The sequence below is a fragment of the Papio anubis genome, chromosome 12 (genome assembly GCF_008728515.1).
Source record: "Papio anubis isolate 15944 chromosome 12, Panubis1.0, whole genome shotgun sequence".
Classification (NCBI taxonomy): Eukaryota; Metazoa; Chordata; class Mammalia; order Primates; family Cercopithecidae; genus Papio; species Papio anubis.
Genome location: NC_044987.1, coordinates 86060956 through 86133044, shown reverse-complemented (window position 1 = coordinate 86133044; position 72089 = coordinate 86060956). Strand labels below are relative to the sequence as shown.

Sequence of the window (72089 nt, the reverse complement as noted above, 5' to 3'; positions counted from 1 at the left end):
CACCCTAGTCTTTATGAGTAAACATTCAAACAGGTCAACACCAGTCGGAAGATAACACACTTCTTCTAAATTACTAATGTTTATCTTCCACTACGTTTCCATTTCTATGTGTCGTATCTTCTATCTTACCAAAGTCTTGCTTCCTTTCTGTTATAGATCACAGATGTTGGGCTAATAGTTTTATAAACTTGTCCTTACTTCTTGCTTTAAAATTGGTTCCACATTTACAGGACATTTTTGGAAACATCTATGAACTCAAATATTCAGAATTGTTGCTGATCTCAGAACCAAACAAAGCTCTCCCATTAAAGGACTAGGAGACTTTTTTTTTTTTTTTCATTTGGTTCTGGTACCTGGTTGGATCCACTCCCCAAGAAACTTGAGATCATTTATCCTAAATTATCCAGTAATTGAGAAAACTGGACATGGGGAAGAAAGCCTTCCCACAGAAAGAGGCATTAACAACAAATGGTGGGTCTCTGGTTTTGTAACTGAACCACTTAGGCTCAGCTACTAGAGTTCGAGGTAAACACATGGCATTTTTCCTCTCTCTCTTCCACTTAGGACCTGAGTAGGGGAGTAGGTTAACCAGCAAAATGTAGGATAAAGAGCGTGTATTTTGAAGCCAGGTAGAACAACTTCAAATCTTGTTTCTCCCATTTTCTGCTGTGAGTTTTAATGTCCTTATCCACATATGGAGGACAATGTTATATACCACACCAGGATATTGTAAGATTAAACAGGATGATGTCCTATATACAGTTCCTTGGACAATAATAAATGTGTACTAAAGTGTTGTTATTACTATTATTATGATGTATGGACTCCAAGATGTAACTTTATAAAGAAAATCATGGTTTGATGACACATATGTAGTAAGGAGAAACAAAGGGTGTTTTACCAACTGTACGGTCATTGCTTCTTTGTTCTACGTTCTTTGTTCTATCCTTGCCAGGTGTTATGCCATCTCTTTCTCTCAACTACTTGCTCAGTAAGTACCATGCATGCAGTCACACCACTAGTAAAGGAGTGACATCAGGAATTAATCTAGACTTCTTGAGTTATGGTTCTATGCCCTTTCCACTTTGACATAGATTTTTTTTCCTGCTAACTAAAGGGAACAATTGTAGCTATCCACAATTTCAAATGTAATGCTTCATAGTATATACTGAATAAACATTTGCAACACAGAAGATGATAGAGGCATTATCTAAGGAAGGGAAAAAAAGATGAGTAAATTTAGGGAGACTGATAACAAGTTCAGTGTTGGAAATCAGTATGAGATTCTCTGAGCTATATGCATGCAGATAGCTCTAGTTTGCAATATGAAATTAAAAGTCAGGTCAGAGAAAGGGACTTTATATTCAAATTAGGTTGTCACTGAAGCTGCATTGGTTGTTGAGACAATAAAGAGAGGTACCTGCAATATGTAGATTCTGAATTAGTTTGCACGTGGACGCACATATATATTACTGTAGGTAAATAGAAATTACAGAGGAACATAGGTGATACATAACTCTCAGGCTTGTTTTGCATAGTAAATGAGTTTCCTAAAAAAATTAAATTTGCTATGTGCTAAGAAACAATCTGTATAATAGTTCTCAGTTTCAACTCTGAAGCCATTCTGCTGGGTGAGCATTCTGTCACTTACCAGCTTGATCAAATTACTTGGGTTTGATGTGTTTCAGTTTCCTCATCCATTAAATGGGACTACTAATAGGGCCTACCTGACATATGGCTGGGAGGATTTAATTAAATATTTTATCTTTACAAACTGTTTAAACAAATTCTGGCACATCGTAAGATCTCAGTAAATATTAACTGTGATTGTATGGGAATGTGAACAAAATACTTTGGGTGGATCACAGAGAGAAAATTAATTTCATCTGGAAAGTTGAAGAAAGGCTTTTCTTTTTCTGGACTCCTCTTTTTTGACCATTGAATCTGCCTGCCATACTCACATTTGTACCTGAAACTCTACCCAGATGGCATCCTTTTCTGTAAGGCCTCCTTTTCTTTATCAGAATGAATCACTGTGTTCCCTATGCTGCCTCTGGATTCTGTATCTCACCACCATCTGTTGAACGGCTCTTACCTGCTTGCCAGCTTGTTTCCTCTATTAGACTGAAATGGACTTTCTTGAGTTATCAACTTTGTATCTTTAAAACCTACCCCAGTACTTGGTGTGGAGTAGCTGATTATTTCTGCACATTGAACTGTTAAAATTACATTTATACTAAACTTTAACAATCCAAAGCTCTGGCAAATTTATAATTCTTAATTATAATAAAAGTACTGATGACGACTTACTATGATCAGGCATTGTGCTAAGGATTTTGCATGCAATATTGTTTTTCAACCTTGTAGAGGATATTTTCTTTCTTTCCCTTTCATTCTCAATTTTGGTATAAACGCCACTTAGGTAGAATATTGAAGATTAGCTTTTGAACATGTTAGGAGCATATAGTATAATAAATGTAGAGAAAACTACAGAGTAAAAGTAGAAAAACTACCTGAGGATTTATCCTGTTGACTATTAAAGCATATTTCATTATAAACAATTAGGCCAGAATTATGCCAAAATAGATGTGTAGATCAATAGAAGAGAAGAGAATGTCCAAAAAAGAAAGTTGTTTTTCAAACAATTAAATTCAGACAACTGGATAATTATTTGAAGTAAATAAATAAAAGCTAGAATCTTACAGCACTTCTTATAGTAAAATGAATCTCAGATAATTTGAAGACTGAAATCTTCTTATTGAAAATAAAATATATGTGAATATATTACTATTTAGGGGCTCGAAAAAGGCCTTTTTCTAAGCTTATGACAAAGGCAGAAATTGTATTTTAAAATTGAAATTGAGAGAATAAAATGCATAAGTTCCATGTAACAGAAACATGGAAGAAAAAGATGTCAAAACTATATTAACAATATAAAGTTGGAAAAAATATTTGCAGCAGCTTCAAAAAGACAAGGATTAATAAACTTAACTTACAATAAACTCTTTAAAATAAATAAGAAAAAGACCAGCAGTTAGGGAGGCGAGGTGGGGGGATTGCTTGAGCCCAGAAGTTGAGACCTGCCTGGGCAACATAATGAGACCCTGTCTCCACAAGAAGCAAAAAGAAAAAGAAAAAGAGTCGTGCAAACAAACAAAAACAAAATCAATTAATGACATAACTAGGCAGCTGTCAAAAGAAGAAATATCAATCACTAATAAAAATATTTAACTAACAGGTAATGAAATATGTGAAATTAACTCATATTGAGATACCAATTTAAAACTATCAGATTGAGCATCATTTTTTTAACAGAAAAAAGTAAAATCTATTGTTATTAATAGTAGGTGTATAGGAAAATAGCTTGTAACATAAATTGCAAATGAGGATGTAACTTTATGCACTGTTTTGGAGAGTCATTTGGCAACAGTTTATGTAACGAAAACTTACAAAAATATCTATTCCCTTAAATACAGCAACTCTACACCTAGAAGTTTATAATAAGAAAGGAATCAGACTTGTGTGAAAATGTAAATGTACAAAGATTACAGCCCAGCAGTCCTTATTTACAATACTGCTATCCATCGGGGACTTTGGAATAAATTCTAAAATACCAATATATTGGTTAGTTATCAGCCATTAAAAATGAAGGCCTGTATTCACTGATACGAGGATGACCATAATACACTGTAAAGTATAAAAGCTGTTCTTAAAATATCACACTTATCATGATCTCAGCAAGAAATATGTGTGGATATTAGGGAGAAGTAGGGAGTTCATATCGAGGTGTAAAAAATGTATATAAAGGTTATGTCTAGGGTGGCATTTTAGGTGATTTTGATTTCGCTCAAACAGATAGATGATAGGTACATAGATAGATAGATGATAGACAGATGATAGATGATATAGATAGGTATAGATAGATAGATACATACATACACACATACATACATAGACACGTAGAAAGTTAAGATAAAGAGAGAGAGAGGAGACAGAAAGACTAAGCAGCTTATGTCACCTCTGTTTCCTGTTTCAAAGAAGAATTAGACAGGTTTGCTCTCTCCTCTACAAGTAAAGAGGGCGAAACCTGACATACATGTATACATGTATATATGCAAATATGTATAAATGACTATGTTGTCTAGAATAAATTGTGCATTCATAATTGCAACATTATTGTTATTGTGAGAAAAGAAATAAATTACCCACTAATCAAATAGATTTTAAAAATACACTCTTGTAGTTTCCAGTGGCATTAGCTAAGTACTTGGAAATGGTCATTTTTAAGGCCTCCCCCTGTGTAATTAGAAACATAGCTGCCAAGTCTTGCACATGAATAAGTCTAAACTCTAGATTTTGTTTTCCTATTTTTTTCTTCTCTTAATTTTCCAGAGTCTAGAGAAAATAAAACACCATGAAGTATTAGCCCATGGAAAAGTGCTCAGGGGAAAAGGCCATTTTCAAAACCTTCTTTTTAAATATAATTTGTTTTGTTCTACAACCTAGTCGTTCAAAACACCCATGATTTGCAGTCTAGAATTCCAGATTTATTTCCCATGGAATGCCAGATACATTTTCCAGATGTGTTGTTTTTGAGGCCGTATTATTTATCACAGGTGTAAGGTTTTCTATCTCTAATTAGCCGAAGGGGAGAGAGTAAACCTGTCTAATTCATTTTAGAAACAAGATACAGAAGCTATATAAGCTGCTTAGTCTCAAAATAGATGTGCTGGCAGGTGCCTATCATTGACCTGTTACATTGACACATGCCACTTGGTCAGAATTTGGTTAAGATGGTTTTTCCTGATAAAAATATATATTTCTAAGTGAAGTACAAAATAGCATTTTGGAGATGATACTTTTTAAAATTGTTTTAATTCATGTAGAGTGTGAAAACCCAACAAACAAATGAGAGCAGAGATCTAGCTGATACTGAGACACTGCCTTTCCAGTTCTTTAAAATATTGGTCAAATATTAATCGTCTTTTAAATATTTCTATCATGTCTTTTCTATGTTTCTTTGTTGACAGACAATTTTCTACACCCTCTTAGGAATTTTCCTTTAGCTAACGATGTTGACTTTTGCTACTGCTGCTAATAATGACAATGATGGAAATAGAAATTGTTTTATTACATATTCACGAGAAACACAACAATCCTATTATTATTATTGCCATTTTATAGATAAGGAAACTTGGATGTGAAAAATGACTAGTAACTTAGTGGAGCTGGAAATCAAGACATTCTGAAGTGGAGAAAATATATTTCTTTTAAGTGGAGACAGAATGTACATTTAAAACACCCTTTTGCACCAGCTACTATCTTCTTCGGGGTTATCAATCCCCTTTTCTTCAAGGTGTTCTATAAATTCTTAAAGACCTGCACAGATCAGCAGTAGTCAGGAGTATAGAAAAATAATAAAAATGGTGATAGCTGCACTTAAGACAGTAAAACGCCAGCCTAGCAGTAAATAAAAATGATGCCTGGCTACTTCAAAACTTCTGACTCCAAGCTAGTACTTTACTCCATTGCCTTTCTCTCATGGCTTTCCTGAAGCCTATTTGGTATGCCATTCTCAAATATGTCTGATTTTTGCTTCTGCCCCACATTGTATTAGGAGAACCAACTAGAAATAAATAAGCAAACAAATAACTAACAATTGTTGGATGCATAAATGAAGGAATCAGTAGATTAACCTTATTTTGTAAAGATTTTAATAAATATATGTAAAGATACAGAAAACTATATATTGCTATTCAAATTTTTAAAAGTGTTTGCTAACTAAAATAACCACATAGATCATACCAATGTTTTCATTTAATGCTTTTGAGAAGCACTAGACAATGCAATACACCATACACATTTGTAAAATTAAGCACCAGTTATATACATAAACATGAGCTGGTTAACTTTTCTTCTGTAAAGTATGTCTCAAGCTTAGGCAAGAATTTTTCATTTGCGCTTCTTGGGATTGAAGGCTTCGGAGTTCACAGAAGCCCCAGATATTTATGCAGAAATTTGTGTTATAAGTAAATGGGTGAATTTTTGTCTTTGCCATGTTATTTCAAATACCCTTTACCGGTGCTAGTTTTACTGTTATGTTTGTCCTACCGTAAGTTATGGCCCCACTTACTTCAATGACCAGCAAAATAAATTATCTTTTGATCATTTTTCTCCTTTATCTTAATATAGAAATTATGTTATATTCTTCTTTTTTCTTCCCTTTTCCTCCCCTTATTTCTTCACTCATTTTCTTTAACAGATAATTGTGAGTTTATATCTATGAAAGGTAACTACAAGAAGTGAGACAGATATTCATGCATATATCATAGAATAATACAATTGCTAGAATATAATGGCCTAATATGTACTTGATACTAAAATTGTATATGAAATAATTAAATTTTTCTTTTGCATGCCAAGACACTATTTGTATCTTGGGGACTATGATGGGCAGAACTTAAAGTGGCACCATGTTCACAACCTGTATGAGGAGATTTGCTTCTTGCAAATAAAATATGACAAAGCATGTTGGGATGTCACTCTTGTGATTATCACTCTGTGTGTGTGTGTGTTTTGCTAACACACATAGGAAACACTTTTCAATTTGTCCCACTTCTTGAAGAAGTAAACTTCCGTGTTGTGAACTGCCTATAGGAAGGGCAATGTGGTGAGAAACTTCAATTCTAGCAGTTGAGAGCAGCCTCCACTCAACAGCCAGAAAAAAAAAAAATAGGAACCTCAGTCCTACAACCACGAGAAGATGAATTCTGCTAACAACCTGAGGGAGCTTGAAAGTGGATCTAAGCCGTGCCTGGACTTCTGACTCATGGAATTGTGAGATAATAAACGGGTGTTCTAAATAATTGAGTGTGTGGTAATTTTTTAAAAGGCATTGAAAACTAATTCAGACCCTAAACATCAATTATCATTTTACTTATTCATGTGTGCAAACGGTGGGCCATACAACTCCAGTTGAGAACCTGCTGGATAAAACAAAGTATATCAGAGTTAGTTTCTGTCATTTGACTTGAATCTATAAGAAGTTTGTTTGAGTGAAGAAAAGTCAGCTTGAATGTTTAAAATAGGAAGAGGGATGCCTTTTATTTCACGACTTGATTTATGGATATAATAATTGCACATCTGCATTTCATTTCATGACATGGTCTCAAAAATGTTGCAGTCGCCTACCAAGAGTTTTAAAATTGCATTATGCAGAAAAATCAACTATGTATGAACTTTGAATGGGAAAAAAGGAACACCACTGCCAGTTTTAAAAGATCCTTATTTAGATTAAATAATTTCTACATAAAATTATACAGATAATAAACATTTTTGAATATTTTGTAACCATGAAATGAAAATATTTTGATGAATCAAGTCATAGAGATGGAGGATTCATAATTCTTGTCTTTTGAATTTATAGTAAAGAAATTTTTTAGGAATGCTGTTTGCACAGCTTTAATAATCCCAGGCTTCTCACAGGGCATTCACATTGTGATGCCATAAAAACCCCAAAAGTTTATTTAGGAAGTCGGGAAGAGTGTCAGTAACCATGTGTTGAGTGAAAGCAAAAATAAACAGCCAAGACATAAAGGTGCTAAATGGCTACATTTAGAAGCATTCTTGCTTTCATCCAGCTAATGCCAGAAGTTCATACTTTTTTTTCACAAAAATATGCTTTTGCCCATGATTTGGATCTTAGAACCTCCTATGTATTCGGCTTGCTTGATTGACCATCTACAACCTCTTGCCTGGATCCTCAGTATCTTTTTTTCTTTCTATTGGCTCTTCTCCTTTGGCACACATCCCACCACTCCATAATCTTTTATTTTCTGAAAATCCTTTTCCAACTCTGACGCCATCTTCTTCTTCATCTGTTATCTTATCTACATACTTCCAGTTTCAGTCCAATTTTCTCTTATTTCCTGCTTAAACGGTTCCTTAAAATCTCTTCCTGGTCTTCACTTTCTAATCCATATATCACCCTGCTAAAAGAGTAACCTCTCCAGTACACAAGTCTTATTATATTATTTTCCTACTTCAGGAGTTCAGTGGCTCCCCTTCACCTTTATTCTAAAGAAATTCCTCTACATGCCATGGAGAGTCCTTTGCTCCATCACCTACCATTTCTGCAGCTCTTTCCATGCCTGCCCTTCTCCTACACTCTCTCTTAGAGTTTGCATTCCAGGCATCTATGTACTTATCTCATCTTACTCTTATCTCATTGTGCCTATAAAACCATATGTTACTTGAGAATAGGACCTGAGCCTGGTAATAAATGCTTATCAAAAAATGAACAACTCAAATTCTGAATCTATTATTGGCCTGCCAACAAAAGGTCAATATGGTTGGTTGTTGTAGCCAGTGAGTCTGAGTAAGATCATGATGCACAGATGTGGGATTTACTTGCAAAATAACCACTCCAAGACTTTTTCAAGACAGCAGCATACTTGCTCACTCCACAATATCAATGTGATAAATGTTCTGTCTTTGGGTCGTATTTCTAGCCCCTTTCCAGCAGACTGAGGCTAAACACCTAATCTTAGAGCTCTTCTCCCCCTCAAGCCTGGGCTCCTTTCTTGGCCTCATGGACCACTAAAGGTTTCATATTTTAATGTTTTTCTTAGGGTCTGAGTAACCTCTCTTCTGATTAGACAGGACATGAGTGAATAATATTTGCATTAAGGGAAAGAGGCTGTCTTGGGTCTTTGCTAAGCAACCCAGGAGGGAGACAAAGCATGCCTGGAAGTGAAATACCAGGACCTGAGAAACTCAGTGCATATGTGGACTACACAGTGAGTCAAAACAGACCCTCATGTGGCAGCTGCTTTTTATTATATGCTGCAATCTCTGAAGTTTATTTCTTGTTTTTATCCCCTCAGGATCAAAATCTTCTCCATTGGCCTTACACATACAGAATTTCAGTCTGGAAGGGTTAGACTTTGACTACAAGTACTATAATCAGTTCTATGAGGACTAGAACCAGTGTGCTTACAAAGTTCATAGAAGACGTGATGTTTGACATCGGGGTGTTGTGAAATGATCCAGCTGAAAGATACCCCAGATACATGATAAACATACAGCCTATATTTATTAGGGTAGTTTTCAAAGTGCTAGCTCTGTTGTGACTATAAACATATTAATATCTGTTAAAAAATAAGATTATTAGGCCGGGCACGGTGGCTCATGCCTTGTTTTCTCTTGAAAACAAATGTAAGTTCAAGACCCTAGAAAACTACAGAGTTTGCATAACCAAGACTGATTTTTATGTTTACATTTATTTTCATTTTGTATATGTCCTAAAGCATATCATTATTCAACAGTTCGCATTTGGTTATGCTTCTTCTCTTACTCAGGTTTAAGTTGAATTTATAGTTTTCTATCAGGTCATGTGTCAATGATTAGAATAAAATTTTTATTTATTATTAGGTTTATCTAGTCTATATATCAGTGTCTTGTAGCATATTCCTTGAATCAACATCATAAGTTTATTGTCTTTTAAGTAGGAGCTCATGTAAAACACATTGCAAACTGGCTGGCATCCATTATTTACGAATATATTTTACTTTTAAAAGTAGACTTTTAGGTTTAGTTTAGGAAAAGAAGGGAGAATATCCTCAGGTATCCCTTCAGCTAATGGCAAAGATTGCAGCCCCTGTTTTAGAGGAGTATCCTTGGATCTCTGATTCTAGAAGTCACCCTGTGATGCCACCTCTGTTTGGGCAAATTGTGCACAGGTCTGGTGGCACAATTCACACATATATGAGGCTTAAAACAGTTTCTGTTTAGAAGCCACTGATGACCAGATGTGGCAATCTCACACTTTCCTTCTAATCTCAGACATTTTGGAAAGATGCTGTAAAGAGTTTTCATTGGCTACATTCGAGTTCTTTCTTTCCTCTTGAGCTATGCTCTCCATCTTGCTGTCTCCACATTGCCTCCTATTTGACTTTTATGACTCTGGACTTTTGAATTGACGCTTATTTGGCCTATGTACTTGTTTTGCATCGGACTCCATCTTTCAAATACTCTTAATGCCACGTCTGGTGCTATAACTTATCCTTCCTCACTCATATAATCTGATTTAGCTGCTGGTACCTGGATTTCCTTCTTGCCTGGAAATGAAATCCACACCTGGCTATTCCTTTTTTTCCCCAAGTTCCTGTAGAGGACCACACTCCTTAGAATCTGTGGGTCTTATGTTTCTCCTGCCTACAGAAGGATGTCTCCTATTGCCCTATTTTCATTCTTGTTAACTCAAAGTTTCTCCAAGTGTGATCCATAACTGTTGCAGTCTCACTCAGGAGTAGGCCACAGGAATCTGAATATTAAGCTACTAGGTTACTTTTTTGACTTTAAATTATGAGAATGACCTTTTTTTTTTTTTTTTTTTTTGAGACGGAGTCTCCCTCTGTCGCCCAGGCTGGAGTGCAGTGGCACGGTCTTGGCTCACTGCAAGCTCCGCCTCCCGGGTTCACGCCATTCTCCTGCCTCAGCCTGGGCGACAGAGCGAGACTCGTGGTGGTTAGCCCGCCACCACCCTCGGCTAATTGAAAATGACTATTTTAAAACTTATTCTTCTCTACCCTCATCTTGCAGCTCCCTCCTGTTTTATACCATTGACTCTCTTTTTAACACTCCAACATTCCCTTGTTACCTTGTCTTCTCACCACCTCATCTATTATCCTACCTTCCTTGGTGTCCATAGCTCCACTTCCTTTCTGCTACTTAAAATGAACTCTTCCTGCTCCTACTGAAAGCCAATCATGCTACAAGTGCCCTGGATACCATTTCTTCTTACTTGCTCAAGGATTTTGTCCTATAATGATTCCCTCTCCCACAGCATTCATTTTTTCCTTCTCAAAATAAAACCAGTAAGCAAACAAAAACCTTTCTAAACCTCACGTTGTATTCACCCCCACTCTTCTTCTGTCCCATTAACCTCCTCGGCTTTACAGCATAACTTCTTCAGAGAGTTGTCCATGCTCACTCTTTCTACTTCTTTGCCTCCTATTTTCTCATTAATTCATTCTAACAGATTTTTCTCCCACTGCTCTACTCAAATTCCACTTGGTGTTGTCACAAAAGACCTTCATGGTGACAAATGCATTAGTTCTCCCTTGAAGCATTGTTCTATTTTGGTTTCTGGAATACCACTATCTTTTGGCTTCCCCCTACTCTCAACGGACTCTCCTTCTCCCTCTCCTTTGCTGATCCCTCTACTGGTTTTTACTATTAATGTTACAGTGCTCAAACTATGGATGCTTATTCTACCAATCATATTTACTCCCTGGATGACCTTGTCCAGTCTCATGATTTTAAAAACCATCTATGTCCGATAACTTCCAAATTCCTGTGTCCAGATCCCGGGATTCCACTGAGTTCCTGAATGCTGTATTAACTGCCTTCTTAGCATATCCACTGGAATGGAAAACAGGCATCACAATCTTCAGATACCAAAAACTAAATTATGACATACTGTGTGAAATGTCCACCCAAATGCGTGGCACATGGTAGGTGCTCACTAAAACTAAGGTTCTCCTCGGGAAAATATGAATGTTCATGTTAGAAAAACTGGAAAGATAAAGCAATACAATCAAAAAAGAATTATTAATTTTTATCTCCCGTTGTCTCCTCCCTTAATCATTCCCTTCTCAGTAAATGGTCCTACCTATAGCACGGATTAGAAATATAGGAGTTGTCCTTATTCCCACCCTTTCTCTCAGATACCTCTTCCTATTTATTAGTAATTCCTGTGACTTCACAGTCTAACTATATTTTGAATCTTAGCATTCTTCCCTACCATCACCATAACCTCCTTAGTTCAAGATGCCATCTTCTTTCTTCCTAGACTTCAGCAATCACCTCCTAGTTTCACAATTTCTGGCCTTGTCTTACCTAGAGCCTTTTTTCATAGAGTGAAGTGATCTTCTAAAAATGTAAATCAGATTACTTTACTCTTCTCTTCAGATCTTCTAGTGGCTTCCCATCATGCTCAGGACAAATCCAAGGTGTTCACTATGGCTAATTCCTTCCAGACCCTGCTCCCTCAACCAAACTCTTTTCCACTTTTTGCCATATTTAGTTCTTCTGTCAAATAGGGTAGCTGTTTTTCAAATCTGCTAAACTTACTTCTACCTCCATAGCCTTTGTAGCTGCTATTTCCTATGGCATTAAACTCTTTTCTCAAATATCTCTGAAGTGTTTATTCCTCTCAATCTTATGAAATAACTTTTGGAATATAACCTCCTGAGAAAGATCTTTCCTGTGCACCTTAGCTAATGTATTGCACTCCTTCAGTATTTATACCCTTACTCTGTTTTATTTTCTCTACACCACTATATTATCTATTGATGTTAATATTTTTATCACACACTAGCCACTAGTTTGTAAGTTCCATGATGACAAAAGGTTTGTCTACTTTGTTCACTGCTACATCCCCAGCTTCATGAATAGTATCTGATATATAATAGTTATTCATTAATACTTGACATATAGATGAATATATAACATCTTCAAATATGCCAGATTTTCAGAACTGCAATGTTATTGCAATTTTTATTATTTTAAAGATGACAAATATCTGAGGCTTATACTTATTCAGTGACTTACCCAAGGTTAAAACATAAAGGGTTAGTTTAATCCAAATGACATAAACTCTATCATTCTCTATTTTACTTGATATTTAGTGCCTTATCAGCTAGTATACTTGTTTTCAAGAAAAGCATGGAACCATTTATTTTGAGATATTTCCCTAAAACAAATGTGTCTTCAAATTCATGGCATGGCTTATATAAAAGTGTTATTTTCAGCTGATAAGATAGTTGGTTGTTTTAAAAATATTATCCACTGTTCCTAGTAAAGACTAAAAGAAAACTCAGAGTCTTCCCTAACAATACCATGCAATGTGGATATATGCACCTTAAAAAGAGTCTGTCCACAATACACATTTGCATTGAAAGTATGCAGGAGAAAGGATTTACAACTACATACAGTGCTTTATTGAGCAGATAGACAAAGCCACAATCCCTGCCAAGTCTAAACTTCATTTTTGTATGAATAATCAACCTTAAATTATAGATTTATGCCAGTTGTATATTAATAGTCATATTAGTTTGTTTTGAAACTCCTAGGATATTGGCACACCTGAAGAGGTTTTTAAATATGCAGATGGTTCAAATAAGGCACAGGTTTTATAGGGTTTTTACAAGTAATTTCAGAATAAAATTTATAAGAGTATGACAACATCTGTCTTTTCCAGTTGAAACTTCCAGGGTAATACAGATGAAGAAAGTGGGAGTGTCATTCTGAGGGAGTTGTTATTACAGAAAGAAAATAAATTGCTGGCTCTTAACATGTTTAATAGAGAAATATAGCCCACTAAACACTTTGATAAAATTGGTAGATATCTGGTAAAACATAAAATAGCAAAACTGGAACAAAAAATAGAAAACGACTATTTTAACAATTAATTAAATAAATGGAAATATTGATCTCCAACAACCCCTTTCCATCACCCTTCCCAAAAAGCTCAGGAGTAAGTGCCTTTAAAGATGAGTTCTACTTAACTCTCAAGAGACAGATAATCATTCTTATAGAAATTGCTGGAAAAATAGAAACAAAAAATGCTTACATCATTTTGTAACCATACTGGAAACTTGATTCCAAAAGTTGATAAAGACCATTTTAAAAAGAATATATAGTCTGATTACACTAATGAATGTATATTGAATAACCAGATAAAAATCTTGGCTAACCTAATTCAATAGTATATTAAAAATGAGTATAATATTATTATCAAGGAGAATTAATCCCAGAAAAATAAGGACATTTTAACATTAGAGAAACTTGCAAATACCATTAATCATCTTAATAGTACAAAGAAAAAATCATGTAACAATATATTATATTACAATTTAATTATTTATGCTTTTTTAAAATTCTTAAAACATTTAGAAAAAGAAGCCACATAAAAATTATCTTTCGGGAGGCCGAGATGGGCGGATCACGAGGTCAGGAGATCGAGACCATCCTGGCTAACACGGTGAAACCCCGTCTCTACTAAGAAATACAAAAAATAGCCGGGTGAGGTGGTGGTGGCCTGTAGTCCCAGCTACTCCGGGAGGCTGAGGCAGGAGAATGGCGTGAACCAGGCCGGGCTGCAGTGTGAGCTGAGATCCGGCCACTGCACTCCAGCCTGGGCTACAGAGCGAGACTCCGTCTCAAAAAAAAAAAAAAAAAGAAAAAAAAAAATTATCTTTCATTTGTGATTTTAAAAAATTTAACAAGTAGGAATTTTATATGATTTAGTTAAAAACCAAAAATATAATAACCACACTTCTTAACAGAAAATCATCAAACACATTGTCTTTAATAAAGTCAGAAACAAAATAAATTTAGCAACTATTTAAACCCCTAGTCAACAGAGTATAGGATATCCTAGGTAACACAATCCAAGAGGAAGAATGACAATGAAATGGTATATATCTTGGGAGAGAAAAGTAAGCTATGATTATTCATTTGCTTATAAACTCAACAAATTAGTTGGAAAAATTATCAGAATTAAAATGAAAATTTAACAAGGCTGCTGAAGAGAAAACAAATTTTAAGAAAATCAGCCGAATTTCTTTATTAAAGATATACAGAAAATAAAAATATGCTTTTAATGAGAACATTAAAATGTATAAGCTCTCTAGGATTTACCTTATTAAAAATGCAACATGACTCTATAGAAGCAATTTAAAGATTTATTAAAGTTATAAAAAGAAATATCAGAACAAAGGGAAAACAATACCATCTTTGTCAATTAAATTATGTAACATTATAAAGATGTTAATTTTTTCCAGAAGAATTAAAAAATTCAAAGCAATTCTTCTCAAAATATAGCAGACCTTTGAAGACAGATTTGAAAACCGATTCTAAAATGTATATGAGAGACAAAGTTTCGTGAATAGCAAAGGCTAATTAAGAGATAATAAAATAGAAGTTCAAGACTAACCAGCTACTAACACAACCTATAAAAATATATTAATAAAAAGTGTAGTGCTGATCTGTTTAGAGGCAAGTAGATTAATAAAACAGAAAGCAGTGAAACAAATATCACACACACAGACACAATATGCGAATATACATTTTTAAGTGATACAGGAGGCATAAAAATCAGTGGGAAAAGAGTAAATGTTTAATTCACATTGCTGAGAAAAAGACTTACTATATGGAGAAAAATAAAGTTAGATTTCTACTTTATACAAATATAAACCATAAGTAATCTGAAACTTAAATATAAAAAATAAATTAAAAAGTCAAAACCAATAGGAAAATGTCTCTTCAAACTTCAAGTGAGAAAGTATTTTTTAAATAACACAAAAGCACAAACCTTAAGGGAGAAAATAGATTGATGTGACTTATCAAAGTTTAGACTTCTCTTAATCAAAGTTTAGACTTCTCTTCAAGAGAGGATGTTACAGGCAAACTTAGCAGGTGAGTGATTTGATAAGAGAAAAATGTTTGAATACAGTACAAAATCAACTAGGAAAAGGATATAAATAAATCAAAAAAGGAAATAAAAATCATGATATTTATGATGAGATATTCAAATTTATAGTAATCTGAAAAGTATAAATTAAAATAACTTTATACTCAGCAGGTTAACAACAATATAAAATTGGATTATGCCAAGGGTTCCTAAAATTGTGAGGAACGCTTATGCACTGCTAAGTAAATGTTTAACCAGTTACAGCCTTTCTGGAGAGTAATTTGGAAAGATTGGATGAGATAAGTTATGGTATCTCTCACAAACAAATAACCCTACTCTTATATGTATATGCCAGGGAAACTTTCCCACAATTCCATGAAAGGGTAGGTATGAGAAAGTTCAGTACATCATTGTTTAAGGAAATAGCAAATTGAGGGAAGTTGGACGTCCATCACAGAAGATACAGATGAACAAAATGCAGTGGGTGAATTTGCAGTGATAAAATATTATACAGAAGTTTCCAGTAGAAATTAGATTGCTAACAGCAAGATGGATAGATTTAAGGAATAAAGGACCAAGTATGGTGGCTCGTGCCTGTAATCTCAGTTTTGGGAGGCCACATCAGGATTCCTTGAGACCAGCAATTTTAAACCAGCCTGGGTAACACAGATCTCATCTTTAAAAAAAAAAAAATTAGCCAGGCATGGTGGTGCATCCCCACAGTCCTAGCTATTTACGAGGCTGACGTGGAAGGATCCCTGTAGCCTCCCTGGAGCTTGAGGCTGCAGTTAGCTATGACCCCACTCACTGCATCTCCCAGGGGCCTCAAGCAACAGCATGAGACTGTGAAGACAGAAAGAAAGTAAAATAAAGGAAAGAAAAAGAGACAGACAGAGATAAATAAAAAAGAAAGAAAGAAAGAAGAAAAGAAAGAGAAAGAAACAAGGAAAGAAAGAGAAAGACAGACAGAAAGAGAAAGAAAGAAAGAAAGAAAGAAAGAAAGAAAGAAAGAAAGAAAGAAAGAAAGAAAGAAAGAAAGAAAGAAAGAAAGAAAGAAAGAAGGAAGGAAGGAAGGAAGAAGGAAGGAAGGAAGGAAGGAAGGAAGGAAGGAAGGAAGGAAGGAAGGAAGGAAGGAAGGAAAGAAAAGAAAGAAAGAAAGAAAGAAAGAAAGAAAGAAAGAAAGGAGGGAGGGAGGGAGGGACATGCTAAATTTTTTAAAAAGTAAAAATTGGAGCAAGAAAGTTTCTTTCAGGGATATATAATGTATTAGTCTGTTCTCACGCGCTACAAAGAACTGCCTGAGTCTGGGTAGTTTATAAAGAACAGTGGTTTAATTGACTCACAGTTCTGCATGGCTGGGGAGGCCTCAGAAAACTTACAATCATGGCAGAAGGCACTTTTTCACAGGACAACAGAAGAGAGAATGAGCTGCAGCCAGGGAAATGCTAGACAATTATAAAACCATCATATCTTGTGAGAATTCACTCACTATTACAAAAACAGCATGAAGGAACTGTCCCCATGATTCGATTACATCCACCTGGTTCCATCCTTGACATGTGGGGATTATTACAATTCAAGGTGAGATTTGGGTGGGAACATAGAGCCAAACCACATCAGTCCACCCCTGGACCCTCCCAGAGCTCATGTTCTCACATTTCAAAACACAATCATGCCCTTCCAACAGCTCCCCAAAGTCTTAAGCAATTCCAGCATTAACCCAAACATCCAAATCCAAAGTCTCATTGGAGACAAGGCAAGTCCCTACCATCTATGAGCCTGTAAAATCACAAGCAAATTAGTTTCTTCCTAGACACAATAGGGGTACAGACATTGAGTAAATACACCTGTTTCAAATGGGAGAAATTGGTCAAAACAAAGAGGCTACAGAATCCATGAAAGTCCAAAATCCTATAGGGCAATCATGAAATCTTTTTGTTTTTCATTTTCTTTCTTTTTTTTTTTTTCTTTTGCTTTTGAGACAGAGTCTCACTCTGTCACCTAGGCTGGAGACCTCCAAACTGTTCCAACCTCAGTTTGTTACCCAGTTACAAAGTCCCTTGCAAATTTTTGGGTATTTTTATAGCAGTGCCCCACTCCCTCGATACCAATTTACTGTGTTAGTCTGTTCTCATGCTGCTGTAAAGAACTGCCCAAGACTGGGTAATTTCTAAAGGAAAGATAAATGAAAGAAGTTTAATTGACTCACAGTCCTGCATGGCTGGGAAGTCTTCAGGAAACTTACAATTAGGGTGGAAGGCACCTCTTCACAGGGCAACAGGAGAGGGAATGAGTGCCAGCAGGAGAAATGCTAGATCCTTATAAAACCATCGGATCTTGTGAGAATTCACTCACTATCACAAGAACAACATGAGGAAAACTGCCCCCATGATTTAATTACCTCCACCTGTTCCTGCCCTTGACATGTGGGGATTATTATAAGTCAAGGTGAGATTTGGGTAGGGATACAAAGCCAAACCATATTATATACATATCAAGGAACATATTGAATAATTTATAGTGAATTCAGCCTAAAAGAATCAGTGGCAGCGAAATGCCAATGGGGTGGGAGGGATGAAGGAGAGAATAAAAATAAATAGAATAAAATAAGGAAGGGAACATGCTGGAATAATTGAGTATGATGTACAATGAAGTGAGGAGCACGGGTCACTCAGTTCTCTGTACCTGCTGTCCAAGAAATAAAATTGTCTAAGAAACCCACTAGGACATTTGCCCAGAATTATTTAATTGTGAAACTGTGTTCTGCTTTTATTCTTTGCCATCACAATTTCTCAGGAGTCCAGTCTCTTAGAAACTTAATGTTTCTCTTATCCTAAAAAACATACTTTTTTTTTCCTAAAACATGTGGAACATCTATTAGCATTAATAGTAATCGAGGATACACTTGATATAAATCAATAAATACCTGGTAAAATGCTGGCAATGCCTACCTTAACGTACTATGTATGGTTACTTCCCAATTGTTGCACATTTAAAGATGCTTACTTATTCACATGGCTCAAAAATTCTGGCTGGTTGCTAAGAGAGTATATTTAAACTGTTCTCACAACAAAACAATTATATGATGTAATGCATATGTTAACTAGTTCAATTTAGCCATTCCACAATGAATATGTATTTCAAAACAACATGTTGCACATGAAAAATATATACAATTTTTGCCATTAAAAACAAAAACAAAAGCAAACTCTGGCCCATAAAAACTACATACTATCTGGCAGACACCAATAAGGATACATATCTCTAGCATACTAGTGGCATATATACAGATCTATCTATCTATCTAATCAAGAGAGAGGTATCCCACACCTTGAGATGTATAGAACAAATGCAGAGCAGGTCTTAATTGTTTGAATTTAGACATGAATATGTCAAGTAATTTAAGAGATGATTGAAACATAGAATAGAAAAGTAATGTTTGTGCTTTTCTCTAAGCCCTTACAAGCCCTGCAGTGCCCTGAGAACTCAGTGCTGAATTGTGTATTACAAGATGAAACCTGTGCTAAATTTATAGAAGGTCCCTGGTAAAGTAGTAGGAAACTAGGAAATTTTCAAGGCAGTCTTCTATAGTGGAAATAAATCTGAACTAAAATTGTGAAGACTTGCCTTAGATTTCCCATGCTGCTACTCTCTAACAACTTGAGAAATCATGATATTCCTGAACCCAGTTTCCCCTCTTTAAAATGGTAAATAAATAGTTCTTAGTTGCAAGATTATTGGGGAGCTCTAATGACATAATACTTGTGAAACAGATGAGCACATTTTAGCTGTGACAATATAAGGGATTCTGTTAGGGAAACTAGGAGTAAGCATGATTGTTTATCGTTCCCTAACCATATCACCTCACCTTGCTTATTTGAAGGAGAAAAATAAAACAAGAGAATTATTTTGAAAGTACAAAAAAAAAAGCAAAAGAAGTTCTGAAGAATGTTGCATCCAGTTAGAGGTTGAAAAGAATGTTATATCAGCCCAAGACAAATTTAGCATCAATCTCCATGGGTTTTTTCTTTCTTCACTCTCTTCTAATCCTAAGCTTTGGTTAGTCAAAAGTGCTGAGGTTGAAGCTCACCTCCAAACCCTGTCAGTTTGAGGTCTTTAGTGACGTCAGAGTTGCATATCTCTTATCTCAAGAGATAAAAAGTATAGTATGGAAAAACTCTGCAAATAGACTATTTTTTTCCATACTGGGAACTTTTTTTTTTTTTTTTTTTTTTTTTTTTTTTTTTGAGACGGAGTCTCGCTCTGTCTCCCAGGCTGGACTGCAGTGGCCGGATCTCAGCTCACTGCAAGCTCCGCCTCCTGGGTTTACGCCATTCTCCTGCCTCAGCCTCCCGAGTAGCTGGGACTACAGGCGCCTGCCACCTCGCCTGGCTAGTTTTTTGTATTTTTTTTTTTTAGTAGAGACGGGGTTTCACCGTGTTAGCCAAGATGTTCTCGATCTCCTGACCTCGTGATCCGCCCGTCTCGGCCTCTCAAAGTGCTGGGATTACAGGCTTGAGCCACCGCGCCCGGTCTACTGGGGCACTTTTAAGAGTTCTCGGAAGTGCATATGTACTAGTGTTATTCTTTGCAACTGGGGCATATAATGATTCTAGGTAAAACTCACTTTTGTGTTTCCAGGCTTTTTGGCTCATGGATTAAATCAATTCACCAACACAGTAGCAGAGCTGAATTTCTCTAATCCTATTCTCACAAGCACAATTCTGAGAATCATGGTAATTTGAGTGCTCTTTAGGTTTTGCCCCTTCCCAGCTAGTTTACGAAGTCCCCGTAGAGTAACTCCAGTGCGTGTGAATTCATTCCTTTTAGCTAACATAGGAATTGTTACCATTGCCTTCAGCAAATGCAGCGAATGTGGGGAATGTAACCATTTCTATTGCCATGGTATGGTACTAGACATTTTTACTTTACTCAGACATATTGAGTCATGATGTTCTGGTTGTCGTGGAGGCTCTGATATTCTTACCCCTGATGTTTTATTGGTTTCTCATCTTTTCCTGATGTGAGTTTATCAAGTTTATGAAACTCCCATTGTATGCATTCACAATATCCTCGTCCTCCTTTCTTATGTTTGTGCTTTATATTCCCCTGTCCTCTACAGACTATAAAACATGCTTTCAAGGTCTCAATCAGAATTTTAGCTGAATCACTTTTATTTTTCACCACTGTTTCCACTCAAACTTTGGCACTAGCTTCTGGACAAAAGCATTGAATAGGTGGATAATATGAGTTGCTCTACCACTGTTGCACTGACGTTAATTTCTCTATAACTGACTGGCTTTGTAACAGTTTATGTGACTTATTTTTCTAGATGGATTTCCTTAGAATTATCCTTCATAGATTGATTTTTTTCTTTTTTTTTAGAATTAACCTTGATTTTTTATAAAAATACAAACCAGGTAGGCAATCACCATCAGCCCCAGATATGTGTAAATACACTTTTCTTGTTTGAAACTAAGGTCTAAGATGCACACAATGTAGGAGCTTAATCTAGTATGTCTTACAGGCTATCAAAGAAAGATACCACTAGAGGCTAGGCACAGTGGCTCATGTCTATAATCCCAGCACTTTGGAAGACTGAGGCAGGCAGATCACTTGAGGCCTGGAGTTTGAAACCAGCCTGGCCAACATGGCAAAACCCCATCTCTACCAAAAATACAACAACAACGACAACAGAAAATAGCCGGATGTGGTGGTGCATGCCTGTGGTTTCAGCTACTTTTGAGGCCGAGGCAAGAGAATCCCTGCAACCTGGGAGGTGGAGGTGAAGGCTACAGTGAGCCAAGATTGTGCCACTGCACTCCAGCCTGGGCAACAGAGCAAGACTCTGTCTCAAAACAAACAAACAAACAGCATTAGGCAACAGCACGAGATAGTTGCTTATAATATGCTAAATTGTGTGCAATAGACTATAAAAGCCGTTTTAGAATGGGGAAGAAAATGGGTGGAACTTGACCTGGATATTAAAGAATCAATTGGTCAAGGGAAGGGATTACATTCTCTAAGGGAGAAAAGGCCTGAATAAAGACGTAGCAGCAGGGATGATTGTGCTTGTATTATAAGAATCCTCGACTGCTTGCACTGAATGATGCATTTGGGGATGTAATTAAAACCAGAATTGTCTCAGCTAACAGTTACTCAGTTTATGCAGGGGCTTGGAGTTGATGCAATAGGAGGAAGCCATTGTAGGTTTTAGATAAATAGATAGCTATGGATAATCATATCTACAGGATGGCTTAAAGTAGGTAATGATGGTAAACAGAGAAAACAGTTAGAATATATTAATAAAAGTTATGTGTGAGATGATACAAATTAGGACTCTAGCAGTGGTGGGGACAGCATGTGGGTTGGGAAGGAAAATGAAAGATATTTTAAAGAAAACAGCTGACATGACTTGTGAATGGATACAGAAAAGTTATTTTTCAATGGCACACTTCAGAGTGCCAAGATTTATGCCTTGGAGGTTACTTCAGAGTATGGAAGAGAGAGAGAGTATGTGTGAGAGAAAGACAGAGAGGAAGAAAGAGACGGAGAGAGAGCACTGGGCTTACAGAAGTCCCTCACACTCACTTTAATTAGAGCAGCGCCACTTATCTGTTTTATCTAATAAATTCATTGGATTTTTATGTAACTCAGGTTTTTAAGTTGTCCTGTATATTAGTTTGGTTCTTCTGGTTGCAAATAAGAAAAACAAAAAACAAAAATAAAAGAAAAACCCTCAGGTTAATTTCAGCTCCCTCACCCTTCCTTACTCAACCTCTTTGAAAGGAGAAATTAATTGCAGAAATCATCACAGAACTGGAAGAAGAGTTGAAGAACTATTCCAAAGACAAAACAAATCCCAGGACTATTTCAGGAAGTTCAGCAAATTGAAATTCATAAATTTTCTCCTCCTTAGGTTGCTTCCATTAAGGTGATTTCATCTAAGGAATCTCGTCTTGGTTTTACTCTCTTACAACTTTACTGTCCTAGGACAGAGAATCAAGCCCAATGGGATCGAGGTTACTACTTCAGTATACTCTTAGCATGCTTCAGTTTAAGCATACAATCTCTAGGCACTCCTGGTTCAAGGCTTACATGTGGTACTGGTGGGTTTCAGGTAAGCGATGAAGCATACAAACCAATAATAACTTCCCAATTTTGACTCCCAAAACTGGAAAAGAAAAGCAGCCAGGTGCAAAAATGAGAAGACAGGAGATGACATCAATAGTGAGAGTAGGGTCAAGGAACTGATTTTAAATGTGTGGTTGGATTTTGGATATGTGGCTATATGGCAAAATATCCAACAGACAAATATGAAGAATATTAACTTCCAGGAAGGCCAGGATTGGACATAAATATTTGAGTCAGCGGCACAGGGCAATAACTAAAACTCTGAGAGTAAATTTCCTTTTGTGAAGGAGAGGGTAATGTAGAGAAGAATGAAAAAAGAATGGTTTCCCAATAGAGAAGAATGAAAGGGAAGCCTGAGATAAACTGCCTCATCATCTATGCACAGGGAAAGTATCTATGGTTCCCCCTACAATACCCAGTCATGAACACAGGCTCTTTTGACTGCAAGGCTATAAATCAGAGATGTGACTTATGAATCAAATCGTGGGTTGCTGAATTATCTTAGTCACCCAGCTGTTTTGTATCATGCAGACCCAGCATGTAGCTTCTCCTTCATGCTCTCCCTCTGCATCCGAACTAGTGCTTCCACATGAACATCTGCACTGTGATACTGATTCATGTACTCCTTTAAAGTCTGCCCAGCTACTTCTTTGTAAAGGCTCACCCCAGATGGGAGGTGATGTAGGTATTACCATCTGACTTTTGGAAATAAAAAGAAATTCCATAATTTTGTGAAATAATGCTTATAGTTTTCCTCATTTACTACACAGATATCATTTCATTTTTTGCCTCTGGACCCTTCATGAGCATCTTGGGGAGTGGAGAATGAGAGAACCCTTTCAGTGAGAACTACCACTGTCTTCAGTAGCTCACAGCAGTTTTACAGAATGCTAGCTCAGCAAAAGGCACATGCTTCGGAGACCACGGCGCACGATGTAATATTTGCAACCACAGTGAAATTGGCTCAAATAATTTACTTTGAAAAATTCCAGACTGGGGCCAAGATATAGAAAACTAGCTACATAATTTATAGGTCCCCTTTAAATCCTCTCTCAGTAAAATTAAATTCCACTCTTTTTCCTACCTCTTGCAACAGCAGTTTCCTGGCACTGCTGACAAGCATTGCTCTTGAGAGTTCTACTCCTTAGAGCAACGGAAGGCTGTTTGCAAACTCTGGATTAACCTGCCAACTAACTGAATGTAAAGCCATCACTCAGGAAGATTCAAAACAATCTCCACTCTGTTTTCCAGGTGGATTATTCCAAGGGCCAGAGCATGACTGGCCTAAGAGAAATCTGTTGTCGTTTGTGAGAAGGAGAGTGCAACATGGGCTTGGGGTTGATACAATTCTGGAATCTAGTGAAAGCTTTTTACACTGCCTCGCCCTCTTTACATTGCTATCCCCTGTGACTGTTCCCTTAGCTTGCTGCATTGCTGACACCTTCTCATTCTTCTCATCTCAGCTTAACTGTCACCTCCCTAAGGTGGCCTTCTCTGAACAGTCCAGTGAAAAAGTAGCCCACTTCCTATTCTCCCTCTAATTATTATAATCACAGTCCTGGGGTCATTTATTTCAAACCTTTTTTATCCAACTATACCTATTTTGTTTACTTATTTTTTAGTTTTCCCTTTCCTCTAAAAGGCAAGTTACTTGAAGGAAGAACCATAACTACGTTTGTTTTATGTTTGAGAAGCAGAATATTGCCATGATTCTCAAACATTTTTGGTCTCCGCATCCCTTTATACTCTTAAAAGTTATTAAGGAGCCCAAAAAGCTTGTATTTATGTAATTTTTATCTATTGACATCTACTATCTCAATAATAAAAAATGAGAAATTTAAAAAACATGTTCATCAAATAATTTTAAAATATTAATAATAAATTATTACATGTTAAAATAACTTTTTAAATAAAAATAACTGTTTTTCAAAACATACAAAAATAGTGTGATAAGTGCCATTGTCTTACTTTTTATAAATCTTACTTTTTATAAATCTTACTTTTTATAAATCTCTTTAAATCGCTTATTATATATGCTTCTGAATTCAATTTGTTGTGATAATTTTTGTTGAACATTAAGAAAAGCCAAAATACTGCATATATTCCTTTTAATACTGTACTGAAAAATTTGACGAGTAGTAATTTCTTAAATGTTAATTGCAAAATGGACTCTGAAACCATAATTATGAACTTCTCACACTTACATTATAACCCATGGTTTAGCACTTTGAAAGAATCATTTACTTGTGAGCAATTTTGTAATATGGATTGATCATTTAAAAAACATTGGTTAACTGAATTATGCATATCTTTCAAATGCTGACACTTTTCCATTTTTAATATAATCATTGATACCATGAGAAGAGTCTATTTTTTGTTTTGTTTTGAGACAGATTCTTGCTCTGTTGCCCAGGCTGGAGTGCAGTGGCATAACCTTGGTTCACTGCAACCTCCACCTCCCAAGTTCAAGCAATTCTATTGCCTCAGCCTGCCAAGTAGCTGGGACTATAGATGTGTGCCACCACACCTGGCTAATTTTTGTATTTTTAGTATTTTTAGTAGAGACAGGGTTTCATCATGTTGGCCAGGCTGGTCTCAAACACCTGACCTCAAGTGATCCACCAACCTCAGCCTCCCACAACTGCTGGGATTATAGGCATGATCCACCATGCCTGGCTGAGAAGAGTCTTTATTAGGAAGCTATTAAGTGCACAGTGCTAAATATAAGTTTTCAAAAATTCTAGATTTTGCTTAAAAGCTCAAATTTTATGAATGGCAATAAATATTGATATCTGTTTGACTTTGTAGTGACAGGCTCACTTCATTCATTTTTGAGAAATTATCTACAAAATATGCAAGTGTGAGTGACCTTAATTTGTCTCTCATTCTTTGTAATAAAAATGATGCTGTATTAAAAAAAAAAAAAATGCTGGGCATGGTGGCTCACGCCTGTAATCCTAGTACTGTGGGAGGCTGAGGTAGGTGGATCACTTAAGATCAGGCCAACATGATGAAACTCCATCTCTACCAAAACATACAAAAATTAGCTGGGCGCGGTGGTGTGCACCTGTAATCTCAGCTGCTTGGGAAGCTGAGGCACGAGAAGTGTTTGAATCCAGGAGGCGGAGGTTGCAGTGAGCTGACATCACGCCATTGCACTCCACCTTAGGTGACAGAGTGAGATCTTTTCTCAAAAAAAAAAAACAAAAAACAAAAAACAAAAAAAAACTAGTGGCTAGTTCATCTCTCAATTCAAATAAACACACCAGTGCTTTTCCTTTAGATAACTATCATAATTTACCAGCAAAATAAAAGGCTTATGTGTACTTTTCATTTCATCATACACAGAATACTGAAAAGACATATATGCAAGTATTGAAATGTTAATGTGATGAATAATTTTACTGCTTTATCAAGTATAACATTAATATCCTTGGCATTAAGAGTTTTATTGTTTTCTGAGTGTGTGAAGAGCACAATGACTACCAGTACAGTTCAATGCCACTGCATTCATCTTTGCAATGGCACCAGCAGTTTATCCACAAATATTTTGCCTCATGAGCATAAATGCTGCTATGAAAAAGGCAAATCATGCCTTAGTGTTATAGGAAAATAATGTTGGCCTGATGGATCTCATGGAAAGATCTCCAGAGCACTCAGGAGACAGCACTTTGAGGACCACTAAAGCAGTGGTTAGTGGAACAGGTCTATGGCTCTAGACTCTCTGGGTTCATACCTATGCTGTATTCTTTGCCATTGTATTGATAGGCAGGTTGCTCTTTTCTTTGCCTCAGCTTCCTCATCTCTACAAATTTTGGCAAGCTGGGTAAAATAATTATTTTGTGAATTGTGAGGATGAAACAAAGTCAAACATGTGGGAAAGTTCTTTTAGTTTTAGGTTCTCTAGAAATATTTTTTTCTAATAATAGAATTTTTTACTTATGGGCTTGCAGTCATGTTTTGGTACCTGTTTTACACTGGCTGTTACTTTTTCCCAGTCTCTGCACTCTTCATGCAAAATGCACCATCTTATGTCTCAATCTCATCAGGCATGAATCTGATCAGGCATGCATCTGAATAGCTACTCAGATATGTCAATGACAGATTAACAGCCAACATGTAAGAGTTGCATTGTGCTTGGTCTAGTAAAATTTGCGGAGGAGAAAATGTGCAACTTTGATCTAGAAAAGTACTCATAAAAGACAATGCAAACCTGAGTTTGAGTAAGTTTCCAAGCTTAATAATCAGTGATGCCTCAGGCTTAATTTATATTAACAGCTGCTGAATTAGTTAGGACTATTGTTTACTAGTGATCAAACTTAATTAAAACTGTATAGGGACAAAAATCCTAGTGAAGTAGGTAGACATCAGATCACACATCTGAAGAAATATTCACATTTATTATCATTAGTTATCTGTTTCTCTTCACTTCTCAACTTTGCTCTTCTTGGTATTGCCCCACTTCTTAGGTTCATACTCGTGATGGTTAATATTGTGTCAACTTGACTGAATTGAAGGATGCAAAGTATTGAACCTGGGTGTGTTTGTGAGGGTGTTGCCAAAGGAGACTAACATTTGAGTAAGTGGACTGGGAGAGGCAGACCCACCTTCAATCTGGGTGGGCACCATCTAATCAGCTGCCAGCATGGCTAGAATAAAGCAGGCAGAAGTTGAAAGGATTAGACTTGTTGAGTCTTCCGGCCATGATCTTTCTCCTGTGCTGGATGCTTCCTGCCCTCAAACATCAGACTCCAAGTTCTTCAGCTTTTGGACTCTTGGACTTACACCAGTGATCTGCCAGGGGCTCCCAGGCTTTTGGCCACAGGCTGAAGGCTGCACTGTCAGCTTCCCTGCTTTTGAGGTCTTGGGACTTGGACTGGCTTCCTTGCTCCTCAGCTTGCAGATGGCCTATTGTGGGGCTTCACCTTGTGATCTTGTGAGTCAATATGCATTGATAAGCTTTCCTTCATATACACGTCTATCCTATCAATTCTGTTCCTCTAGAGAACCCTGATTAACACAGCACCCAAGATATAGTAACAGAACTAACCACAGACAGGTTCAAGCTCACAACACACACGTGCTTAGAAACTGGTGGAAGGAGAACAATGCTTTCCCACCTATTGTAGCAAAGTCCTGGACAGAATTCTCACTGATATGCCCATTTCTTCACCACTCAGAGGACTATGTTCTCTAAAGATTACCAATTAGTAATCACACATCTAGAAGCAAAAGATAAGACAGCCCTGCTATAATTATGTAGGCTGAAAATGAAAAAGGAATGGTTTCCCCATGAAAATTTGATATACTATTACCAAAAGTGGGGAGAGAATTGTGGCAGGCAAAAACAACAGGTCTTTACTTAGGGCAGTATTAGACAAATATTGTCATGTTACCATTACAGACTGAGTATATATAATATGGGTCCTATATTTTAATAGGACTGTTTCTTGCCGCAAGAGTGACTCTGATAGAGCGAATCCCAGGCAATGAGGCAGGTAAATTGGGGTGTGTGCTTTAAAGAGAAGGGCTTTGTATACCTTAAGATCCCATTAGTGAATGGCCATTTGTCCCTTCTATGCAAAAGGAAGGTCTTCACATGAAAGAATCAAACTACTTTTTTCATTTCTGTCACTAAGTGTCATGTCCTCACATGAGCCATTTTGTTTTCTTCTGTTCCCAATTTTTCCCTTTCATCCAGGTCAGAGAACACTCTCTAGACTTATTACTCTACTGGCCATTCTTCCCCCAAACCCTTGAGTTGATATTTTTTCCTGTTGAAAGAAAGCGTAGTTTAATGATGTGAACATTGGTATATACATGGAATTGTGAATTCTTTCCTCACTATGTCATCTTAGTGTTCAACATCTATGAGCATCAGTTTTTTTGACTGTAAAATGGAAAAAGATATTAGCAGTTATGAATATTCAATAAGTTACTACATGAAAAATTTCACATATAAAGTCTGGCCAGGAACAGATACTTTCCTCCTCTAACTATCAACATTTTCTGAATGTGTATTGTTTCTAATTCTTTCATTTGAAATGCCTCAACACTGCTTCATTATGCTGAACTATCACCCTCTTCCAATTTAATTGGTGTTTCTAGTTCTAAGTGTCCTTAAAGTATACTTAATCCCCATTTTCAACATGTGTTCAGGAACAAAAAAACCTAAGGCCAAATTTATATGTATAAGCAGACCAGGTTACCATTTACAAGGTAGGCAACGACTTAGAGAATGAAAATGGGAGGGCCTCTTGTCCTAAGCTTTCTTCCCCACCCACTTGTCAATTGTAAAAAATTTCCATTTGGAATAACTTTCCCATTGAATCAATAAATCTTCATTATGACATTGTTTAGATGTAGATGTTCATCTTGATAATGTAATTTATTGCCATTATTAACCAAGGGCAGCAAGAATTTGTTAATCAGATGAACCTAGAAAGCAGAAAGATTTAAAATAAATGGAAGTGAGAACAGGACTAGAGCCTGTGGTACTACTCTGTAGAGATGGCAGGAGGTGGTAGTGATGGTAGGGAAATTAGGGCTGACATATACATTTCTTCATTTATCTGTTTAGCCAGCATTTATTAAATACTTATTTTGCACCTGGCCGAAGTCTAGTTAAGGTACACATTGGTTTAAAATGATAGGCAAATGCAGGGCTCTCATGAAGCTCACAGTATAATGAGAACAATTGACATTAAGTAAGTAGTTTCAATAAAGGCTGGTATGTTTTATAATAAGCTTAATCCAGGTACTTTAGGAGAGCATAGCTATAATACCTCACCTCCATCACCCAAGGGATTCAGGTAAAGCTTCATGAAAGATGTGCCTTTTAAGTTGAGACCTGCAGAAGGCTAAGATGTACCCAAAAAAGAAAAGGGAGGAAAATCTTACAGAAAGAGGGAATAAAGGATACACAAGCCTGGCAACTAAAAACAAAACAATGCATGGTATAGTTAAGTAAATAAATAAATTTTGTATCCCTGAAATATAGAATACATGAAAAAATAGCTAGAGATAAGGCCAGGGAAATAGGCAAGGATCAAAATCCTGTGAAACTGGATAAGGTGTAGGAAAGGGAGCATATGAGCCTTGCTAAGGAGGTTGTACTTCATGCTGAATTAATGCAGGGCCATTCCAAGATTTTAAGCAGAACAGTAGTATAACTGCATTTACTTTTATCAAGGTCATTCTGGTTGTAGTACATTGGAAGGGAACATGAATAAAAGCAGGCAGATGATTAAAGAAATTAATTACTGCAGCATTCCAGTGAGAGGATATTTGTAAGAGCTAATGCGGCAGTGATGATGATAATGATGATGATGATGGTGATGATCATGACCACGATGATGCCTATATTGACAATGGTGGAGGTGGTGACAGTGGTGCTGTCTTTAGGCACTATCAGGCTTATTTGCCTCCAAGTCTCTACAGCTGCACTGTTGAATCCTGTAGCCAGTAGCCACATGTGGCAAAAGAGCACTTTCAATGTGATAGTGAAACTGTGTTCAACTTAAACAAATGAGATAAAACAAAAAATGTAGTACCTCAGCTGCGCCAATCACATTACAAGTGCTCTTGAGCCACATGCACCTAGTGGCTCTTATGTTAGCTTGTGCAGGTATGAAACATTTCCATCACTGCAGAAAGTTCCACTGGACAGCCCTGCTCTATTGTTTTTCTCTCATCACATCTAGAACTGCTTAACTTCCAACTATATTTGTACCCAACCCTAGATTTTAGGACTAGTCTTATCTTTAGAAGGTGGAATTAGAGCATAATACAATACTTGAAATGCAGTAAGGTCATTGTAATGCCCTAATAGTAAAATTAATTTAATGATGCTTGCTTTGACTTGCTCTTATGGGACTTCCAGATTTCCTCAAATTGTCTCTCAGTTATTTCAGGGATCACCTAGGCGACTTTTCATGTGTATACTTAAGTATACCATTTATAGTTAGTAAATAATTTCTTCTACTTCTTTCTCTCTTCTAATACATTTTCTTATCAATTTCCTTGTCCATGTAGGTCTGTCAAAGAATCTCGCTGACTTTTCTACCTCTGAGCATTTCCACAAAAATCCCTGCTATCTATCTGATCTCCTAGTACTCCTAGAATTATCAACATCAGCTGGGCACGGTGGCTCATGATTTCAGGAGTTCAAGATCAGCCTGGCCTACATGGTGAAACCCCATCTCCACTAAAAATACAAAAATTAGTTGGGCGTGGTACATGTGCCTGTAATCCCAGCTACTCGGGAGGCTGAGGTAGGAGAATTACTTGAACCTGGGAGGCAGAGGTTGCAGTGAGCTGAGATTGCACTGCTGCACTCCAACCTGGGCAACAGAGCAAGACTCCGACTTGGGGGAAAAAAAGAAAATTACCAACATCAAGGCACTAAAGAAACGCTGTTCCCCCTGTCATCCTCGCTATGTCCAAACTGTGTGCCACCCAGAAGAGAGAGTGGGTGTACGTTTTCAGCATTCACTACTACATAATTTTATAAGAGCACAGAAGCAGCACTACTTGGCCTCCATATTTCACAGGGTCAACCATATAAACGGTTCCTGAGGATGTGTTAATTTAAGAAAACATTCAGTAAGCTTATACTGCATTCCCACACAAAGAGTACAAGAGCAATATATTCAACAACAGTAAAGCAAAATCAGTAAAAGTATTCCAAGTAAACTAAATAAGAAGGGTTTCCATGAACTGGGCAGTTGTTGGAACCAAGCTGACATGGGGTTGCTAGCCAATTCCAATATGTTCCCAGAATTAGAATTTTGATACCGATTATCACATTACCCATCCCTCTTGTATCTTCTGAGCAGAGATCACTGGTTGACTCACCAGAATAAGCAGGGTTACTCTAAATTGCAGGAAAAAAAACCTCAAAAACAACTGATGAAACTAGAATCTAATAACAGGTGTACCACAGTTCTTGAAACATATTTTTTTCTCTTTCCAGTCTTCCATTTTTACTAAAGACAAATCACGGTAAGAATGATTTGCTTTATTATATTTGTCCTGATTATTTATATAATGTGCAGCAAGAATAATTATTTTTCACATAGGCTTTTTAAATTGGCTTTGATGGAACTCTGTTCCAGAGAAGGAATCTCAGATAATGTATACGTTTTTTAAAGCTGAGCCCAGCCATGTGTTTTCACCCTCTAATACCTATGAGTTGGGTAAATTTCTTTCCTGTTGAAGTCATAAGATAACTTGGGGCTCCTGGGCCTGTCAGAAAGTGACATTTTTTTTACTTACACAGGTTAGGAACCCTGCACAGGGACTGTGTAGACAACGCTTTAACTCAAATTTGATTCCTTACAGGAAAGCACATTATTCTAATCAAAGTCTTGGTAAAATAACCAGTTTCTCCAGTTGTGTCCTAATACAAATGAAAACAGATTCCTCTTGCACTTACGCAAATAATTATATTGGCATGAGTTAATAATACTAGCAAATAGTTTCCAAATTCTGCAGAAATTAGGTAGAGAAAAACAAATACGCTCCAAATTTCTTTCACAGAAGTATGCTTTACTCAATTGTTAAAAGCTGCCTATATCTCAAAAGAAAAGTTTCCTTGACTCCAAAAAACAAAAGATCAGCACCATTTTCAGCAAAGCATCAAAAAAGATTACTTCAGTCTTCTACTAGTTCAGTCCATGCAGTTAACTCCTGTTCTGCTTCATATTCATGAACATTTCAGCTTCTCATGAGAGTGCTGAAAGTTTTTCTTCTATTCTAATATCACAATCACAAAAGTTATCAGGAACTTGCATTCCAGAGCACCTGTCAAAGTCCTATAGATGATTAAAAACCACATTTTAAAGAGAATTAAAACAAGACAATTGTCTGTGAATGACAAAATGTCTTAGGGCAGCTACAGTCAAAAACACAATTGACAAGGAAATTTGATTACTTTTGTGGCATACAATAATTTTACCTAACAATTATAACCATTAATAACATACACTAAATTACATCAAAATTATAGGAGTTTTCCATTAATTTGAAAAACATACCAATAACATATTTATACAAATACAGCCCAAAGAAAGCCAAACATCATTTCATACGTGACAATGCTTCCTGATGATTTTATACCATCTAAGTCAAACTTCACCCTTTGCTTTAGTGTACTCTTAATGTCAACCCCAATTCTTAATAAAATAATCATATTCTTTTATTAAGAATCTTATAGACAAATCTTTTCGATTTTAATCAGTTTGATCTTAATATAGGATTCTCATAAACCTTTTATCATCCTTTATAATTTTTTTTTTTTTTTGGTTAAAGAGTAGGTTAGTGCTCTAAGAAAAATGTGTTGTGCTTTTATTCCAATGCTCAATTTATGGAAAAACTGAATAATACTCCTTTAATGTTAGCCAATATATTAACACATAATTTCTTTTACAAGATTAATTTTTCACAAACCTTCCACAACTTGTTCAAACCTTCAACTTTTCCCTATCTAACTTAAAACAATCCTTTAACCCTCTAAACCAGGCCAAAAAAAATTATTCACATTTCCATGCCTTCTTAGACTCTTTTACCAAAAACACATTTCACTATCCTTATACATCTTGCATGTAAAACTGTTTTAGTTTCTCAAAGATTACTTAAGTCATATGAACTAAAAGGCATTACCCTTTTTACTTTTCTCACAAAATATTTGATTTAAGCACTTACTACATTTTTTTTTTTTTTTTCTGAGACGGAGTCTCGCTCTGTCACCCAGGCTGGAGTGCAGTGGCCGGATCTCAGCTCACTGCAAGCTCTGCCTCCCAGGTTTAAGCCATTCTCCTGCCTCAGCCTCCTGAGTAGCTGGGACTACAGGCGCCTGCCACCTCGCCCGGTTAGTTTTTTTTTTGTATTTTTTAGTAGAGATGGGGTTTCACCGTATTAGCCAGGATGGTCTTGATCTCCTGACCTCGTGATCTGCCCATCTCGGCCTCCCAAAGTGCTGGGATTACAGGCTTGAGCCACTGCGCCCGGCCAAGCACTTATTATTTTTAAGCCCATTAATTGGAGCGCTTTTATATATAAACATCACACACACAACATATATAAATACACAGACAGATAGAAGATCCAGTAGTTATAAGGTTTTTCATTTACCAGTTTTTAAGGTTCTCTTTAAAGCATGCAGTTTCTACTACTTAATTAGCAGGCACAAGTGGAAGGCAAAACAAATCCCCAAAAGTTAAGGATCCCATTTTTACACCAGATCATAGATCCCAAAAAGAGAAACACTATGAACCAAGAAAGTGCAATGATTTTACTGTGCGTTTTATTTGATGACAATATTATTTGATGACAATATTATGCATATCCACTATGTCTGTACATCCAAAGAAAGAGAATCAGTTAGGGAATATGCTATTTGACAGAAGTCATATAAAAATGTCTAGATAGTGTAGTGCAATAGGTAACAAACAAATATATATATTATAGATACATATATTATAACAAAAGAAAAAGTTTCTTTATACACATTGAGGTTCAAGTGTGTATCATTTAGGTATTCTTGGATTACAGGCTACAGAATATAACCCTGGTTGTTCTTAATAAAAATAATAATAATTTATTGGAAAGCTGACCATTTCCATAAAGTACGAGAAACTTGGAGAACCTACCTCAAAAGAGACATAAACAAGTCCAGTCTAATAATCTAGATAATGAGAGAGTCTGATACCTTTAAAGGTCTGAAAGACACAGTTACCATCTATTCTCTCTGAGGGCTGCTACCTGTGAGGTTCCATCTATAGAGCAAGACGACCTTTGCTAGCCAAGCCTCCTCTCCCTCCCATAACCTGTTTTGCCATGATCCAAGTTCCTATTGCTTTTGTACCTTCAAGATGGTATAAAAGTATCACCCATTTTGCTTTTCTTTGAGTTTTTATATTTTATGTGACTCTGGTGCACACGTGTGCACATAATAAAATATGTATGCCTTTTTTCCTGTTACTCTATTATCAATTTGTTTTATAAACTAAAATTATCAAACCTTCAGAGGAAAAATTTAAATTTCCCTACACCCTGATTCGTTTCAAGGTGTAATTTTCCAAATAAAATTTAAGTTACTATTGTTACCAGTAAGAGGGAGAATACATGCTTGGCACTATAAGATAGTAAATATTACCCACCAAAAGCCAGTTGTGCAAGCACAAAATAGCAAATATATAAAGTACATGTGAGAAGAAGATTCAAGATTTTAGATACCATTAGGTACCAAAATGAGAAGAGTTATATATATATATAAAATATTTATATATGAAAATGTTAATATAGATAGAGATGTATATATGTACATATAGGTACATAAACACACACATACACACACACACACACACACACCCCACACAAATACTAATTACATTAATCAGACCACATTAGGAAAATTGATCTTCACACCTTGAGATCAGCATAGATAATTCCAGTATGTTTATAAACACACCTGCACTCTTACACACACCTACCCCCACATACACACTTCTAATTGATATGGCTCACTTCACCAGCTTGGAGCATAAGTAAGTTCATAAAATATACTATTTAAATAAATTGCTCAAGCCCTCATTTGTCTAACTTGGCAGGATGTCTTGTTCCTTTCGCTTTCTACTTTCTAGTTTCTGAAAACCCTGAGAACTTACTTGGATCAAAGGGCCCAGTTACATCTGGGTTCCAAACATGAGGCAAAGAGAAACCTAAGAGCTAGAATGGTATCTTGGCTAGTTTTAGTATGCCATCACTTCCATCATTTCTAATTAAGTCACTAATAAAAACTGACATTTAAAATTATGGTACATGCTTGTCACTACTGTGGTTACACTCTTGCTGTTCCAGATCTTTCCAGAAGCTACATGTGCTGCTCCCAACCCCACTCAATACCTACATGTAAGTGAAGGGAGTATGACCAGGACTGAGCAGACATTAAACAATATTTGTTTTTCTTCCTGGGTACATATTACATCTATATTTCCTAGCTTCATTTGGAGTTAGTTTGAGACTCTATAAACAGATTCTGACCAATGCAAATGAGAGGAAGCAATTAATGTCAGTTTGAGGACTGACTATAATACCCTGACTGATTGCCTGTGTTATTTCTTTCCTTTCCATGGCAGATGTGGAGGTTATACATTAAAGATGATGATATCACAAGATGGAAGGAGCCTGGATCCCTGAGTGATAAATTGGAGGAGAGTTGCACAGGGAAGCTCTCTAGGAAAGCTATCCATCAGGTTGGAAATGATACATAAGCCTTTATCCTGTTAAGCCACAGAGGTTTGAGGTAATTGTTACTACATCATAATCTATGACTAAAACAGAAAGCTCCTTTGAGGATTACAACTCTCCAAGAATATATTCACACCCTTAGTCATTGATTCCAAGGCATAAGCTTTTTAGTAAACTGGCTTAGTTAGTCATGAACTATGTAAAAGTCAGTTTTCTTCTCCAGCCATTTAAGAGTCCAGGCCAATAATCCAGATGTCTATTAGTCTCATAGCTAGTTCTACTTGGCAGCCTTCAGCACGCTTTCCAGTTGTCACACCTCAGCTGGGAACGTCTCAACCCATCAGAGAGAGTCTAATAAAATTACCCCTCAAAAAACTGGTATTTGATGTTTCTATTTCTTTCTTCCCAGGGGGCTCATTGATTACTACGCAAATTTACCTAAGACATCCCCAGAGATGAACTCTATATATCAAGGAGTTTTATGGGGGCTGCCTCAGTTAGTAATTGAGAGACTGTATTAAATCATTCCTCTAGAATAGGGGCAAACAGACTTGAGTCTCTGGTAAATTCTGGTCAGTGCCCTGCTTCTGTACAGCCTATAAGCTAAGAATGGTATTACCATTTTTAAAAAGTGTGTAAGTTTGAATAAGGAGAAGAAAAAGGAAAAGAAGGAGGAGCAGCAGCAGCAGCAAAGACCTCATGTGGTCCCCAAAGACTTAAGCCTTTACTTCCTGGCTTTACAGTAAAAATTTGCTGGCCTCTGCTTTAGAGCAATGGGTGAGAGCAAACCTTAAGTTGACATAATTGTGAGGACTCAGTTAAGTGATATTTCCTAGAAAAAGAAAATTTACTCCAAGGTGATTTTCAGTGCCCATTCTTAGAAACAGACATACATGGAATTGCTTTTTAAGCTTAGCCTCACTTAAGTATCTTGCTAAAATTTAGCAGTGTATATATGAATGTGAATAAATTTGGAAAGTTATATGCCAAAATATCAAAAGCCTCTCTTTTTGCATAGAAATGCTTCATAGATCATTTAAAAATATATTTTTTTTGCCATCTGTGGTTTTCTAATTTTTCTCCAATAAAAATATATTACTTGTATTATTTTTCAAAATATTTTCAAAAAAGAATTGTGTATAATTCTGGGTGAAATTAGAAATAGGAACATTAACACATGAAATGTATGTAGAGGTTAAGTCTTATGAAAAATAATTTAATGAACCGTGGGAATTTCTCCTGGACATAAGAAAATTCAAAGGAGCTGTGATCACATCTCTGAAATATCAGAAAGAGCCATCAGGGGAAAAAGGAATTTAACTTATTCTATGTGATAAGAAGGAGTAGGAATAGAACAAATTGGGCAGTCCATAGGGAGACCAGTTTCTGTTTATTATAAGAAAGCTCTTTCCAAAAGTCAGAGCAGGCCAATATTTGTGATTGTCATGAAAGGTGTTGAGAAGTACATTGGATAAATATTTGACAGGGAAGTTGTAAAAGAGATTTGATCATACACAACAGGACTAGACAGGGGTCTTTGAATCTATTTCTAATCCTGTGTACAAGCACACAACACTGAGTCTCTGAAAATATTGCTGATCTCAATAATGCATCCTATGTCTACTCAGGTCACATACAGTCTGCACATCGACATAATGCCCAGTCATTACTCATCTTTTTCTAGTTATTAATATATAACATTTCTGGAACCAAATTCATGGGGAAGAATCAAACAATCTGTTTGTATTTTATCCTTGCACTGACAAGAAATCTTCAGTAGAAACATGGTACCTGACATGCCTCAGTTCCTACCCAGATAGCAGGAAGAAAGAGAGGGCAGGCAGACCGTAAAGCAGTAGGAAAGAAATTAGAGGAATGGCACAGGAGTGGGTGTGATACAACCAGGGCTCTTTTTCCAGAACTAAGACAAAATTACCAGGTGACTATATTTTCTCTCCAGGAAAATCAACCCTATCTTGCTTCTTTCCATTGTTTCTTGACTTTGTGTAGATTTCTTTTTTTTCTTTTTTTTTTTTTTTGGTCTTTCTGATTTTTTTATTATTTTAAAAATATTTTTCTTGTCTTAGTTATTTAAAAGTGATCTAAAGAAAAGAGTAATGTATCCAGATGGCAGTGTTAAAGCAACCTGGAGAAAGTAGCTAAGCAAGTTGTGTGATCAAAGACAGCTTCTTTTTTGGTATAATTAAACACTTTTAGGGGTAAAAAAAACCCTACAGAAAAGAACAGAGTTAAAGGTGCAGCCATTGGCCTTCTACCTAAAAGTCAGAAGTCAGAACAGCATGTAATAGGCCTCAAAGACTAGGGACACAAGAAACTACTGAAGCAAATCTTAAGATTGGTCTTTTTTTCCTCGCCCCCAAAAGCTGCTTAAGATTAAATTACAGGATGTTGATGATGCTTATATGTCCTTGGAAGTCACTTCCAATCTCTGTGCCTCATTTTCATCTGAAATAAGATTAGAACTACTGTTCCTAACCCAAAGTCACCGGGATCCTTATGGCTTTAGGAATACAGGATAATAACAAAAATTATTAAATTGTTTTTAATTATCTCTAAAAGCTTAATGGAAAACATAAGCCATGAAAGTAATCAAACTATTGAGTGTCTGCTTTTGTTTAACATTTATCAATGCATTTAGATCATATTGGTTTATAAAGGTGATGAATAGTGCTAACTGGCTACTAATCATTTAACTTGTACTTTATAAGTTAATTTATTTATTGAACTCTATAGGACTTGCTGGGATATAAATGGTGAACAATGTTGGTAACCAAACATGGTCACCCTGGTCATGACCTTTGTGAAGCTCTCTATTAAGTGAAAAAAATAAATGAAAGGAGTCTGTGCTGATAAAAAGATAGAAAACTCCAGAGTAGGCAATTTCTAATTGTCCCTCAAGTCCTTATATTCTTCAGTTTTAGGTTTTTAATTTCTGTAGCCTAAATTTGCCATGATCATATTTCATATTTCATCGTTCATTCAAAATTAGCTTCCTAGGATAAACTTGGGAAATCCCCTCTCCTGCAAAGGAGAAAAGGGTGACATTTATCATTACAGAAGCAGTAAAATTGACAACCAGCCTTCTTTGACTGTATCGTAGGTACCATTTAAAGGATAAAACAGCTTTTGAAAATGTAAACCCCAGTCCTTTGCTTTGCCAAGGTTTTCCCTCTTTAGGAGAGCCAGGCCTGGTGTTCTTAAGCACGCAACTATTTCTTTATGTATGTTTCCATAAAGCTGTTTTTAAAATAAAAACATTTACTTTGGATCTTCCTTGTGAGCAATGACAAGAATGGAGTTGACAACTACACAGAGAATCTCAGTGCCCACCTTTTCAAACTCTAGACGTTTAAGTGGCCAAAGTGTAGTCTCTTTCTTTCTGTAATGTACTATTTCAAGTCTTTCACATCTGCCATTGGTATTATTTTAGTAATTGGTTTTTTGGCCTTCAATCTTACCATCTGACTATAGCAGTAAGATAACTCATTCTAAGGCATAGTTCTAAAAATACCTCCACTTAAAATCCTTCAAAGGCTTTTCACGGAATACAGAAAGAAGCGAAATCTTCTTAGCCTGGGATTCAGGGCACTGTATGTTCTGGCCTGGAATTATTTTTAGACTTTCTTCCCATTACAATCTCCTCTATCATTAATTCTAGCAATAATTCTGTACTTATTGTCCTCCATTGTATCATGTACTTTTCATGCCTCCAAGCTTTTGTTCATGATGTTCCCACCAACAAGATTTTTCTTTATTTTCATTTTGAATTTTTAAAAATTAAACCCTTTGGGGACCAGTTGACATATTTCTTAAAGAAACATAAGATCCTCTCAGCAATTCTGCCTCTGTACTTCATTGGTACTTTGAACATGTCATATTTGACCTTACATTGCATTATATAGACTTGCCTGTTACATTTATGAATGGCTAGAGATCAAGAATTAAGTTTTTAATCTTGAATTTCTCCAAGGACTTAACAGAATCTCTAAAAAAACTTAGTTGCCCCCAAAGTAGTCAACTGACAAATTATTTTCTCAAAAAGATCCTAGAGAAATAAAGTACCTACATACGAAGAGATGTCTTCCTGTTACTTAAGAGCTAAAAAGTAAGACTTATTTAATTATTTCATGTTTGAGATAAGCCTCCACAATCTTCATTAAAAGCTTCCCTCAGCTACTTTGGTGTTACCAAGTTACCAAATGTCATGACCAGTACTTTGGTTGCTTTACTGTATTTTATTCTACCAGATTAGGAGCCTGCTCTCTGCTGACTGCTACTGGAAAATCATCCTTACAGCAGATATTGCCAAGGGTCCTGAACACAAAGATTCTTCCCGATCTCTGAAAAGAACATGTTACCAATCAAGAAAAAACAAATTTTATTTACTTCAAAGTAGGGAATATCCTCTGCGGGAATCAAGGATGAGGAGTCTGAGGTTTTAAGGAGATCTGACCAGAGCTGCTCAGAGGTGTCAGGCACAGAAGAGGATCCTGAGGCAAAGCTAGAGTGGCCAGTCACTAAGCCACAGGAAAGAAAACAAGCCAGAAGATTAAAGAAAGAGTAGCGCTCAATAGATAGGCAGACTTGGTGTCAAAGGTAGAATAACATGGAACCAACCGGAGTGTCCATCAACAGATGAACGGATTTAAATAATGTGGCATATATACACAATGGAATACTATTCACCCCTAAAAAAGAGGGAAATCCTATCATCTGCAACAACATGAATAAACCTGGCAGATTATTATGTTAAGTGAAATAAGCCAGGCACAAAAAGACAAATGCCACACCATCTCACTCATGTAAGGAATCTAAAAAAACGTCAAACTCATGGAAGCGGAGAGTAGAATGGTGGTTATCAGAGGCTGAAGCTGTGGGGTTGAGGAGATGTTGGTCAAATGATACAACATTTCAGGTAGAGAGAAGAATGTGTTCAAAAGATCTATTGTACATTATTGTGACTATAGTTCATAATAATCTATTGTGTACTTGAAAGTTGCTGAGATTTTAAATGTTCTCATCACAAAAAATAAGTATGTAAGGTAATGTATATGCTAATTACCTCGATTTAACCATTCTACAAAGTATATGTATATGAAAACATCATGTTGTATGATATATATATCATAAATATATAGAATTTTTATTTACCAACTTAAAAAAAGGCAGGGTAAAGATTCCACTTCATAAGTGATTATTGTTTTTCCCTTGTTATTAAAAACATATGAATTTCTATTTCAGAGTTTAGCATGAGGTATAAGTGAGCAGAGATGTTTCCAAACAAGAAAAAGCTCAATATTTAGCTAACTTACACAGCCTTACTATGATAAAATATATGATTTTATTAAGCTCTAAGAAATATTCATAATGGTTTGTAGAATTTTTGCAAGCTCCCAGGAGCCCAGATTTAATACATGAGGGCATCATTACAGTGGATCTATCCCAATGCAATCACATTTATTTTTGGAACACCTTTATTTCAGGACGAATATTTCCTCTAGCTTTACTTTCTCATCCTACTGCTTTACTCCCAGTAAAGAAAGTCTTCATTGTAAAATTCAGAGAATTTGAAAATCCCTCTGAAGCCACTCTTACTTTAATTGTTCAAGTCTGCCAATCTACCCTCTTCCTTCATGAAACCTAAGGCTGCCATCTGCAACTATTTGAAGATAAAGAGGTCTAGATCCAAGCCTTACAAAAAATTTTCTTCAAGGGAGGCTTAAAATGCATCCTGTGACATGAGAGTCGCATGATACCAGCTGAGAATAAGGCCTTTTGAGGCTGCTGGAGAAAGCGCTCAGTGGAGTGAGAGCAGAGAGGCTGCTCTCATCAGCCACGATTCACACACTTTGAGGAATCATCCCCCTTCCCTCTGTTCATGAGTGATTTGTGCTCAGTGAGCTGACATTTTCTCTTTTTATTCATTTATTTTTATTAAAAATCGATACATGCCTTACTATAAAAATTCTAAATAAAAATACTGCATAAAAAGCCAAATTATTCTTTTACCACGCCCTTATATCCCCAATTTTACAGTCAGTCCCAAGTCGCTATGTATCCTTACACATATTATTGTCTACATGTGTTAAAAAGAGTATGCTCATGCATTTTTATTATCTACATAATATTTCATCACCTTACATATGATATAATTGTATTTCATGGACATCATTTCATATAAATCATCACGTCCAGGCAGTGTGTTCTTTTCACAAGCTTATGAAGTGAACTAGAAATAGAAAAATGTTTTTGTGTCTTTTTTTTTTCCCTGGAGATTTGATTCTCTGCTTAATTCCAAATAATCAATTTGCACTCCCCTGTTCTGTAGCTGCAACTAGAGAACAATTTTAATATTAATATTTGCTTCTTGCATTTCTTTACCATGCCCTTCAGTGAAAATTTACCCTCCTTTCAGATAAAGAACAGCTGTAGAGCGGTTGTCAGCCACTCAGTATTTCAAGGTAGAAAGATAAAGGCTGATCATCAGAAACCTATAACACAAATAAAAAGCAAGTCTTTGCTGGATGGTTTACTGCAGATCATTTCTGTTTTCTTCTTTTCCTCTATCTTTACCCCTTTCTATCATTCATGTGTCCTTTACTTCTCCTCTGTTTTGACCTCTCTTTTCCTGGGTGGTTCTCCGCTGCCTGTCTGCATTTCTGTTCTTTGCTCATGCTTTTCAATTCTATCCTGTCTTACTCTCCTACTTAACTATTGATTTTATAAAATTATAGTACTTCTAAAAACATTTTTGTGGTAAAGGCCCAATTGAACATACTGTGGCATAATTACACACAGAGCACTATATAACCATTAAAATTTATAGCATGGAAATAAATTTTTAATATGGAAAAATGTATATGATACATTGTGAATTTTTAAAATCTACAAAACAGTATATATATATGTATATAAAATCCTGTTTTGGAGATAATTCTATTTATAGAGACATACGATTTTTAGATAACAGTTTATGGGGTTTATATTTGGATAGTGATGACGTTATATTATTTTACATTATTTCTTTTCAGTTTTTATATTTAAAATTTTTTTCTTATTTAGTATACATGTGAAATAAAATGTTTTTAAAGAAGTAACTTTAAACACATTTGCTGCATTTATTGAATAAAGTCATTTTGTCTTTTCTAAAATTTCGGTAAGAAAAATTATGAAGTTAAAAGTGCATAACAAAGGAAAAAATTAAATTAAAATTAAGATTTGAAGTAAATAAAAGATAAAGTAATTTTTCAACCACTTAAAAGCCTAAGAAACAAGTACAAGACAATTTTTCTATGCAGGGGTAATAAGGGACTTTGAGTTGAGGCAGCTGCCACAACCAAAAAGATACATATTCTGCTTATTTTCCAGGTTCACATTGCCCCACATGGCCTGAGGTCTACTAGGGCCGACACAGTCAGCCTGGATGGAAGTTAGGGGCAAAGCCCTATAAATGTATTTGTCATTTCAGCATCTTTCTGAAGACAAAACAAAACAAATAAAAAATAAACTGAAAAAAATACATTTCTTTTTACCTGTCTGTGGCCCTTGACTGAATTCCTAGTCCCAAACCTTTCCTCTACTCTGAGATTCTGGGCCCTAAAAACAAACAAAATCTAGCAGGTCTAGGGGAAACCACAGGAGTTAAACATGAAGAGGCTGCCATCTGGTGGCCTCTTAGATCGTGCTTTAATTGTCAGTTTAATTATGCAACACAGCTGGGTCATATTGAACTTGTTTCAAACTGTAGTCCATAGATTATACATACAAATCCTATTCATGCATTTGAGAAGAATTGGGTTCTTATATGGTCATTTTTTATTACTTTTTATGAAGAAAGGGTCATTTGAATTAGGGTGTGTGGCCCATTTCTGGCAGCTTTGCCATTAACATGACTCTGAATGACTTACTGTCTTCAGTCTTTGGAGACTCTTAGAAATTCACAGTGCACCTTACTGTGTGTGTTTGCTGCACACTGACGACGCTTTCCAGACCCGGGTAGAGGCAGCCACACAGAAGGTCTCTGTGTATTAAGCCAACAGAGACTATATTATAAAGAGGTCTTAGAATTCCAACATATGCAAAAAATTGTATCCGGAGGCTTTATTCCAACACACAAACACACACAATATTCATCTATTCATTTGCTTTTCCAATATTTGAGGAAAAGGCATGGTGGGCTTCAAATTGCCTTTTGTCATTTTATCTGATGGCAGATGGCTCCTCGGTCAAATAATCAATGTTGAAATTACTGAAACATTGAAATTACTGAAAAAAACTTCAAATCTCTTCCAATATAGGCTCCTCAGACATAGAAAGTACTATATGACCTGAGGGCTGCAGTTTTTGGAAACAAAAAATTCAAAGGAGTGAGTTTCTCTAACTTTCAATGCAACTGTGGCTGGCTCATCCTCTTCTCCTTCAAAATCAATTCTGAGAATTCGTGTTCTTATTGACTCATCATACTCAGACATCATACTAAGTTCTCCCTCTAAATATCCCCTGATATCTTGCCTCTTCAGTCATCTTTCTTTTATTTTCATTATTTTCTTCAGCTACTTCCTCCTAGTATATAAAGTGGTAAAAACTCCATTATCCCTAAAACACAACAAGAGCAAAAACTAGTTTTGCTCCATCCGATATTTTTCTTAAGCCACCATTCCTCCAAGTTTTTCTTCTTTCCCTTATAAGCCTCTCAAGGGTATAATTTACTTTTCTGTCTTTCTGTGATTTTGAGGATGTGACTTAGACATGGAACTCAATTGGATACATAGATTAAGATGTCCTCAATAGTGACACCGTATCTTAATTAATCAGAATAAAAAGGTCATCCAGAAAACAAATATGGTTTGACAACAAAAGAGGGCCGAGGGTTAGAGGTTAAGAAACGCCTACCTGTAAGAGGCAGACAAAGAAAGCAGGGTCAGCATAGCAGCCCAGGTGGAACTTTCGGACATAGCCCTGTAAATACACTTGTGTTTATGACGTCTTCCTGAGGACAAAACAAAAGAAAGGAAATAAAAATAAAATAGAAAGTAGTTGATGAAGAGGGGCCGAATGATGAAAGAACAAAGTGGATACAGCCAGTACCAACAATGGTAGTAGAAGTGAGAGGTGAAGCTGGCAGGGGTTCTGGGTCAAGTGGGGACTTGGAGAAATTTTCTGTCTAGCTAAGGGCTTGTAAACGCACCAATCAGCACTCTGTGTCTAGCTAATTGGGTGGGGACTTGGAAAACTATTCTGTCTGGCTAAAGGATTGTAAATGCACTAATCAGCAACCGGTGTCTAGCTAAATGTTTGCAAATGCACTAATCAACACTGTAAAAATGGACCAATCTGCTCTCTGTAAAATGGACCAATCAGCAGGATGTGGGCGGGGCCAAATAAGGGAATAAAAGCTGGCCACCCCAGCCAGCGGCAGCAACTCGCTGCAGTCCCCTTGTGTGCTGTGGAGGATTTGTTCTTTTGCTCTTTGCAATAAATCTTGCTGCTGCTCACTCTTTGGGTCCACACTGCCTTTATGAGCTGTAACACTCACTGCAAAAGTCTGCAACTTCACTCCTGAAGCCAGTGAGACCACGAATCCACCAGGAGGAATGAACAATTCCGGTCGCACCGCCTTTATGAGCCGTAACACCCACCGCAAAGGTCTGCAGATTCACTCCTGAAGCCAGTGAGACCAGGAACCCACCAGAAGGAAGAAACTCCGGACACATCTGAACGTCTGAAGGAACAAACTCCGGAAACACCATAACTTGGTTATGTCTATTTTTAAAAAGGATGAAGTTGGTATATGGGATAATTACTCAGGATTTCAGAATCTTCACATTGACTGTCTATGTATTATATTCCACCTTGTTCTAGAAAGAATTTCAGAAGGCTTATTAAGCGACTTGTACAGCTCAATAAAATATCATAAAGTAGCCTAGGTTAAATGTGGACAAAGAAATAAAAACTGTAAAAGAGTGGATCTGAGATAGAAACATAAATAAGGCTAATTCTTCAAACTATAATGAGCAACACATTTAATATGGGTGTGAGCCAGAAATTTTAGTCTAAACTTTCTGGCAGTGATGTCAAAAGTGAACAACCTGGCAATTAAACCAGAGCATCATGCAATAAAACCAGATGGGTTACTAAACTTTTAAGTAATCTTGGATTACTTGAGAGGGTAACCTCTTATTTGTATGTGTTTCAGGTGAAAATTATTTTTCTCTGCAACAAGATTATCTCTCTCTTTCTTGACACCCTCCACCCCCACCCCCCATTATACACAGATGCACACACAGAAAAAAGTACCAAAGCTGATAGTAATTGGAGAATAGGTAATATCCGCATTTTCCCATATCAGCTAGTTTTGGTGGATAATTTAACATTCCTTCCTTTGCCAAAAATAATTCCAGACAATATTCCCTTGATATACAAATATACAATTGATTATTTTGCACTTTTTTTGTGATAGGCTTGATAAAATTACAATTTATAGATAGGGTGATTAGGAGAAGAGAAGTGAGAGAGAAGGAAAAATGAAATTTTCTTTTAGATTTTTACTATGATATGAAAACCTATGAGCCAGTGTTTGACCTTGATTGTAAGAGAGCTACACCATGATGCTTAACTGAATCTGTTACCAAAAGTTACCTAAATGTGTCATACAGATAATATTGTGTGTCTAAGGAAATATTAGAAAACTCATGCAAGTCAAATGTGTAGGAGATCAAGTACTAACTGAAATAACATATAGACATAAGAACACAGTGTCATTTGCAGTAAAGTATAATGAGCTGCTAAATTAGGTACTGTGGTCTTAAAAGAGCAAAGTATTTTTGGACAAACCCAAGCCAAAGTAAGTTCTCCAAATGAGAAAGGCTCATTAAAGTAAGATCTTTGGGCTCCACATTTCTGTCATAATGATAATCAGGTACTCCATAACAAGGCGTTGGTGGATTGCTGCTTTTATAGGCAAAGCCACTACAAAGTCTTGGCAAGTTTCGTTTTTGTTACATCCCAGCCATCAATCCCAACGGACTCTGTACAGCTTCTAAAATAGAAAGAACATTTCATTTAGCAAGGGAGAATTTTATGGGGCTTATTAAATAATACCCTTGTGAACAAAAAGAGATAGAGAAATGACCTTAATTACAGTTTGAAACTGAATGGAGAAACACACACACATATTGGACAACATAAAAACACATTCGTTATATGACAATTGGAAGAAAGCTTGAGTCCAGGAAAAGAATAAGTCCTAGTAGAAAGGTCATGAGCTTTGGAATTATATAAATCTGGATTTGTGTTAAGTGTATGATCTTGGGAAAGTAGAACAACTTTCTCGGTCTCAATTTTCTCACCTGTAAAATAGGAATAGTGATACTTATTTTTCAGAGTGGATAGAAAAAATAAGGAGATACATTGATTAACATACCTTGCACATAGCCAAGGCATACAGAAGACTCAACACATGATGACCACTTTTTAAGGTATTTTTTGACATTCTGCATAAAGATATAGCCCTTAGTTTTAGAAATACAGAGTCTAATAGGAAGATGTGCAACACACAGTGATACATTTTTGACTGAAGCTCTAGAGTCTGAGATGAAAATAAAGGGTGAATGAATTTAAACAGTTGTAACAATAGCAATAATAGATAGTATTCGTTGAGTACTTATTATATACCCAGTCACAATGCTAAAAGCTTTAATGCACTATTTAATTTCATTCTGTGAATATCTTGTTTTACATGGAGAATCTCAGAAAAGCTAAAAAATTAGATAAGTAGAAAGTGAATTCCATTCCTCAGAGGGAAATTATATAAGGTCACTTAAGAAGCTTTCAACTTCGAGTAACAGAAAGCTAAACTCAAATTCTGTAGTTTATTGATTCACATAATTAAAATGTCCAAAACTAGGGTAGCTCTAGTTGATATTTGGCCCTGAAATTTATTATTTTAAGAACCAATTATCATTTAGTTCCTGCTCTGTCTTCCAAAGATTTGCTGATTGAACAATTTAAATTGTGTGCTTATCCATTATCAACTATTTGGGCTTAAGGAATATGATGTGCGAACTCCTTTAAAGCTGACTTAATGTATGCCCTTGTGAACCAGTCACTACAGCCAGAAAGGAGGATGAAATTATGCTTATCGGTGAAGGCCTACAAGGGCCTCTTCTTGCTCGGGAGATACGGATATCAATCCTATTCAAACTTTAGGATTGTGAAAAGTGGAGTTCTTTTGGGAAGGGAAAGGAAGAGTAGAAGTATTCACTCAACAGAGTAACCGTGAAAGAGGATTAAAAGTGAAATTCTGGGAAGGCACCATGCTTAGAAAACAGACTAAAAAAGTGACTTTGCAAGAGAATGAGAGTGTTTGAACATGTAAGAGGAAAACAAGAATATTACTCTCATTTGATCATAAAGCCTCACTTAACATTTTGCAATAATCTTCTCTTTCTCTTGAAATATTCTAAAATTCCTTTTTGCTTTTTAAAGAGAAGATATGGAGAATCCAATCTCAGGCATATTGTATGGTGTTTGTTGTGGAGGGTCCTCTGACTTCCAACATTACAAGGTCTCTGTGATGCCTTTGGACTGGGCATAATCCCCACAGCCACTCCCAAGGTATTAGAAGACCAAAACATTCATCCCATAGCTGCACTTCTTAAGCACACAGCATCCTCTCAAATATTAAAGAGGAAGGACATGCTCAAACTATTTTCTACTAGATGAGATTACTCATTGAAACTAAACATACAGCATTGCTTTATGGAAACAACATAAATTGAAAGGGTCCTACAGATCTGAATTGGAATCTGACTTCTAATGCTAGTTGCATGACCTTAACCAAGCTACCTCATCCTTTTGAAGCTGAGTTTCCTGACAATAAAATGGGAAAATTAACGCTATCTTGAAAAGTGTTTATAACATCGAATAAAACAATGTGTACCTATTAGTTAGCATGATGCATCATAATTGTTCAATAAATGGCATCTATTATATGTTTTAAAGTTTCACATGTGTGTAATGTATAAATTCCTGTTATTATCTCACCTCCCTTCAAAAAGAAAAGGGAGTATAAATAATAGTGTTCACTCATAAGAATTGAAGTCAAGTTTTCTAGGTAGGAATTTCAAAGTCACTTTTTAATAATTGTGTGTTCTTGGACAACTTATTATCTCTGTACCCAGATTCCCAATCTGTAAGCTAAAAATAATAATAGTACTTTCTCGAAGTGTTGTTAGGAAAATTAAAATACATGATAGATGTGAAGTTCTTAGACCTGCCCCTGATGCTCACGAAGAAAGCAGTAAACATTAGCTTGAATTGCCATTATATAGGATGATGATGAGAGGACTTATAACTTTAATAGAGATATCTCAGGGATGCTGCACTCCCCAGGGCACTTTTTAATAACCTGACCTCATTTCATGAGAGTACTCTTCTCCTTTGTTATCTTTAGGCACACAATCTGGTCAAAGATATATGAACTCCTGGTGAACCCATACTCACCTTCGTGCCCAGCCTTTGATGTACAACGTGGTCAGAATAGCAGCAACCACTTCACAGGCCTGTTGTGAAAAATAAATGACATGACATTTTCTAACCATCCAGATCTAGATAAGATTACATGGGAGCTCCATCATATACTACCTAGAATTTCAAATCCTTCCTCAGGTGAAACTGAATTTTACACTCTCATGTTTAATTCTGGTCATGAGATTTTGCTTTTTCTGATTTTTTTCAGGATTATGAAGACTTCCCTTCCCACACGCTTCTGAATTCTATAATGGTTTTATCAGAAAATAGGGCCCCGTCCTTGAATATCAGAAAAGAAGAAGGGAGAGAATGAAGGATGAGAGGTGGTTGAAAGAGAGATTAAGTAAACACAAAACATTTAAGTGTGTAGTAAGGATCACTGAAGATTTGGAAGAACAAAAGGTGTGTTACATGTCAATACTTTAAAGAAATCTCTAACTAAACATTAGATATTCCCACTTAAAATTCCCATATTAAGGGATTTTTTTCCATTCATTGTTTCATCCTTCAAAGTATACTAGCATTTACTCTTATAGTTTCACCTTCTCTGAAATGGCTTACTTATCAAAGGAGTTTGCTAAACAAATGTTTTATCTATACCCATGAACAACACTTAGCACAGCGAAGGCAAATAACAGTTGCTCAATAGATACAGCATTTAATATTAATGGAGATAGTAATAATCATTATTATGACCTTACCAAGGAAAAGGGCACTGGTCATGGGAGGAAGATATGGTTGCAAAGTGTCATACTATTTATTTCTTAGATAGTAATTTGGGGCAAGTTACTTAACCTTCTTACTCTCATGTTCTGCGTCTGTAAAATGAAGTATACAATTTTATCTACCTCAAAAGGTGGTTGTATGTATTGCATGAAAGAATATGCAGTTTGCATAGCACTGTGCCTGGAATACACTTTACATTTAATGTTTATTAATTATGACTACTATTATTTGTATTTATGAAGTAAATGCTAGTTCAGTCAACACATTTTGAAGCCCCCAAACACAATTAGTTGTACCCATGGCTTTCTTTCCCAAGCTACTTCTGAATGCCTGGTACAATGGTTTGTAAAGAAATGTTATTTTCCCTGATTAACCTATTGGGATATAGGAAAACATATTAGGGCATTGATCTCTCCATCTATACATAAGTATCCTAATTTTTATAATATTTAAATATAATACAAAATATATAATACACATATTTAATGTCTATATAGCATATATCTAATATCATAATATATATTATATCATCCTCTAAATGTTTATATTTGAATATGTTTTATAATTTGCATATTAGTATATGTAAATAATTTATAAGTCAACTATATAAGAAGTATGATAAAAAATTTTTATATATATATTAGAAGTATGATAAAAAATTTTTACCATGGAGTATGAAATTTAAAAACATTTTTTGAAAACCAATTTATAACTTTCTTGGATACAATGATATATTTAATTTCCTACAAGATATCAATTTTCCAGGATCTAATCAAACTCTTAGGAACAACATCAGTTGATGTTGGTATAGGAGAGTCATAGCATAAGCCATTAATAAAGCAAAATAGGTACCTAAGTCTAACATAGAGGGCTTGTATAATAATTATTATTACTATAACTAACATTTGTTAAGTACTTATCATGTATCAGACATTGGGCTAAGCAGTTTTCATACATTATCTTATGTAAACCTCATAAATATTGGCTGTGGTTACTACCGTTGCTGTTTTACATACGAGGAAAGCCCCAAAGAGGCTAAGTAACTTGCCCAAAGCAGCGAAATCTGAGTTAGAAGTCACGTGGTCTGACTACTCCATACATATCAGCATAACAAGATGTGGTTTTGTTACTTTTCTGTTATATTTGACTGAATCCAATATTTAAAACCTGCTAATGGACCCAATCTCATTTGAACCTCACAGCAAATCTTTAAATTGTAATTAGCTATTTCTATGAATGGTCCATATCATAGAGGTTGATGAGCCAAAATCTGACCCATTAGATCACTGTACTGCAGGTTCCTTACATAATACTTTTTCTTGTATATAGCCATTGCTCTTAGTTAAAGTCTGAATTCTGGTGAGTTGAAATATCAGAAAATTGATATGTTCATCTAATGCTTACATTTTGATTCTCAAGTGTAAACATGAACATATTAGTCTTATCTTTTGTTTCTGATCAATTTTTCAATGTAATCTAAAATCTATGAGTTGTATAACTTTGAATTATTTGTGAAATGCAAATTCCCTTTTCTGTGTTAATAAACATTAAAGGTCTTTCATCAGGTTATAACCTGTTGGATAAAGAAGCAACTAATAACGAACTCCTTTTTGTAAAGTGTGATCAGGGGATGGATTTTCTTTACTTCTTTGATGACTAATATCCTCATTCATTCTTAGCTTCAGCAAAAACACAAGCCTGTTCATAATAGTCACATTCACTGCAAAAAGAGGTCATCATCTTCTAAATAAATGTGTGATGGTGGATATAAACATACGTATATACATTCTCAAAATTTCAGAGAAAATATTTGAAGTTACATGGAAGTAGAAAAGGGAAGAATGGTTTCTTGTGCTTTCTGCAGTTTCTGAGAGAGATCTAGAGAGACAGATTTGTAAATATTTTTTGAAAAGTCCCTAGTCCAACAATTCATGAGCCGCAGAAATAAAGTAGAGACAAAGGCAATTGCCTGGTTCACTAAGTTCTTATAACTCCCTCACCCAAAATAACAACATGATGAAAAGAACTTGTTTTTGGTCTAAATGATCAGGAAAATTGCATGAGTAGTCCACTTCACATTGCAGATTTTAAGATTATACTAAAGTTCATATATATGTATATAAATATATTTATATATGTATACATTTATATAAATACACATATATATAGTTTTTATATAGCATACATCTTGCCTATCTAGTACCTAGAGCAGAAGATGACAACCTTTTCTGTAAAGAAACAGACACTGAATATTTTGGGTTTTGTGGGCCAAAGAGTCTCTGTTGCCATTGTAGCAGGAAAGCAACTAGAAACAATAGTAACTAATTAGGCATGGCTGTGTTCTAATAAAACCTTATTTATACGAACAGCAAAGTCCTATGAGGATCACAGTTTGCTGTTTCCTAATATAGAGCTACAGCTTCCAAAAAACCTTCACCATCAATAAATCTGAACATAGAAGCTACATATACATGGAATATGCACATATGCATACTTGTGTGTGTTTAATAATATCTTTAATGAGGGAAGTCCTATTCAAGCCTCATTTAATAAACTGAAATCCTTCTAAATTCTCATTTTTAAATTAATTCTATCATTTAAGTATCATACCAACTTCATGAGGCAGAAAGTGTACAGACATTATTATTTATTCACTTTCATTTTGTAGAAGATGAAGCCAAGACACTAGCTCATCAGTGAAACTTGAACCAGTTCTTCCAAACTCCAACCATGGGTTTTTTCTTTTACTGGGTGACTTTAAAATGTAGCTATTATAGCAAATGTTGACTCTTTCTTAAATAAATTTATGCCTAGATTTTACAGTGCTATCTTGTAGACAAGTGTGGATATCAGGTACATCTAAATCTGAAATCAGAGTAGCCTATAGTTAAATTTTATATTAGTGCATACATCCTAAAATATGACATTCAAAGGTTTTGTTTGCAGCAGTATCAATCTGAATTTTATGACATCTGTATCTCAAAGATCAAACACTCTTGCTCCCATACCAAACGAGGACAGGGACTGTAATAGAATTAACTCAAAGCTTTCTCTACATTTTTTAGTAATCAAGGGAGGTCAAAGGGAGGCACAGAACGGAATTAGGCAAAAACTATACAGAGCTGATTTACTCTGAAAACAAAAATGGAAGAACTTTTATTTGATTAAATGGTTGATGTATTTTTCTCCTGAGGAGAAAAAAAGCGAGAGAAGAATAAAGCAAAGAAAGGGGGAGAGGATGACTAACCAAAATAGCAAAATATAAACAAACAAAATAAAATAAATAGGAAGAATGGGGATGGCTAGTGTTTAGTTTTAAACCGTTTGCTTTGCAGTGATGGAAACAGCCCCAATGTAAAGTCTGCCCCACAGTAAAAGCCCAAGTGCAATTTCTTACATGTGTAAATCAAAAAAAGAAGGCAGTGTTTTTTGTTTTTTTGTTTTTTTTTTTTCAGATCGGGGGGCAGTGGTGTACTGTCTGAAATTCTTTGGCTGGGAAAGACAAATTCGCTCTTGGATTAAATGCCCATTTTTCTTAGAATGAATCACTAGGCCAAGTTGGAAGTGGCCCAAAATAATCAACTGGCCATCAAGTGCCCTAGTGACCTACTTACATTGGAGGCCTCCCTGAGCGAGGTGGCATTGCAACCATTGTCTATTTTCATTCATTCATTCTATTTCATCAAGTGCCGTACGAATCTACTTATATCTGGAGGCCTCCCTGAGCGAGGTGGCATTGCAACCATTGTCTATTTTCATTCATTCATTCTATTTCAACAAGTGCCTTAGAGACCTACTTACATGGAGGCCTCCCTGAGCGAGGCAGCATGGCAACCATTGTCTATTTTCGTTCATTCATTCTATTTCATCAAGTGCCGTACGAATCTACTTATATCTGGAGGCCTCCCTGAGCGAGGTGGTATTACAACCATTGTCTATTTTCATTCATTCATTCTATTTCATCAAGTGCCTTACTGACCTACTTACATTGGAGGCCTCCCTGAGTGAGGCGGCATTGCAACCATTGTCTATTTTCATCTTTCATTTACATACTAAGCTGATCTGTCCTTAAATCAAGTTTTGTCCTGCTTGTGCTCAATCCAGAATGAAAAAAAAGGTCCATTTTATAATGTATTCCTGCTGAAACTACTGCCTGGCTGTAAGACTTGGTGGGTCCAAACATGACCCAGTTTATAATGGGGAGTTCTAGACATATGGTCACTTGGTCTCAGTGGCCAAGCTTTCATCTCTACCAGAGTCCAGAATCCAAAAGTCTACCCATTGAATCTCTCACTAGGGCCTGGCATAAATTCCTCAATGCATCTTTCTTCACCAGTGACATCTCCGTCACTAAAGATTTTTTGAGATCATGTGGCCAAAGTGGCAGTCCTGCTTGTACTGAAGCTTAGATCTGCTGCAGAATGTTGTCTATCTCTGGTCCACCATAGAAGCTGACATTTTTTTCATGATGTCCAATATGTGGACCAGAAAAGCATTCCTAGGTGTGAAATGGGTTGCCTCCAGGAAAAAAACAAAAACAAAAACAACTTCCAAGAATATATAACCCACACAATTTAGCCTCCACTTTAAAAGAATAAACTGACATATCCCTGACTTCTGATTCCTTTAAACATTTTGCTAAAGTGGTGGACCTCTAAATATTAATCTGGGTATCTTGCCTCCACAGCACTCATGCCTCAGCACGGGCTTTTGCATGCTAGCTGCTCTGGCTTATTCTGGCCAATCAGTGTATGTCAGTGATATACTAGATTAATGTGATATTCTGCAAGACGTTGGAATAGCCCAGATCTCCTCACCATGTTATGATAGAGAGATGGAGAGTTAACATAACCCTGAGGTAAAACTGTGAATATAGTGTCAATTTTTGTAAATGTCAACTGTTTCTGGTCCTCTATCGTGATGGGATAGGAAGGAATACATTCACCAAATTAATGGTCACATAACATGTACCCAAAGCCATATTATGTCAATCGACTGTAGAGAAAATATCTTATTTGGCATGATACCTGTGATTGATGCCACTCCTTGAGTGAGCTTGTGGCATCTTATATCAGTTTTTACAGGAGTCCAGACAAGCAAATAAAATAGATGTATGATAGGGACTTTCACCCATGCTCTTTTTAAATCTCTTAATGTTGTATTCTCTGTATAATCTCCTCTGAGATGTGGTGTTTTTGATTTACTACCTTGGCCAGGGGTGGGAGGCAGTTTCAGAGGTTTCCACTTGGTTTTCCTCACTATATGAGCAATTACATCATAGGTAAAAGACTTGGTGTGGGGGTTACTCCAACTGTCAAAAATACCAATCACAAGCATACCTTCGTGGACTGAGAAAGTGATCACTAGTGAATTCACGTACCCACTGGATCCACTGTAATTTAAACTTTGAGGATGGTGTTGTTGCTTCAGATCTCCAGGTATCAATCACCTTAGGGTTACTGTGTCCTACTTACCATCTCTCCAATTCTCAGTGGCTCAAGCACCCTTGACAGCCACCCTGATCTTGCCATTTGTTATGAGAACTGGTGACAACCTGGTTTCTGGCAGTAAATCATTGCCACTGAGATTCATTGCTTTATGGCCTCTTCATTCTCACCGCTATTAATGAGGCAAGTTCTGTGGCAGCCTCTCCAACCAGCTGATCTCAGAGATGTTAATACCTGTCTCTCCAGCAATTCCTGGTAGTTTTGGTGAACAATATACACTCCAGATCTGTTGGTAAAACCCAGTCCTGTGTTAATCACATACCTGTCTAGCTTGCTCACTTACCTGAGCCTATTTTTTTTAATAAAATTTTAAAATTTAGAATAGTTTTATATACACAGAAAAGGTACAGTCCTTGTGAGGATTCCCATATGTCCCCCAGGCAATTTCCTCTACTGTTATTATATTATAATAATATAATTGTTACAATGAATGAACCAATATTTATACGCTCTTATCAACTGAAGTTCCTGCTTTTTTTGAATTTCTTTAGTTTTTATCTAATGTAATTTTCTGTTTTTGGACTTCATCCAGGCTACCACATTACATTTAGTTATTATATCTCTTTAGACTCCTCTGGATGGTAACAGTTTTTTAGACATTCCTTGTTTCTAATAATCTTGACAGCTTTGAGGAACACTGATCAGGAATTTTGTAAAATGTCTTTTAATGTCCATCAGTCTGTTATTTGTATCAGGTTAAACTGGAGTCCCTGAGCCAATTATCCCTTTCTCTGCTGCTGCCACCTACTATGGTAACCAAAGCACTTCAACCCCACTCAACACGGGTCATTGCTTTTCAGTTCTCTGGGAACCATTCTGATAGTGAATTTGTGTGATTCTCTGTTGTCCTTGCCAGCATGTTAAATATCATATCCTAAAAGGATGTTCCCAGATCAGCAAACTCTTCTTTCTCTAGTTTTACATTCTGGCTGAAGGGTACTGATGACCATGGAAAAGATAGGCCCTTGAGAATATGCAAAATTGTGGTGATGTCTCTCGATATACATAAGCAGCTTAATAAAGAAAATTAAGACTCCATTTTCAAGAATCAAGAAGGTCCTAGGTGATGCCTGGGTCTATTGTGCAGTGTTTAGCTTTTTGGCTGGCACATAGAGAGTAGGCCATCCAAAAACATGCATTTCTTTTCTTTTCTCTTCTCTTCTGTTGGTTCTCTCTTATGGTCTGGCCTTTGAAAGAAAATTGCATGGTGAGCCTTCAGTTGCCTAGGAAGATGAAATGTGAAACAACTTATAGAAAGGTGTCATTCAAGACAGTTCAGATCCTAAAAATCATTGAGAATTTTTTTTCAGCTTAGAGATTAAAGGGTACATGTGCAGGTTTGTTACATGGATAAACTGCAGGATGTTGAGGCTTGGGATCCCAACAGTCTTGTCATCCAGGCAGTAAGCCTAATACTCAGGAGTGGTTGCTCAGGCCACACCCCCTCCCTCCCTCTTCCATCTAGTTGTGTGCAGTGTGTACTGTTCCCATTTTTATGTTCATGTGTATCCAATGTTTAGCTCCCACTTATAAGTAAGAACATGTAGTATTTGGTTTTCTGTTCTTGCATTAGGTCATTTAGGATAATGGCCTTCAACTCCATCCATGTAGCTGCAAAAGACATTATTTTTTCTTTTTTATGGTTGCATAGTATTCCTTGGTGTACATGTACATTTTCTTTATCCAATCCACTGCTGATGGACACTTAGGTTGATTCCATGTGTTTCCAAATAGCACTGCAATGAACATACTGGTAGACGTGTCTTTCTGGTAGACGTGTCTTTCTGATAGAATGAATTGTTTTCCTTTGGACATATACCCAGTAGTAGGATTGCTGGGTCGAATGGTAGTTACCTTTTAAGTTCTTTGAAAATCTCCAAATTGCTTTCCACAGTGGCTGAACTAGTTTGCATTCCCACCAACAGTGTATAAACATTTATTTTACTTCACAGCCTTGCCCACATCAGTTGTTTTTTGATTTTTAAATAATCATCATTCTCACTAATGTGAGATGATATCTCATTGTGGTTTTGATTTGCATTTCTTTCTTTCTTCTATGATTAGTGATGTTGAGTGTTTTTTCATATGTATTTTGGCCACTGATATGTCTTCTTTGAGAAGTATCTGTTCATGTCCTTTGCTCATTTTTTAATTGAATTTTTTGTTTCTCGCTTGTTGATTTGTTTATGTTCCTCATAGATTCTGGATATTAGCCTTTTGTCAGATGTAGAGTCTGTGAATATTCTCTCCCATTCTGTAGGCTGTCTGTTTAGTCTGTTAGTAATTTATTTTGCTGTGCAGAAGCTCTTTAGTTTAAAGAGGTCCTACTTATCCATTTTTGTTTTCATTGCAGTTGCTTTTGGAGGACTTAGCCATAAATTTATTGCCAAAACCATGTTGAGAAGGGTATTTCTTAGGTTTTCGTCTAGGATTTTTATAGTTTGAGGTGTTATATGGTTTTTATTTTTCTTTCTTCTAAGTAAAAGGGGTACAAGTGCAGGTTTGTTGCATGGGTAAATTGCATATTACGGGGGTTTGGTATACAGATAATTTTGTCACCCAGGTAATCAGCATAATACCTGATGGGTAGTTTTTCAATCCTTGTCCTCATCGCCCCCCCATCCTCAAGTAGGCCCAGTGCCTATAGCTCCCTTCTTTGTATCCATGTATACTCAAACTTTAGCTCTAGCGTGTAAGTAAGAACATGTGGTATTTGCTTTTCTATTCCTGCATTAATTTGCCTAGGATAATGGCCTCCAGCTCAATCCATGTTGCTATCAATGATATTATTTCATTCTTTTTTTATGGCTATGTAGTTTTCCATGGTATATATGTATGAGGTCTTATATTTAAATCTTTATCTTGAGTTACTTTTCATATATGCTAAGAGAGAGGGGTTCAGTTTCATCCTTCTGCATATGACTAGCCAGTTATCCCAGGACCATTTGTTGAATAGGGTGTCCTTCCTTCATTGCTTATTTGTGTTGATTTTGTCGAAGATCAGATAGTTGTAGGTGTGTGGGGTTATTTCTGGATTCTCTATTGTGTTCCACTAGTCTTTGTGTCTTTTTTTTCCCAGTACTATTCTGTTTTAATTATTGTAGCCTTGTGGCATAGAATTTTTTGCTTAGGATTTCTTTGGCTATTTGGGCTCTTTTTTGATTCTAAACAAATTTTAGAATAGGTTTTTCTAATTTTGTGAAAACTAAAATTGGTATTTTGATAGGGATGGCATTGAATCTGTAAATTGCTTTGGGCAGTGTGGCCATTTTAACTATATTGATTCTTCTAATCCATGAGCATGGAGTATTTTTTCATTTATTTGTGTTGCTCTGATTTATTCTGGTAGTTGTCTTTGTAGGGCTCTTTCACCTCCTTCATTAGATGAATTCCTGGGTATTTAATTTTCTTTGTGGCTATCGTAAATGGGATTGTGTTCTTCATTTAGTTCTCAGCTAGAATGTTAATGGTGTATTAAAATGCTATTGATTTTTGTACATTAATTTTATAGTCTGAAACTTTACTGAATTTGTTTATCAGCCCCAGACGTCTTTTGGTGGAGTTGCTAGCATTTTCCATGTATAGAATCATATCCTTAGGAAACAGAAATGGTTTGACTCCTTCTTTTCCTATTGTGATGCCTTTTATTTCTTTCTCTTGTCTAATTGCCCTGGTTAGGACTTCCAGTACTATGTTGAATAGGAATGATGAGAGTGGGCATCCTTATCTTGTTGCCATTCTTAAGGGGAATGGTTCTAGTTTTTGCCCATTCAGTGTAATGTTGGCTGTGGGTTTGTCATAGATGCTTCTTATTATTTTGAGGTATGTTCCTTCAATGTCTAATCTGTTAAGAGTGTTATCGACCGGGCGTGGTGGCTCACGCCTGTAATCCCAGCACTTTGGGAGGCAGAGGTGGGCAGATAACGAGGTCAGGAGATCAAGACCATCCTGGCTAACATGGTGAAACACCATCTCTAATAAAAGTACAAAAAAAAAAAAAAATTAGCCGGACGTGGTGACGGGCGCCGGTAGTCCCAGCTACTCTGGAGGCTGAGGCAGGAGAATGGCATGAACCTGGGAGGCAGAGCTTGCAGTGAGCCAAGATAGCGCCACTGCACTCCAGCCTGGGCGACAGAGTGAGACTCTGTCTCAAAAAAAGAAAAAAAGAAAAAAAAAAGACAGTTATCATGAAGGAATGTTGGATTTTATCAAAGGTTTTCTCTGCATCTATTAAGATGATCAAATGATTTTTGTTTTCGATTCTGTTTATGTGGTGAATCACATTCATTGATTTGCATATGTTGCACCCACCTTGCATCCCAGAAATAAAGGCCACTTGATCATGGTTAATTAACTTTTTGATGTGCTGCTGGATTCAGTTTGCTAGTATTTTCCTGAGCATTTTTGTGTCTATGTTTATCAGGGATACCGGCCTAAAGTTTTCTTTTTTCATTATGTCTCTGCCAGGTTTGGGTATGAGGACTGGATTTTTTTTTTCTTTAAGAATGCTAAAAATAGGCCCCCAATTTATTTTGGCTTATAGGATTTCTGCTAACCGGGATGCTTCTAGCCTGACAGGGTTCCCTTTGTAGGTGATCTGGAAAATATATCATTTTTTTCTAGCAATTATTGCTATTTTTTTCCTTTACACTCAGTGACTATTCCCTGGAATGAAGCTTATTTAGAAACTCATAGACATTCAGCTAAATCTATATCTCATCCTTTTGATCTGTGATCATTGGTGCAGACTGGTAGTGACATCTATAACTAGATAAAACAATCATTAACAAAAGCCAAAGTCCACTAAAACTTCACCTGAAGGAAAAATGGACTTTGTTTTATGCAAATTGCTACATAAACTTTTAAAATTTAACAAAGTGAGATAAGCAGTGCATTTATAAACTTGATATCCTCAGTAGTGAGACCATTTATTGAGTTGTCATTTACCGAATTCCACCTATGCCTGCTCCTGTATCAGCAACTTTATAAGCATTATCTTATTTAACCCTTAAAACTATGCTACATAGTATGATTCTCATTTTATAGGTGACACTAGATCAAAAGTTTTCATAACTTTGCTCAAACCTGTAGTGTGGAACAGAGCTTGGAAGGGAACCCCGATTTTTCCCAGACTATAATCTGTCCACCATCACATCTTGCCTTCTTAATACTAAATATTTAGTTCTATCTTTCAAAGTCACCAGGTGATTTTTAGCCCCTCCTCCCCCATTAGTTGTATTTCATGCAAGACTTACAAGTTTAGTTAGTTACTTGAAGCCTCTAACCTTTAATCAAGATATAAGATCTCTCTTGGGGAAAAACATATATATGGCTTAATAGTGGATGAGCAGACAGAGCCACACTTCCTAAAAATCATATCATTACTTTTGAGAAGGATCATTATGAGTTGATCCTTATGAAGAAATTACATGGAAGTGCCTAAATTTAACACATAGAGATAAAAATCAAACAAAACTGTTTCTATTATTAAGTATTTTGAGGTCTACTTGCTCTTCTTTTTCATTTGTTTTCTGTTGCATTAGTCTGTTCTCACACTGCTAATAAAGACCTACCAGAAACTGGGTAATTTATAAAAGAAAGATGTTTAATTGACTCACAGTTCCACACGGCTCAGGAGGCATCACAATCATGGCAGAAGGCAAAGGAAGAGCAAAGTCATATCTTACATGGCGGAAGGCAAAAGAGCTTGTGCAGGCGAACTCCCATTTACAAAACCATCAGATCTCATGAGACTTATTCACTACCACAAGACCAGTATGGGGAAAACTACCCCCAAGATTCAATTATCTTCATCTAGCCCTGCCCTTGACACATGGGGATTACTATAATTCAATGTGAGATATGGTGGGGACACAGCCAAACCACATCATTCCACTCTGACCCCTCCCAAATCTCATGTCCTTATGTTTCAAAACCAATCATACCTTCCCAACAGTTTCCCAAAGTCTTAACTCATCTCAGCATTAACTCGAAAGTCCACAGTCCAAAGTTTCATCTGAGACAAGGCAAGTCCCTTCCACCTAAGAGCCTGTAAAATCAAAACAAGTTAGTTACTTTCTAGATACAATGGGGTACAGGCATTGGGTAAATACAGTCACTCCAATGGGAGAAATTGACCAAAACAAAGGGGCTACAGGCCCCATGCAAGTCCGAAATTCAGTGGGCAGTCAAATCTTAAAGCTCTGAAATGATCTTCTCTTACTGCGTGTCTCATATCTAGGTCACACTGACGCAAGAGGTGGGTTCCCATGGTCTTGAGATGCTCCTCCTCTGTGGCTTTGCAGGATACAGCCTCCATCCTGGCTGCTTTCACAGGCTGGCATTGAGTGTCTGTGGCTTTTCCAGGCACACAATGCAAGCTGTCAGTGGATCTACTATTCTGGGGTCTGGAGGATGGTGGCCCTCTTCTCACAGCTCCACTAGGCAATGTCCCAATGGGGACTCTGTGTGAGGGCTCCAACCCCACATTTCTTTCCACACTGCCCTAGAAGAGGTTCTCCATGAGGGCCCTGTCCCTGCAGCAAACTTCTACTTGGACATCCTTGCGTTTCCATACATCCTCTGAAATCTTGGCAGATTTCCCAAACCTCAATTTTTGACTTCTGTGTACCTGTAGACTCAACATCATGTGGAAACTGCCAAGGCTTGGGGCTTGCACCCTCTCAAGTCATGGCCTGAGCTGTACCTTGGCCCCTTTTAACCACAGCTGGAGTGGCTGGGATGCAGGACACAATGTCCTTAGGCTGCACAGAGCAGGGGTGCCCTGGGACAGGCCCATGAACCCAATTTTTCCTCCTACACCTCTGAGTCTGTGATGGGAGGGACTGCCATGAAGACCTCTGACATGCCCTGGAGACATTTTCCCCATTATCGTGGTGGTTCACATTTGGCTCCTCATTACTTATGCAAATTTCTGCAGTCAGCTTGAATTTCTCCTCAGAAAATGGGTTTTTCTTTTCTATCACATTGTCAGTCTGCAAGTTTTCCAAACTTTTATGCTCTGCTTCCCTTTTAAACCTAAGTTCTAATTCCAAACCATATTATTGTGAAACATACAATTGAATGCTTTTAACAGCACCCAAGTCACCTATTGAATGCTTTGCTGCGTAGAAATTTCTTCCACCAGATGCTTTAAATCATCTCTCTCAAGTTCAAAGTTCCACAGATCTCTAGAACTGGGGCAACATGCCACCAGTCTCTTTGTTATAGCATAACAAGGGTCACCTTTGCTCCAATTTCCAGCAAGTTCCTCATCTCCAACTGAGAACACCTCTATCTGAACTTCATTGTCCATATCACTGTCAGCATTTGGGATTTTGGTCAATATCATTCAACAAGTCTCTAGGAAGTTCCAAACTTTCCTTCTTTCTTTCTTTCTTTTTTTTTTTTTTTTGAGATGGAGTCTTGTTCTGTCACCCAGGCTGGAGTGCGATGGTATGACCTCGGCTCACTGCAACCTCCAACCTCCGCCTCGCAGGTTCAAGCGATTCTTCTGTCTCAGCCTCCCAAGTAGCTGGGATTACAGGCACCCACCACCATACCTGACTAATTTATATATTTTCAGTAGAGATGGGGTTTCATGATGTTGGCCAGACTGGTCTCAAACTCCTGACCTCAGGTGATCCGCCCACCTCGGCTTCCCAAAGTGCTGGGATTACAGGTGTGAGCCACTGCGCCTGGCCAGAAGTTCCAAATTTTCTCACATTTTTCTGTCTTTCTCTGAGCCCTCCAAACTGTTCCACCCTCTGCCTGTTACCCAGTTCCAAAGTCACTTTCGCATTTTTGGTCTATCTTTAGAGAAGCGCCCTACTCTACCAGCACCAATTTACTGTATTAGTTCATTCTCATGCTGCTAACAAAGACACACCAGAGGCTAGGTAATTTATAAAGGAAAGGGATTTAATTGACTCAGTTTCACATGGCTAGAGAGGCCTCACAATCATGGTGGAAGGCAGAGGAAGAGCAAAGTCACATCTTACATGGCGGCAGGTGAGAGAGGTTATGCAGGGGAATTCCCATTATAAAACTATCAAATTTCATGAAATTTATTCACTGCCACAAGTACAGTATGGAGAAACTGCCCCCATGATTCAATTATCTCCACCTGGCCCCACCCTTGACATGTGGGGGTTATTACAATTCAAGGTGAGATTTGGGTGGGGACACAGCCAAATCATATGATTTGGTTGTGTGTGTGTGTGTGTGTGTGTGTGTGTGTCTATGTTTATGTGTATGTATGTGTTTGAAGTTGCTTTAATCCCATGGGCATTTGGGGGCTTTTCTTTCTTTGATGACTAAAAGTAAGTACATAAATAAGTCAGGTTTACTGGCAGAAATCAGGGCATCCAAGCATATCAGCGGCAGTGTGTGGGTTTTCCTCCACCTGGATAGGAATGCTTGTGCGTGTGGCAGGGTGCTTTTCCACAAGATGTCATAGGATGGTCCCTTCTTGATCTCAAGCATTTCTCCAGTGGAGACTTTGCCAGAGAGTGGGTGCTGGAGTATCAGAACATTCTGGAAACTTCTGTGATAAGAAACAAAGTACCAATAATTGGCCTAAAAGTTAGCCTAAGGCAACTGCAGGAAGTCAGCCAAATTTATTCCCTGAATTTTTTCCAGTGCCTGATACATCTCCCTTCAAGAGAGAGTGACCATATGTCTTGGTTTTTGCTTAGGACAGTCTCAGTTTATGTCCCTGCTCAGTATTATAGCACGATTTTTTTCACTCTCAAAGTGTTAGGATGATGAATCATAAAAAATTACATCCTACCACCATTTATAGATGACCCTCCTATCGTTGCAGCTCCACACTCCTACTAGAGTGTAGATATCTTGGGCATATACACCACATTCCATTTACCTTTGCACACTTCCTCAGCATAAGCTTTTAATCTTTTACATAGCTTCCACTCAATGAATGCTTGCTCTAGTAAATCAGCATCAACATTAATGTGGCCATAGTTTAAAAAAAAAAAAAAAAGAAAGAAAAGAACTCAACTGTTACTAGTAGTATGTATGGATAAACTATTGTGTGGTAGACACTATGCTGAGCACTGATTTATGTAATCTTGGTACTCATAACTACTGGGTAAGGTAATCTATTTTACAAAAGATAAAGCTCAGAGACACTAAGTAATCAGCCTACATTTTATAGTTAGTAAGTAATAGAGCAGAAATGAAATTTAGTTGCATTTGATGTCCAAGCCCAAAATTCTGTTATTCTTCCTGCCTTGCCCTGACTACATATGCCAAGTATCCTTATAGAATGCATTTACAGTTTATAATACATCATAGTATGAAAGCCTCAAAACATCCCCTCAAGGTAAGTAATATCTTTATTTTAAGGTAAGGATTATGATGCTCAAAGGGTTTGTTTGTTTGCTTGTTTGTTTTGCTCAAGGTCAAAGGATACTTTTGCTCAAGTTTATAGACTAGTAGTAGAATTGGACTCACACTCAGTTTCTTTCACTTCAAATTCCACATTCTTTTGACCTGATATTAAAAAAAATACTCAAAGTAGGGAGAGAGATCACCCAGTGATATCCTTGGCCTCCTAATATTAGTTATGCCCTCCTCGTCCTATCGTCCTATCTCAACCCTCCTTTCTCAGGAAAGGATAGCTTTCGGAGGAAAGCTCAAAATACAGAGCGCTTTTAATTTATACTGATGATCAATTCTTAAAAATAAAATAGTGCGTGTATTTGGTTCACAATATATTTTCTTCAGATTGTTATCAAAAGTAATTATGATTAAAAATCTCATAGTATTTCTCTCCTAATAAAATTTTTTTTCTAGTAAACCATGTTTTTCTCAATAGAAAAACCACAGGTATCCTAAACATCTCACAGACTTCAAGCAAAGTCTAATAATTTGAAAACATACTTAGCAGAGGCAAGAAGTGGGATCCTGAACTTGGAATGTAGTAGATAAACATAATCTCACCCATATAGGCAGTTTTACAAATAGTTATATTTAAAAATAAGTAGAAACCAGCTTCTCCAACCTGTGTTTGTCTCATGGAGGTACTGGTATTGTACACTTCCCCATTAATCTTTCTTTCTAATCCTCTAGAATTTTAAAATATACACAACGAGAACATTTGCAAATGTGCTTTCTTTACAGATTCTCCAGGTTCTGGTTTGTGATTTTCCATTACACCATTGCTCCATAGGTGGACTACAATAATGCTGACTTGGGAAAGCTTGAAACATTTGCAAAGTGGGACATATTCTTGTTTCCACAGTGTAAAAATAACTTGAAGTTAAACTTAGAAGATACAATGGCTGTAAATACCTACCAATCTTGTCCAGCTCGCCTTATTTTGTTGTTATTGTTCTGTTCTGTTTTGTTTTGTTTTGTTTTAGACTTTTAGCACGCTGAAGCCATGGTTTTTAATTTCTGTCTCTAGTGATAAGCGGAAAAGAAGGATGAGGAAGGGGCTTTGCTGGCCCAACCAGAAACAGAAGCTAAGAACCCATGACTGTATTCTCTCTTTTAGACACCCCTGCATCACAAAACAAAGATGAATAAAGATTTTTTTTCACACATTTGTAAGAACATTTGTAAGAATATTTCCAACCTAAGGTGCAAGTAGCTCATGTGAAAAGATAGAAAGAAATGATATAACAATGCACAAAACAAGGGACTACATCAGTGCAATGAAATAGAGAGGATTTCCATAATTTAGACATTACACAGAATTTCTAGATATAGAATAGAGCAAATATCAAGGGAACTCCAAATCAGAAATTTGGCTTTTGTCCTCCTGGGTCAGGAAGTATTATAGGTGATAATATAGTAGCTTCTGTTTTACTTTCCTAGACTCTGTTCTTTCCAGAATAGTATTGGAAGTTGCAGATGTTGAAATGTGATAGATGTAATAACAATAGCATTTTTGAAATTCCTGTGATATGCTTCCTGTAGTTGACACATATCTTTAATTGTCACAACAGACCAGTTAAAAGGGTCCCATTTCCATTTTAAAGATGAGTATGCTAAGTACCAAAGAAAGGAAGTAACTTGTTCAGGGTGATAAAGTTGGCAAATAGCCGAGCAAAACTTTGAGTCTAGCTTTATCTGATTCATATGCCTTCAGTCTTCATTCTTAATAAGAGCTTCCACTTAATGAGCACCTAAGTACATATCAGTCAGTTGACATTTATTATTTCATTTAAGTTCGTAAAATGTATCCCCAAACCATAAGCAGGGCCACCAAGAGCAACCTTCATTTTAAAAAAGAGCTATACATAAAATAAAATAAATCCAAGCCACCCAGAAAGGGAGTAAAAACTTTACATAGGATTTGTATAAGTATGCCTATAGTCAGAAAGGCAGGTTGGAAAGTTGTGCTAAATTATTCTGGCAGCTTTCCCCCTACCATACCTTGTCTATGGATTAGGTATAATCCTGAGTTCCACGATAAAGAAACTTCAACTCAAAGAGTTAAAGCCACTTTCCCCAAAGTTGCTAAATGGCTGAGCTGAAACTTGAATTCAGACTTGACTGATTTTAATGTGAAGAAAAGCATTCCTCATTAATTGAAGTAATTTCTATATAGGCACCTGAAAAGCTGACTTCTAATGGGAACTCTATTTATGAGTAATTTTCCATGCATCATGACCCAAACCAAAACCTTCCAGGGTCTGGCAACTTAGTGAAGAAATCAAGGCTTTTCAGAATTTTCAGATACATGAACACACACAAACATCACTAAGAGACTGAGCACTTGAAGAAGAGGAGTGACCTGAGGCTGGACCTTCATTATTATCACCTTAGTCACTTATAAAGGAGGATAGCAATGTCTTTGATTCGCCACTAAACACTTGAGAACATAATTACTCATATCATGGTAGTATCAAAAGAAAGTCTTGCAAAAATGTGTTGAACAGTAGTAACTATAACATATAGTTTTTTAGCAGTGACTCAATTGGGTGACAATGTGCATCATATAAATGGGATACATTTATTTGTGTATTCCTAGTGATGGCAAATATTCACTGGTTTTCAGTTTAGAAAATATGCAAAAGTCATTTATTCAGAGTGATGCCTAGTGATGGGCCAAGGTGGCATAAAGAACACTGGAATTGCCAAGAAAAGGAAGACTGAAGAGTTCCATTGATAACTGATAGAATTGCCTCTGAGCTTGTGTGAAGTGTATTTCCAAAGAATTTGAGTAATAAAAATCACTCAATATTAAATCTTGTTTGAATTTAATTGAAGTTATATTTGTTTTTAAAGTATTTAAGAATTTCTTCCTTTTTTGAGGCCTATTCATACATCCTGTTTAAGTACCTACAAGCCTGAACCAAATAAGACACTTCCCCTTCATGCTTATTTAGCAAAATTAAGCCCTTGTTGATCATGCTGGTTTTCCCCTTTGCCATTCTACAAAGGCGTGGACGATTGGGATCCATGAGACAATTAGCCAAGGACCTTGAACTTCATGCTCAGTTGCCCTCCCAACTGAATATTCTGCTTAAATGTTCTACTTGTTTACTGTGGAACAGTGCTGGCATAAGTCTGTTTTAATATTAAATAATATTCTCTGCTGACCTTTCTGAGTGGACTCTGAAATTTGCCTCTCAAAAGTTTGAGTCAACATCTCTTTTCACATTTGTTAAGTGTCTGTAGAATGTGTGAATAAATGTTTAGCCACAGTCACATTTAGTTACAATGAATTATAGGAATCGGATAGGATGGAATATAAATTCAGTTTTTATTTTCATGGAAACATGTTTGTGAACAGATAAATATTTCAACCTAAATAAAATCTTGAAAAAATGTCTTGGTTTTTTTTTCAATAAAAGAGGAATTAAACATAAACTGTGAAGATGGAAGAGACTCCTAGCATTCATGTAATTTAGTTTAATTTATTGAGTGTCTACTATGGGATAGGAACTTCTAGATACTAAGAGTACATTGGAGAGTAAATAGATAAAGTCCTTTAGGGGCTTACATTCCAGTAGAGGGATGCTAGCATTTAAAATATATAGTATATTAATAGAGGATACATTTCTTGGATAAAATTTACAGCTGTGAAGGGAGATTTTGAGTGTTAGGGTCTGCAATTTAAATAGGTTGATCAAGGAAGGTGACATTTGAGCAGACTTGAAAAGGTAATTTAATTACTTACGTTGATTTAATTATCTTGCTATTAATCTGATATATTTTCATTTTTACAAATGCGGCCACTAAGAATCAGAGAAATTGAGTGATATGTCCAAAATAACAAGATACCTTAGTAAGAGACTGTAAAAAGAGACTTGGTCTTTTGTTATGGCTAAAGAATGTTTTCCACTTAACACAAATAGCCTTGGAGGGCAAACATTTTTCTAATAAGGGTATTTGAATAAAACTGGAGTGTCAAATCCTCAACTCAAATTCTTCAACCTTTCAGCATTCTCACATTACCCTTCCCTTTGAGAGAGAGAGAGAGAGAAAGAGAGACAGAGAGGAAGGAAGGAAGGAAGGAAGGGAGGGAGGGAGGGAGGAAGACAGAGGAAAGAAAGAAAGAAAGAGAGAAAGAAAGAAAGAAAGAAAGAAAAAGAAAGAGAGAGAGAGAGAGAGAGAAAGAAAGAAAGAAAGAAAGAAAGAAAGAAAGAAAGAAAGAAAGAAAGAGAGAGAGAAAGAAAGAAGAAAAGAAAAGAAGAAGAGAAAAAAGAAAAATAAAAGTAAGCTCAACCTTCGGACTTTGATAGAATCAAATACCAAGTGGTCTTTTCCTCTTCAACCTCAAGACCATAAAGATCCCAGGAGATCTTTCTCATTTTCTGCTTCTGCTGTATTCTCTATGTCCTTTGTGAGTTTTACTTCCATCTCTACCACCATTTTGAGCCTAAAGTGGAACACAAACTTCTTTCCCTTTAATTTAATGAGAAAATAACAATACAATGTCAATGATGTAGCAAGTTTTCCCTAAAGGTTGAGAGTAAAGAAGGAATTTATCCCCCAGCACAGCACAACAAAAAGTAATACTTAATATGAGTTATTCCCGTTATTAAAATCTCATCAGCTCTTCCTTACACTATGATATTTTTTGAGAAATGTCCGTGCCACCAGCCAGATTTTTGTGCCACTTCTTTGTCTTCACTCCTACGACATCTCCAATATCATTCCCATGGACTAAAAAGAAAAAAAAATTAAAGGTCTGTTTATTTGCAAGCAGAGTTCTTTTATCTTCCCCACCTGCTCATCAGATTGACTCTTTCTATATTCATAAAGATACCAGCCAATCAAGAAACTTCTGTTGTGGGCCATATATTTTATAGCTTACAGGAAGAGCAGGACTTCTGGATTTGTAGTCTTTTCTCTTTTATGATAAAATTCTTGGACATGGCAGTTGCTATTTCTATGAAAAGCAAGCAAACAAACAAACAAACAAAAATTCTTGGACATGGTTTTTTCCCTATCAATCTCGGTAAGCAGAAGTAAGCATTATATTGAATTATCCTCTTCAGGATAGGAATTACTCAATTCCTCCTGGAAGGTGGCAATGGCCATAGTTGCTTTGTAGTTTGTTTTTTTAAGCCATAATTTCTGTTAAAGTATAGTTTGGCATCACCAATTTGCCTCCCAGGAATTTGTTTGACAGGCATGCTCATTGAGAGAAAGCCCTATGGGGAGGACTACTTTCACTATTTCAATTAAGCAGCTTATTCACATTGTGAGGAATTCTTTGAGCCATCCTTGATATTCATTGGACTAAAATATGTAAAAATTATTATAATAGATTAATTTTTCTGAAATGTAGTTTTAATCTTGTCACTTTCTACTTTAAAATAATAACAGGGCTGGGCGTGGTGGCTCACACCTGTAATTCCAGCACTTTGGGAGGCTGAGGTGGGCAGATCACCAGGTCAGGAGATCAAGACTATCCTGGCTAACATGCTGAAACCCTGTCTCTACTAAAAATACAAAAAATTAGCTGCGCGTGGTGGTGGGCGCCTATAGTCCCAGCTACTTGGGAGGCTGAGGCAGGAGAATGGTGTGAACCTGGGAGGCAGAGGGGGCAATGAGCTGAGATTGTGCCACTGCACTCCAGCCTGGGCGACAGAGTGAGACTCCGTCTCAAAAAAATAAAAAATAAAATAAAAACAGAACAAAATAATGGCCATTTTATTCTTCTACACCACTCCTACTCCCATTGGCTTTGAGAGCGGATGAAGGAAGACAGCAATTTAATGAAAGTCTAGTCTCAAATGGCCAAGGCTTGTTCGTGCATTTTCTTCTCTTTGATCCTAGGCCAAAATAACCAAGGTGTGCAGAGTTCACTCTTAGCAACATTGCAACAATGGTGTTTTTTGTTGCGTTTTGTTTTGTTTTTAATGCCCCATTTTTCCAGTTCTTTACCTTTTTCTCCTTTGGTAGCATTTAATGTCATTAAACTCTTTCTTTCCCATTACAACTTGCTGCATGCAAATTGCTGAACTATTTTACATTGCAGAGACTACTAATGTTAGCAATTACAAATTTAACTTCTTAAGCATGTGGGTAATTGAATAGCAGGACCTTGTTAAGGCCATATATAAGTAACAGGTGATGGTGTTTATATTCTGTCAGGATCTCAAGCCTTACATGAAATGAGTGAAATACAAAAGGCAATGTTTGGTGCACATGAGAGAGGGTAGAGGCACTACAGGGATTTCTTCAGGTCAAAGAAGCATATTTTCCCTCCATCTTCTCTGTATATTAGCATTTCTGATATAGCAATGTGCCTTCTAATTGATGAGGTCATTGAATGTACCGGGTTTGTTTTTTTTTTTCCACCTGAAAAGTTACGAACAATTGCTGCTGTGCTTTACAATCTGCATGAACTTTGCATGGAGTGAGTCTTTATGGAATTAAGAAGAGAGTTTGAAGACAATGAATGCTACCAAAGGGAGAAAAGGGTAAATATGTAGAAAATAACTGAAAATTAAATTACTGAATAGATGCTGTACCTTATAATCAGCAAAATGTTGAAAGCAAGGAATACTTTCCTAAGAGGCATAAAGATCCCTTCACATCCCAGGTATTAGCCACTCCACTCCCTACTGCTTCAAAATTCAGGACTAATTGGAGTCATGTAGATAATATGTACTACACAAAGTTTAATTAAAACCAGCAGTACTCACTAACTCTTTAGTTATAGGTTTCTAATATATACCTTTAGAACCTTATTGATGATAATATTTTGAGCCATTATTAGCCTGACCTATACAAGGGGGTTACATGTCTTATTGATTGAATATTAACGATTAGATAGTTTAAACGTGAAGCTATAAAGTAGTCAAGTCTCTGAAAGCTAAATAAAGTTCCGATTTTCTGCTGAGATCACTACAACAAAAACCTCATATATAATTTGAATACCTCATGATACAAATAATGAAAAGCACAGGTTAAGGTAAATATATGAAAGACCAAGCTTTTCATTAACATTTATC

The 72089-nt window shown here is 36.5% G+C and overlaps 1 long non-coding RNA gene across 2 annotated transcripts; it reads right to left on the bottom strand.

The window, feature by feature from the left end:
• Positions 1-32140: 32140 nt before the first annotated feature.
• LOC103877597 lies at positions 32141-57226 on the bottom strand. Of its 2 annotated transcripts, XR_002517051.2 has the most exons (5): positions 55615-57226; positions 49388-49446; positions 45420-46922; positions 44777-44873; positions 32141-32427 (listed from the first exon to the last, which is right to left on the bottom strand). It is a non-coding gene; the product is annotated as an uncharacterized LOC103877597 (long non-coding RNA). The 2 variants fall into 2 exon arrangements; XR_002517050.2 differs by lacking the exon at positions 32141-32427 and having other exon boundaries at positions 34332-44873.
• Positions 57227-72089: the final 14863 nt, after the last annotated feature.